The sequence below is a fragment of the Alligator mississippiensis genome, chromosome 11 (genome assembly GCF_030867095.1).
Source record: "Alligator mississippiensis isolate rAllMis1 chromosome 11, rAllMis1, whole genome shotgun sequence".
Classification (NCBI taxonomy): Eukaryota; Metazoa; Chordata; order Crocodylia; family Alligatoridae; genus Alligator; species Alligator mississippiensis.
Genome location: NC_081834.1, coordinates 46313216 through 46374163, shown reverse-complemented (window position 1 = coordinate 46374163; position 60948 = coordinate 46313216). Strand labels below are relative to the sequence as shown.

Genomic DNA, 60948 nt, shown 5'->3' with positions numbered 1-60948 from the left:
GGGAGGTGAATGGATACTTGGATGCTGCGGCTGCTTCAGGCTCTGTGCAAACCTGAGACCCCAGTTCCCAGGCAGGGTGCAAGGTGAAGCCTGGAGCGGCTGGATAGGGCTGTGCCAGTAGAGTTGACACTGGAGCTGTTCTCTTACCTCCCCCTTCTCCTGCTGCTGCTGTTTTATTTCCCCCAGAGGTGCGGAGATGATGATCAAAGAAATGCCCTGAAATCCTCTTGGCTACTTTGGTTACTGCAGGGCCTCTGACCTGACAGAGGCACCATGACAGAAAGGATTCCTTGCATACCTCCGGTCTCCAAGTCGAAGTATCTGTTGATGCAAGTTCAGGAGAGTCCAGACAGTTTCCTCTTCATATCTTTGCCTGAGCCCTGCTCCTACAACTACCAGGATAATTTCTTCCAAACTTGCTTCTTCTGTGTTACTTCCTAGTGTCTTGTCAGAACCAAGTGCCATGGGTCAGGTTGAACAGTGTGATGGCCTTTGAACCCAGCAACTAAATATCAGGAGAACCCCAGCCTCTTTGTCAAATACAAAAATGAAATCCTGAAAGCCTCTGCTACAAACCTCCTGCTGTGCTTCCTTCCCAATTCCACCCCTGGGAGTTACTGAAACTTTACAGCTAGCACTGAGTTGAATGGTGTCAGGCAGCAGGGCTTGGGTTGTAGCTGGAAAGATCCTCCCACAGAAGAGCAGCAGACCTGATGAAGGGTGCTGGATGCCTGATCTGATACCTGTCCTAGCTATTGGTCTTGTTCTAGTAAAAAAATTGTAACCTTGCCTCACAAATCCATATATAAGGTGAATGTAATATGCTCCACGTGCCACATCAGCTAGTCTTACTCAAGGCACAGCCTGGGGTGAGTGTTGTGAATGCATGCAGTGTGCCCCTGTTGGCAGTGAGGCAGAGAGTTTTTTGCATCCACAGCAATCACTGCTTTCCCCTTTGTATGAAATACGATTTGCTCAGTACCTTTTCTTGTCATTTCCTTTGCTTCATTGCCCTTTGGCCTAATTTCATTTCTGTTGTAATATAAAAAGAGTAAGAAGCACCAAGAACCAGCTCTATTTGTGAGTCTTCTGCATGCTGCCTGTGACAGGAGAGGACAGGCCAAACATCTCATGGAGCAGAGGGCAGGATGTTGAGGACAATACAGCTGAAACATATGCCAGTGCTGCACCTACACTCCTGGCGGGGCAGACTTTTAGGACTGGGCCCCGCTTTGCCAGAGATAATGATTTTTTTTGTTGCAAAATTAATTATCACATCTGTGTTATCAATGCCTTTAAATAGTTCATTCTCAGTTGATAACATTGCCAATCCTGTATATGAGCAATATTACAACCGTTTTTTGCAACTGTCATTTTTTTTTTTCCATTTTCAGGCCCCCTTTCTGTCTGGGCCCTGAGCGGCAGCCTGGTTATCCCATGCCTGTGTCCGGGTCTGACATATGCCAGAGGTTTCCTGTCTTTCTCAAGATGTTTGCCTCTGAAGACACCCGGCTCTTGTCATGACCTGCTTGACTTCAGTCTATTGATTCTTTCCTCTTCCTGCTGTTACTGCTCTTATTCCCATTTGAGACAAAACAAAATAAACCTTGTTAATCCACCCTGCTGTATTGACAAGGAATCAACTGCGCCAGAGCACTTTGACTCCAGCTCTGCTACTCCACCAACCCACTTGGAACAAGTTGCTTTTCTGGGGGGAACATGTGGGAACAAATAACGACACTCCTCTTCTGAGCTCCTGCCCAGAAGCAGCTGCCGGCTTCAATCAAAGTCATAATTCCACGGTCAGCGAACACGGTGCATATGACCCAGAGGGAAGTGGTATGAGTATTTCCCCTTTCCCCATACAAATTCTCTGTCTTTGAGCCACAGACGATCTATATGGGGAGCATCCTCTCTTGGCAAAAAAAGGCCCAGAGCCTGGTGTTTCAAGAGGCACTGGCTGCACTGGGACATGGGGGTGTCAATGTGACACTGTGCCAGAGCTGCTTCTGGTGTTTCCATTGCCCCATTGAGGGCTGTGCTGATTCTCTCTTTCTTTCTCGGTAAATACAATTCAGTACAATTCAGTTTCTTCTATGAACCAGCCAGGTAGTGTTACCACAAGAGCTCCAGTTTCATGTAAATGCTTTGGGAGCCAGTGTCAACAGCCTTTCTGGAGCCATGACTGTATCCATATACTATGATCAAGATGCTTGAATCCTGCTTGCTAGATGTGATTTCCCAACATCACTGTGCAAGAAATGGAAGGGAGTTAAACTAGCTCTCAGTTTTGTACAGTGCTGAAGCCTCATCTTCATTCCTTAGCTTATGGCACCACCACGTGGCTATTTGATTTACAATTTCCTTCTCACCAAGCCAAGAAAAGCAAGCTTTTTTTCTGTCTCTTGGCCAAGTGAGAGCATCAAATATCATCCTAAGGGAAAGTACCCCAGACAGGTGCCAGGATCTCATCTGTCATCTGAGATTGTTAGATCTATGTAATGCTTTTCAAGCCTCAAGGCCTCTTTGCTCCATTATTGCCCTGCTGAGAGTAGGCATTTTTAATTCAGAGAGAGAAAGAGAGAAGGGAAAGAAAGTGATGTATGTTTTTACATGACAATAAAAGAAACGAATCACACAACCCATCATTGTTCCATGTTTCAGAAAATTCAGCTCTAGGCATGTCCAAATCCAGCAGTTCCCGTGACAAGATGAAAGCGGATTAGTTGAACTGGAGATGCAGAGAGATCACGGTGGGTTCAAGTAGGAATGAGTAACTTTCTGAGTGTAAGGGGAAATGAGCTTTACTAACTCTTCTGTTCTCAGTTTGCTTCCTGTGATTTAGAAGAATGGAACCAGGTTGCTAATGGGCGCCACACACTTTCAAGCATCTGAGGACCTCTGGGATCAGGATTGCAGCCTGGATCTTAGGAGTGGACAGGGAAGGCTCTCATCACCATGCAGTTGTGTGCTCCTTGAAAATAGTTTTCTAAGGAGAAGTACTTCCAGCTACAGGCTCATTCCAGCTGCCTCCAGCCTCCAAGAATTGAGGCCCATGACCTAAGTGCTTCACCAGGTACCAGGGAAATCATATGGCTACACAGAGTTTTATGAAGCACTTTTTTCCACATCAAAATAATGCTTCAGGGAAAGGATCAACTCCCCTCACCCAACCACCACCAAATTCTGGGCTGAGGAAGGAATCTGTGCTATCCATAGCAAGGTTTGTCTGACAGAAATAGAGACACCCTTCCCCTCTTTCCCCCAAGCAGCCTCTTCCCTTGGTGGAGATCCAGATACAGAAAAGCTGTATGTCTTGTCAGGAAAACCACAGGGTGCAACCCCCACACTGCTGCCTCTTGCTAAGCAGTGACTTGCAGGAATTTTTAGAGGGTGCAACTTCACGAACATGTGGGAGGAGGGTGTCCAGAGCCAAGAAGGTGGGGAATGTGGCACTTTATCAAACCACCAAGTCAGGGGAATTACTTTCCCTGAGAACAAAGCCCAAGAAGATGGAGTCCTTGTGGGGAGCGAGCTTTGGAACTAGGCCTCTAAGAAAACCTCACCCACCACCGGGTGCCTTGGTCCACTTGGGCCTAAGGTGGCAGCAGGGCCATGCAAAAGGATCATGTGTTGTGGGCCCTCCAGTCTTGGGCCTCTGCTCAGTCCTTGCTGCAATAATCACAAGACCAAGCTTATCTTGATCACCCCACACCCCACATGAAACTGCAGCTTTAAGTAGGTCCCTACTAATGACCCAGGTTTGGGGTGCTGTGTTGAGGAGTCACCCAGAAATATCCATGAAAAGTTAAAGCACATTACTATGCGGATGAGTCTGAAGTGCTCTGCCTTATTCCTTGAGAAATTTGGAGGGGGCCAAGGTGCCAAAGTGAGGCTTTTCTGAGTTCATATTTCTCTGGGCAGCCTAACATTACGAGGAACAAGCATGATTCAGTTGTAAAGCAAAGGTACCCACTTGCTGGAGGTTAAGCTTGCTGACTGGGGAGGCCAAGCTGGTCAACCCTGGAGCCAGTCCCTGAGGCTGTGGCAGAGACACCTCACCTGAAGCCAATGTAAATGATTTCACAGGGGGGCTGCAGCCTTTGGCAGTCTCCCTAGGAGAGGTGCCCAAGTGAGGGCTGGGTCTGACCAAGCAGGGCCCTCAACGGCTGTCATTGTCAGCAGCTTGACCCACACAACTCAGCCACATTCAAGGGCATGATTCTGCCATGTGAGCTCCTAGTAAGCCGTGCATGGAGGATTGGCAAATGGTTGCCATGAGGGAAATCTAAAGGGCAACCCCAGGCTATCTGGCCCTGAGGATGGCCAGGCAGGATGTCCCGACTCCAGCTCCAGGGCCTGAGCTGCGGAGTGAAGTAGCTTCATGCAAGGGCATATATAACCCCAGTCACATACCAGTCAGACCAGGGTGGGGAGACACAAGGAGCAAAGGGAAGGGCAGAAAACACATGGGCATGATAATCACTGGCTCCTGAGATGTGACCTAAGGGGCTGGGGCTCAGGCACAGACTTGAGCTCTGAACTGGAAGTGATTTCACCTCTAAATCCCATGGCTTGAAAGAAAATGCCTGAGACTCAAGAAACAATTGTTTTATTAGGAAAGAGTAGCACAGCCTGGCCAGGAGAGGTGGGGAGAGTTGAATAAGCTATGCTGGGGGTAGGCGGCAGCACAGGACGCACTGGTCAGCTCAGACCCTGGAGGAGAAAGGGAAAAGTCAGGCCATGCTCAGCATGGGGTGCAGGCTGGGGGCCTCTGCGAGGAGGAAGCGGAGGTGCACATGAGTCCCTCTCCCCACAAACATGGACCCTACTGTAAGGTAAAGAAGACTCGCAGCTGGGAACAGTATAGGACTGTTATACAAGGCTCAGCAGGACTATCCCCAGCAGGATGGACCTTGGGCCAGGAGCCTAAACCCCTGAACTAAGCCCTGGTCCCATGCAGCCAGAACTGGAGCTGGAGCCAGAGTCACAAGTGTTGATGCTGCTTTTCCCTGCCAGCCAGGCAAAGCCCCTGCTACAGAAACCCCGCTTCCCCTTCTGTGGGTTGAAATAAAATGTCTCTTCAGGCCAAATCCAGTTTACAGGCCACAGGTTCCCAGCTCCTGCCCTAAGACATTAGTTTGTGTAGTTTGGTGCAGCCTTCACCTCAGGTTCCCACCTCCTGTCTTGTCTTTTGCGATGACACATGCAACTTTTCTTTGGAAACAGGACACAACGTTGAATTGCAGGTGACAGAAATCTAGAGCCAGTTAGAGATGCCACATGAAAACCACATCCTGGTTTGTGGTTGTTGGTCCAAGAATTGAGGAGAGGAGGGAAATGAAGCACCAGATCCTTTCCTATATATCAAGCACCTAAGTGGATGTGGGGATCTAAGTAGGATCCCATTCTACCTTCCTTAAGCCCCTAAAAACCATTAACACCTCCACTTCTGTAAGTTACCACCATCTCACTCAAAAAATTAAGTCACCCAAAGCAGTAGGCAGTTTTGGGGGGAACCTCCTCACCCTTTGTGTTAATGGTTTGGGGGGCTCTTGAGCAGGGTCAGAGGATTGCACTGAGATGCCTTTGAGAGTGGACAAAGAGCTGGCTCTACAACCACAGCTCTGGTACAATGATCTCCAGTCTGCTTACAGGAAATCGCGTCATGCCTCTAGAAGAGCAAAGCACATGGCAGCTGCACAGCAGAGTCAGGTCTGGGCAGGGACCTTTGGGATGGTCCTGGCCCAGCTGAAGAGAGGGTGTGGGGAGAGGGATCACACCTATCAGTCCCCTTCTGCCTACAGGAGGGCAGGGTGGGAAGTCTTCCCTGGGTGGCTGCTGTTTTCTGGTTGGAAAGGTGAAACTCCCTAGGAGAGACAAATTCTGGGGGTGGAACGTGCCCATGCCAGCACCAGCTAGCCGGAGAAGTGTTGATGCAGGCAAGTGGATCTGTGCTACCTCCTGAGGGAGGAGGCAGGGCTGGCTCTGCTGTTTCTGACCTCCCAGGTGTTTCAGAGCCTTTTCTGTCCCAGGAGAGTCTCAGAGGAGTTCAGGGTTACAGGAGGGATTGGCCCTTCCACCCACTGCAGGCAGTGAGAACAGGTGGGACTGCTGGGGCCATCCCCTCTGGTCTCCTGCCCAACACAACTGTCCCCCCTTGCCACCCTCCTGTCTCGTACCCAGCATAAGGGGGCTGAGGCGGAGAGCCATGCCCCTGCACAGATCATAGACACAGAGTTTCACTGCATGCAGGGCAGGCTGCTGCTCCATGAGGCAGGAAAACGAGTTTGCCTTGAGCATAGGGATGCAGTTAGGGAGGGGGACACAGCACTGGTATGTGGGCGTCACTTACCCCAGCTCAAAGTTACTTCTCAATTTCTGAGGGGCACCTTTATCCCAGAGTGGCATGGCTCATACCGGTGCAAGGCTGTGCATCCCATGTCCCTTCCACTTTTACAATGCAGTAAAGTTCATTAACTCCAAAGCAAACACGTGGCATGTCCATGGCCTCCATATCTCTCTCTCTCAGGAAGCAACAGGTGAGTTAAGAGTAGCAGTGAGCAGCATCCTGGTCCTTCATGCCAGCTACTTTGGCAATGATGGGATGCAGAAACTGCAGAGGCACCTGGAGCTCCTGGAGCTGCCTGCAGAGTTTGTGCTCCTTGCTCTGGGCACCCTGGCCTCAGGCAGCGGGGTAGCCATCCCCATCTGTGGCCCAGGGCTCAGATGATTTGCTCCATTTTCTGAAAGAGGGAAAAACTCAACAGAGCTGGGTGCTGAAGCCCCGGGTGCCAGCAGTAACTCACAACATGAGTTGCAGCACCCTGAATACACCCCAGGGAATTACGCAATTATGCATCCACGTAATTTTGCGTGTAAAATGTATGACTGTGCATAATTGCATGCTATTGCATAATTCCCTGGGGTGTAGCTGGTGAGTGGGAAGAAGATGTCCTTCCTGCAAGAAGGGAGGGTAGGCGTGGGGGGGTGAGGATTGTGGGTGGGTGTGGACCCCCCTGCCACATGCTCTGCACCCCATGGTACACAGCCCCCACCGCTGGAGGGGTGGTCCCGGCTGCAGCAGGCACAGCCCCTGGCAGTGTGCAGCTTCAGTGAAACCCCAGGGGCTACATGTAGCTCCTGCCTGCAGCGCCCTGAGCCCCATGTGCTGGTGTGGAGGCAGCCCCCTGGGGTTCACTGGAGCCATGTGCTGCTGCAGGGGCTCTGCCTGCTGCAGCCCGGAGTGCCCAGAGGGCCTGCTGTGTGGTGGCAAGGGCTGTGAGCAGTGGGGCATGCGGCTATGGGGGCTGTGCTAGGGGGTGGCACATGGCCCCCCTACACACAAACCCACCCTCTCCCATATCCACAGCCACCCACACAGACACACCCATACTTTCACAACTCCCCTCACCCACCCACAAATCCCTCCCATGTGCACACCCCATTCCACCCTCCAACCACACCCCCACACACAAGTACTTGCATATATTTCTTAAGAAGGTTCAAATAGTGTTATATTTAATTTGTAAAAAAGATAAAAAGAAAGAAAAGAAAATTTTGAATCATTTTGGATTTTCCTGTGCATCATTTGGACATTTCTGCGCCTCGTTCCCTGGGGTGTACCTGAGCATGAGGCTCCAGCCCTCTCTTGCCTGCCCCTCCCCAGCATGCCCCTAGCAATGTATCTCTGAGTCTCAGAGGAGGAGGGGCAGCCCCTGCATTTTTCCCTGGCAGAGGATTTCCCTATTCAGAGCAGCAAAACAAGGGGGCTTCAAAGCTGTTAGAGAAACCAGAATGCCTGACTTGGCCCCATCATACCCCGCAGCCCCTGGGAACCCAAAGCAGGGGTCCAGGCAGACCCATCCTCACCCCTGCACCCCAAGTCAGGGAAGCGCGCTGCAGACGCTGGTCTTTGGGTCTCCGGCCCTGCTCACAGCAGGGAACCGCAGGGCATTAGGCAAGAAGCAAGGACTGTCACAGCCACAGCATTCCCACCCTGCTGCGCTGCAGTTTAACAGGCAGGCAGGCATCGCTCTGTGATTCACCAGGCCTTTCAAGGGGGTCAAGTCCAACACAGGCCCCACTGCATATTTGTTTTTTTTGGCCAAATGCTCTTCCGGCAGACGTTCAGCAGCCCCCCCCCCCGAGACTGACGCCGTTCCGGCGTTACCGCACAGTCCCGCCACCGCATGGTTATTTTTAGACACTATGTCGCCGTAGCAACGAGCGAGCACACAGCAGCCGGTTGCTAGGCGCAGCGCTTGTTGCTACTGCGCAGTTCCGTCCCCGTGACGGCTCAAGCCGGGCGACGCTACGTCGTCGTAGCAACGACCTATGGCACAGTAGGTCATTGCTACGGCGACGTAGCGTCTTGTGCGGACGTGCCCAGTAACGCTCGTGTTAGACGTCACTCCCAGTCAGCCCTGCGACGACGGAGCCGGCCGAGCTCAGCCCCAGGGCCCCGGGGCCGGGAGACTCTCCAGCCCCAGCCTCAGGTCCTTAACAGCCTGCAGGCACTTTGTGCCCTAGGGCACAGCAGCAGGGAGCCTGGGAGGACTCTTGGCCTCTGCTACCCCTGCACCAGCCTGCCTGCCTGCCTGCCTGCAGCCCAGCACCGCTGCCTGGCACTGCAGTGTGGCGCGGCTGCCAGGCTTGCACCCTCCACGCCTGCAGCACCCAGGCCCAGCTGAAGGCAGCTCCTTGCCACTGGGGCCAGCTCCAGCTGCCCGCAGCTTCCCCCAGCAGCCTGCCCGGAGCCTGCAGGTCCTGTGGGACATTGCCTCGCTGCATCGCTGCCAGTCCCGTGCCGGACCTCCGCGCAGGGCGCTGCAGGCAGCTGCCTGGGCCCGACAGCACAGGGACAGCCGCGCGGAGGCCCGGAGAGCCGACGTGGGAGCCCCGATGGCCTCGTCGTCGCCTACGCTACTCCCCGCCACCCGGGGCGCCAACTGGTCCATGGAGGAGACGGGAGACCTCGTGGCACTGTGGGGCGAGGAGGACGTGCAGCGGCAGTTCGCGCTGGGCGGGCGCTCCAATGTCCACGTCTATGAGGGGCTGGCGTGCCGGATGCGGGAGCGCGGCTACGACCGGACAGCGCAGCAGTGCCGCATAAAGGTAAAGGCCTTGCGGGCACAGTGGGTTTCCATCTCTGACCACAATCGTCGGTCGGGGAGTGCGCGCAAAACCATGCCCTTTATGCGGCAACTGGACGCCATCCTCACGCCCCGGGACCCAAGCTGCATCCATGCGCACAGCACAGGTAGCCTGGCCGAGCCCCCACCCCAGGCTGGCATCCGTGGTGACGGGTCACCGGGGGAGGGACCCTCGGGGCGCCAGCAGCTTGTCCAGCCGGGCTCCCCAGCTGCAGCCTCCACCAGCAGCTCGGGGAGCCTGGCCCAGTGCCTGCCCCAACAGCTCCACAGCCTCAGCCCCAGCCAGGAGGCACAGCCAGCCATGTCACCGCTGGCCATCAGCAGTGCGAGCTCCTCCCCAGGAGGGGCCCCTATCCAGGCGCCCGTACTCTGCGCCCCACCATCTGACGAGTCTGCCGGAAGCCTCACGCTGTTGCTGCCAGCCAGGATCCAGCCGAGCCGTCGGGTACACCAGCCCCGGCCACGTGGTAAGCCCTGCGCTGGGGGACGGCCCTCCCTGCCCTGGCCCCTGCTCCCCCTCCCCAGCCAGCCCTCCCACACTCCCCTGGCCCCCAGGTTCCCCCCCACCACAGCATGCAACAAAACTTTATTGAGCAGCTAGGCAGGCACAGACTTCTCACACATGGAGGAAGGGGTTGATGCCAGCAGTGATGTCCTCTTCTGCAGCAGGAGACAGGGACAAGTAGCAGAACTGCAGGTAGCCCTCCAGGCAGTGGTGGAGGTTGCGGGGCAGCTGGGCTTGCCCCCCGCACTGTTGAAGCTCAGGGCCCTGTGCCAAGTGCGCAGGTTCACCCAGGGCAGCATGGCGATCAGCAGCAGCAGGGCGTAGTGGGTTGGGCACCACGTGGTCCACACAAACAGCTCCCCATACAGCACCCAGGAGACACGTAGCAGAGGAACTCTTGGGGCACAGTACCAGTGTGGGAGTGGGGGGGTGCTGGCCTGCAGAGAGGGCAGGGGTGGGGGAAAGTCATCGTCCCAGTTGTCCAGGAGCCCTGCACCCCCCAAGCCTGGGTGCCATGGCCTGGACGGCAGCACAGAACAGCTGGCCTGCAGGAGCAGGGGGGTGCACAGCGGGGTCTGGAGCCACAGCAGCAGGTGCTGCCAGGAGCCTGGCCTGTCTCACCCTGGGAAGGGGTGGTACAGGAAGCAGCTGCCTGCAGCCAGCATCCAGCGGGCCACAGACCTCAAGGGACTGAGCGGGGATGGAGGGCTTAGCCAGTCATCACCTGGGTCCGGGTCTGCCCACCCAACTTATCATCATCTCTGGGCACCTGTGTACGACCAACCCTTGTTCTGAGGCTGGGCACTACGTGGCCCCTGGTACAGAGCATTTTATCTCATAATTGTTACAAAATCTCACAAACAGCTTCTTTTTCATGGCTCTGCAGGCCCTGCAGTTGCATGTGGTGGAGAGGCTGCACGTGGCAACCAGGATGTGGGTTCAGAGTCACCGCCGCCCACAGCCGGGGCCCTGCGGATGCGCCGGCTCCGCCAAAGGAGGTCCCAGGACAGGACCCTCCGCCTGGACCGGCTGGTTACGGCATCAGAGGACCGTCTGGTGGACACACGGGCCTGGCGGGTGGAGGATGTGGCCCGCCAGGAGAGGTGGCGGGCAGAGGATGTGGTTCGCCAGGACAGGTGGCGGGCAGAAGACGTGGCTCGCCAGGACGCACGGGACCGGCGCGAGGAGGTGCGGGACCGGCGTGAGGAGGCGCGGGACCAGGCGGAACGGGAGTTTCGGACGCAGTTCCTCACCCTGGAGCGTGAGTGGGTGGAGGCCCTGCGGGAGCAGAGTGCAGTCCTGGGCAGGGCAGTGCAGGCCATGGAGGATAACCGCCGGGTGCTGGACACCCTGATGGCCCTGGCAGTCGCCCTCGTGCCTCCTGCTGACCGGCCCCGAGCCCGGCCCCAGCCCCAGCCCTAGCCCTGCCTGCCCCCTGGCAGTCACACACTGCCGAGCAGCAGGCCTCCCCATGGGCCTGGGCAGAGGTCCAGCACCACCTCCAACAGCCAGGACCCCTGTCCCGGCCCCCGCCCCAGGTCCACTACCACCCAGCCCCCATGCCTGGGCCCAGGCCCACCACTTGCCGCAGCCCCACACAGGCATGGAGCTGGAGCTGGAGCTGCTTGCAGCAGGGCTAGGACCGCATGCCAGCCCTGCCGGCCCTGGCCATTGACTGCTGGAGAAGGAGTTGTCTGTGCCAGGGGACCAGCAGCTGCTGTCGTCTCTGGGCAAGGATTCCCACCCACTGGACTCACCGTGAAGTGTGTACCCATGGGGGAACAGAGAGAGGCTGGGGTGCTGGGCATCTGTCTGTCCCTGGGCTCTGCCCCTTAGGCACCCCATCCCACAGCAACCCATGCCAGCAAGGCACACAGACATACCACAGCACTCCACTTGTAAATAGTTTGCACAGGGAAAAGGGTGTTTTATTGTTGGTGGGTGGGATGGGTGGTGGCGAAGCTGTCTTGTTAGAGAGCGAGGGGGAGAGGGAGGGGGAGGGGGCTCTGTTTGTTGGGATGGGAGCGGGGAGGGGGGTTTGTTTGCTGCCAGGGAAATAAAAACTGCTGTTTGGAGACGTGTATGCAGTGAGCGTGGTGCTGGGGGTGGGCAGGGGAGCCTGGGGGGGTTTGTGGGTGGCTGTGTAACCAGGCTACAGCTGGGAGTGCTGGAGGAGGTGGTCAGCCAGGACCTTCTGCACCCGGTGCCCTGGCCCCTGCTGGCAGGTATGCGGCTGTCCCGGGGCCTCAGCAGGGAGGCGGCTGCTGCTATTGCTGCCACCGCAGCTGGTGCTCCCGCTGCCAGGTGTCCTTTGCCCACTGCACCTCCTCCACCCAGGCCAGGCAAAACAGCTCCCCCCAGGCCTCGCAGATGTTATGCAGCACGCAGGCTGCAATGATGACCCGGGGGAGGTTGTCTTCAGTGAACAAGGCAGGCGGTGAGGCTGTGGCAGTCCCTTGAGATGGTTGAAGGCACACTCCACCAGGGTCCGGGTCGGACCAGGCATGGGTTAAAGTGTGCCTGGGAGGGGTCCAGCTGGCCAGTGTAGGCCCACATGAGCCAGGGGAGGAGCGGATAGGCAGGGTTCCTGATGAGGAGGGGCAGGACCACCCAGCTGCAGGTCCAGCACCCCCAACATGAACCGGTCTCTCTGCACCAGCACTGGCAGGGCAGAGTTGTGAAACACGCAGGCATCGTGGGCACTGCCCACCCAGCCGATGCTCACATTGATGAAGGTGCCATGGTGGTGCATGACGACCTGCAGCACCACCAAGTGAAAGCCCCTCCAGCAGTAGTAGGGCTGGTTGCCTTGCGGCAGACAGGTGACAGGGATGTGGGTCCCGTTCAGGGCCCCAGTGCACTGGGCGAAGCCCAGGGCATGGAACCCTACCACCACCACAAGGGAGTTGTGCACCCAGAGCAGCGTGTATCCCAGCACATCCTGAAAGGTGGGCACTGCTCCAGGATGGCATCCCCACTGGTGGCCTTGCCCACACCAAATAGGTGGCCTGCTTCAGATGCAGGTGGAGCTGGCCCAGGAGGTCCAGGAAGGTGACCTAGGTCATCCTGAATGCCTCTAGCCATTGCTCAACTTCCCAGGTGCGCTGAACAATGTGCAGCCACCAGTCCTGGCTGACCCAGGGGGCCCAGAGGCAGCAGGGCTGGAGGCCCAGGCGGGTGAGGGCAGCCCCAGAGGCAGCATCATGGAGGGCATCATCGGCATCCCTGCCAGGGTCCAGCCAGCTGGATGGGATCCAGATGGCAGGTGCATGGCTGCAGAGGCCCTGGGACAATGTGCAGTGGTCGGGCAGGCAGTCGCTGCACTTGGGGGATTTGGAAGAGGCCAGAGGGCTGTGGACCAGCCAGAGGTCAGTGCAGCAGGCCAGCAGGGCCAGTGTGGCAGCCAGCAGAAGCTCCAGGCACTGGTCATCGCTGCCAGGGGCAAGGGCCAGAGCAGCCATGGCGAGGGGAGGCAGAGGCAGCAAGGAGAGAGCTGCCACATGCTGCCCCTGTGTTGCACATGCTGTTTGTGGTTAGGAAAGTGACTGGCCAGGGAGCAGGGAGTGGGGCTGGCTTTTAAAGATGGCTGCCAGCTTCTTCTTTCTGCCTTGCACTGCCCCTGGTGGTGGCAGGGGCCCATTTCAGGGCCACAGGACATGAAAGAGTTTGCTACTGGGAGCAGCAAATCTGCTCTCACATCTCTGCACATGTAGACGCCTGCCTGGGAGCATTTACTTATTAGTAGTTGTCTCACAAGTAAACTGGTCCTGCATCAAGTACATGTGTAAACACACCCTGTGTTTGTGATGTATTCAAAATCCTACAGCACAGCTGGGATCCTCATGAGTCTGATATAGGATCACATAAATTAAAAGTATGATTCCTAAACACAAATAACTAAGTCCACCTGGTCATATGACTCCCTACCTGGTCAAATGACCTGCTGGGAAGGCCTTTCAGGCCATGGAAATGCTTCTGTGTGGGAAGTGAGAGGAGGAAAAGAATCACAGGAAAACCTTCTCATCCTTGCTAACAACCCCAGATAACAAAGAAGCTCAAAAACACCCCAGCTTTTTTACTGTCTTTGTCACTATGCTTTATAAAAGAAAAGGACAAAAATAAGTGGCCTTCAGTGCTATCCAGAGCAATGGGTACCCAAAGTGGGGACACAACAGCTCAAAAATCCCTCTGCTAACAAAGGGAATAGTCCAGATAACAATACTCTGGGTCATCCTAGACTAGGAAAAATGGTGGGTATCCAGTGTAGTGGGTAGGGGGAATATGTTAGCCGATGCCCGTCATTCTTCCTGATCCGGGCAAGTCCTCAGGGGCTGGGGCTGAAGTGGGATTTCTAGGCTTCCCGGCCTTTCTACACCTTCGAGAAATCAGTCTTGTTTCAGTGGTGCTTTCTCAATGTAGAGGAGGCAGGGAAGATAGGCTTAATGGGAGCTGGGAAGGGGACACAGCAGCCATAACTTTGTCCTTTCCTATGCCATAATCCCCAAATGCTCAATAATCCCTGTAACTTTCTTTCTCTGGCTGCTGCTCTCCAGCACCCCAAACATTCAGTCCCCCAGTTCCCTGCCTTCTGGTCCTCTAGCATTTGATCCTGCCAGAACCCTGTCCGCCAGGGGATTTGGGGAAGGCAGTGTTGGGAAAGGATTATCAGCTGTCAGGGACACTCACCCAGCAGGAAGCAGCTCCGGATAAGTGGGCAAGGTCAAGCTCAGGAGCTGGTAGAGATGACAACAGGTATCTAGAGGCCTGGTCCATGTGTCCCAGCCAACATGGAAGAGAAAGTGTGCACAGGAAGGCAGAAAGCAGTAGGAGCGGGGTATCCTTAGAAGGCAGAAAAAGATTAGTTGAGCAGCCAGGGCAGCAGCAGGTACTTACAGGGTTTGTCCTTCTCTGCCTGGGGTTTGCTCATCCCAGGTGGAGCAGGAGGGTCACTGATCAGCTCAGGATCAGATGCTGCTGTATCCTCAACCCAGAGGTGCTTGGGAAACAAGTGCCACAGGTGTGTGGGGGAGTTAGGAAATGCATTTGTTTTTAACTTTGACCAGGACTTCAATAGGATTTTGGTGCATGGTGCAATCTCACAGGTGATCTCCTCCTGCGGTATGCTCTGCATGGAAGGCATTAAACGGGACAACATTAAGCGTTAAGCCACATGCCTTTGCTGTTGCCTCATCCAGTCAGGAGCTTCTCCCACATTCACGGTCTGTCTCCCGAGTGGGTTCTCTCATGTGAAATAAGGTCTGAGCTTTGGATGAAGCTCTTCCCACAGACGAGGCATTTGTAAGGTCTCTCCCCCGTGTGGATCCTCTGATGTTTAATGAGGTTGGAGCTCTGAATGAAGCTCTTCCCACAGTCAGAGCATTCATAGGGTCTCTGTCCCGTGTGGATACGCTGGTGTTTGATAAGGTTTGAGCTGTGATTGAAACTTTTCTCACACTCAGTGCATTTGTAGGATTTCTTCCCTATGTGAAGTTTCTGATGCATCATCAGCTCTGAGCTCTGACTGAAGGTTTTCCCGCAGTCGAGGCATTTATAGGGCTTCCGGCCTGTGTGGATTCGCCGATGCTTAGTCAGGTTTGAGCTGTGATTGAAACTCTCCCCACATTCGAGGCATTTGTAGGGTTTCTCCCCCGTGTGGATCCTCCGATGCTTAATGAGGTTGGAGCTGTGGCTGAAGCTTTTCCCGCAGTCGGGGCATTTGTAGGGCTTGTCTCTCGTGTGGATTCTCCGGTGCGTGATGAGCTCGGAGCTCTGAATAAACCTCTTCCCGCAGTCAAAGCACTTGTAGGGTTTCTCCCCCGTGTGGGTTCTCTGGTGCCTAAGAAGGTTTGAGCTCCGATTGAAGCTCTTCCCACAATCAAGGCATTCGTACGGGCTCTCCCCCGTGTGAGTTCTCTGGTGCCTAATCAGGTGCGAGCTCCAGTTAAAGCTTTTTCCGCACTCTGCACATGCGTATTTTCTCTCTTCCACGTGGCCTCTCTGCTGGACCATGGTTCCATGGAGATCTTTACCTCCCCCTCCACAAAGCCTGGATTCCTCTCCTGTGGGTGATCCCAGAGGCCTCTCTGGGCTATACCGATTCCCCCAGACTTTTCCTGGCCTACAGGTCTGGGAAACATTCCCTTTTGATCTTCCCAACAGCGTTCCTTGTGTTTCCATTTGCTTGGTGCCTTCCTGCTCTGGAGTCTTCTCTTCACTGTCACTCATGGTCTCATCTGCTGAAATAAAGAGGTAAAGGCTGAGTGCAAGTCACTCCCTGTGCCGAGTATCGTGGAAGGAAGACCAAGAGCAACCCAGCAATTGTTCAGAGCTTCCAGAGCACAACAGAAGAGACAGTACCTGGTTAATCTAGGAAGCTCCATCCAAGAGGGCTAGGTAGTGCCTTGAGTAAAGAGAAAGCAAGCAACCTCCTCTTAGAAATAACCAGAGCCATCGGAAGGGAGCAGCTAAAGAAACAACTCCCCCATACCCTTGGCAACCCTTATGGATGGAAAGATAGCTACTGATCACATTTGCTTCCATCCAGGGTCATTCTTCTGTGCCACTTACAGTGACAGTGAACTGGTGCTGGTGACATTAGATACAGATCTGACACAGAAATATGTCCCAGGAGGGTAAGTCTAGGAGTACCAGGAGGGTAAGGCTAGGAGCAGTATTGTCAGTCTCAAACATTCAACCTCCAGTCATAAGTATATTTTTTAAACATTCATAGACTAGTAAGACAGCAAACTGGGAGTACAGGGACTTCTCACCTGTGTGACTTCAGGAGGAGGTCGTGTACCCAACCACCACCAATGCATGTTGGAGCACTGCTGGCACCAAAACTCCCTTCTAGCTGCTGGGTGCTCTGCACCCTCTTCCACCCCGTGGTATAGGGAAGCTGCAACACCCTCCTGCCCTGTATCGTTCTCCCACCTCCCCACTTCCCTGCCCATCCTCCCCTCACATTTATGGTCTCTCTCCAGGTCTTCTCGCCCCAACATCTTCCCTCCCTTCCCTGTTTCTCCTCAGCTGCATCCCTCTCATCGACTGGGGCAGTGGGGAGCCCTGGTCAGCCTTGCTGTGAGACGGGCAGGAAAGGGGATGGATCTGAGGTGCTTGGGAGCGGGCAGCAGCAATGGAGGGCAGTGAACTGGTGCAGAAAGCTTGCCTGGGCAGTACATGGGATGGGGTAAAGCAGCTGTGCTCACAGTTTTGGCTCCATGGGCCAGACAGAACAGTGTGGATCTGGTCCATGGGCTGGATCAGGCCTCACACTACCCCTTTATGTTGGGATCAGGCCCTGTGGCCCCAAGCTACCCCTGCCTGGCTAAGATCAGGCCCCAGAGACCCACACCAGCTCTGCCCAGGTCCTGTGTGCCGGGATCAGGCTCTGGGGTCCTGCGCTGCCTTGGCCCAGCCCCCAAGCACCAGGGATGAGCCCAGCACAGGGTCATGACCCATGGGGTTCCCCAGCAATGTATGGTAAGTCCTACAGATCAGATGATACAATGCCAGAGGAGAGATCCGACCCATGGGTTTAAGGGTTGAGCAACCCTGGGATAATGTATGGCTGGAAATCTTAGTCAAGAGATTTTCCTTCCCTTCCTCACCCATGGTTTTGCCGTGCTGCTCTGCTGTTGGCAGAAAATTGTGGCCCCATTTTCATGCCAAGGACAGCTGACACTCGTGGCAGGGAAAACGGCCACCACATAGGCCATTTGTCAGTGGTTGTAAGGACCGTCTGGGGAGAACCCCTTTGCTGAGGGCTAGTTACTGCTGTAGCATTGTAGTAAGGGATGGAGGGTTTTTTTGTGGGGGATTTTTTTTAGGTAACCTGGATTTTGCTTGGAGGAGAAGGAAGCTTGTTATGCACAGGGCAGCATCAGCAAAGCTGAACAGGGGACTTGTCCCCCAACCCCTCCATCCAGCCTTGCCTGACCAAAACTGGCTGATTCTTCCCTTAACATCTGAGAGATACTGTTCCCTCCAATGGGGCAAGCTATGATATATGGAGGAAACCCTTTGATTCTCAATTGTCAGGGACAAAACGTTGTGTTTAATACCCTTCCCCTATCTAGTACCCAGAAGGGCATATCATTTCTAGTCTGGCCTCCTGCATCACACGGGCAAGAGAAAGACACCTACTCGACCCAGCATTCGCTCACCTGTGTAAAGCCTGTCTTCCTGCAAGCCTTGATCTGAAGATATTAAGAAACAGAGAAGCCACCACTTCCCCTGCTGGTTTCTTCCAAAAGCGTCTCACCCTCCTGTGTTAAAAATGGAAAGCTTACTTCTAATTTGCATTTGTCTGGTTTAGTTTCCAGCTACTACTTCTTGTTATGCTTTTTTCCTTCAACAGATTAGACAACCTCTTATTACCCAATATATGAATCCCAAAATCAGCTCGGCAATTTGAGGCAATTGTTCTCCTCTAAAACTGAGGAAATATTTTAATGGTTAATGGAGTTGAGAAACAGGTGAATTTTTTAGGTGATTTGCAATTGTTTCATAAGAGAGAGAAAAAATGAGGATGCTGAGATTTATCCAATGTGGCTAATAATAATAAAAAAGGCAACATCTAAGGTAGCTTTATATTAAAAGTGGGTATTCATAGAAAGTGCATTATATGCACAAATAATAAATTAATATTCTACAAGTCTAAATTGATCAAAATCAAATCAAAGGAACAACTGAGAGCAGTATTTGACTACTTAAAAGAAAAGGGGCATAACCAATGGGAATTATGTTGCCATATTAGAAAATGATATGGAATAACCACAAAATCTGGAAGAATTTAGATATCCATATAACTCACGAAACCTTTATTTTAAAAAAAGCTGCTAGGGCGGTTCCATTAGGCACACACATTTAAGCTGCACTAACTCACGTGTCTCTGGACAGCTTATTTGTGATACTTGTGCGCACGTACATTAGGATCTAGTTTCTAGGGACAGTGTCGCACACTACACTTTATATTACAGTACACCAAAGGTATCTGAACCCTGTATTTGAATGGCAACTGTATTTCTGTAACTTGTAACTGCTGTTATTTTATATCCCGCTGTTCTCTTTTTAAGCTTTACTGTGTTTAAGTTTGGGATGATTTTGCATTGTGCATCCGAAGCTAGCACAAGCAGGTTCTCACATGATGTTGCAGTTTTGATTTATCTGAATGATTTCAGGGACCCCAATGGCTCTTCAGCATGTGCTTTTCAGAGGGGTTTGGATAATTAAGGATGTACTGTATCCCAGGACCCTGTCTTAGGTTGTCCCTCCACAGCAGATCTGTCTCGTGGATCGACACCACCCAAGTCTTACCCGTTTCTGATTAAATCAAAAGGATACCTCCTTCCCACCACTGATTTATATCATGATACAGAATAACATGCTTTAAATGAAGAATAACCCTAAACACAAACTCATATTCCCCTCCTTTCCATGTCACCTTCTCTGTCCTCCCCTTTCTCTTTCTTCCACCATCCGTCTTATTTTTCCCCCCTCCTTTCCTGACAATTGAGGCAAAGGGGAAAACCCCACTGGGTCATATTCAGGCTTCACCTGAAGTCCATCTTCCCTTTCCCCATCTCCTTGCTCGAATACCCTGGTCCGGCTGATGGAGCAGCCCCTAGCACAGCTGCTGGCAAAGTTAGGGCATCTGTTTCATGCAGCACTAGCCCGCAAGGTACATGCCCAGGAACTGCACCAGGGACTGCCCCTTAGCTACGTGAGGACTAGTCCTAAAACACCCACAGGTGCAATCCCAACAGATTTCTAAGTGCTGCTACAGCTCGGCCTGCCGTGTGTGCTGACAGCCCCTGTTCTGCCTACCCCCAGCACCTTCCCCCAGGTCTCTCTCCATTACCTGGACCCTCTGGCTCAGCAGCTGGTGTTGGCAGAGTCTGGGGTTGCCAGAAAAAGTGCCCCCAGGCTGGGCACAGAGGCTGGCTGCGAGGCACCGCTCTCCCCAGCAGCTGCTTAGCCCCGGCTCCCAGATCACAATGGAGGAGGCAGCAGTGTTTGACCCAGGAAGAAAAACAGAGGGACAGGAGGAGCCTGGCTTCCCCCTGCACACAAGAGCCAGAGAAGTCTGGATGTGAGCGACTGGCACCCGCAGGCCCCAGGGCAGCATCACTGTGCAAGCCCGCCCCAGCCCCACGCAGCTCCCTGTCCTTTAGCTACAGAAAACTGCACGGTTTCACGCACACACAGGCAGTGTCACATGCAAACCTGTCCCCTGCAGCAGGAAGTGTTTCTCCTTCCCTGCAGGAGCTCTTTGCTGCTGCCTGGAGTCCAGCTGGCCGGGCAGGGTAGACGTGCACCTTGTAGGCTAACTAAATAAGCTATAAGTAAAGCACAAGCTTTCCTGGGCTCAATCTCACATTGGGCATTGTCCTTTGCAAGATCCCAGAGGTGCAAAAAGGAAGAAACTGATGCTGACTATTGCAATGAGACTCTCCCATTCAGGACACCCCCCTCCTGCCCATCCAAGGTGCTCCATGCAGGGAAGACAGACCATTTCTCTGCAAAAAGCTGGGGACCCCAGACCCAAGGAGGGAGATGCTTCCTCTGATCTCAGATGAAGCTGAGTTGGTTGCTTATTCCCCAGTTCCTTATTCCTGGTTCCCTATTCCTTATTTCAGCCTGCCGGTTCCTTTTTCAAAACTAATCTAGATCCAATAAAAGCTTGTTATTAATGAATTACACATCCTAAAGAGAGAGAATTTCATTAACTATGCTTATGTACTAATTAATATGTAAAATAATATCCCGTATCAAGTACAGAGCCCTAAATGAAGGCCAGATTAAGATGGGATTATGGGGCAAAATACTTCTTCGGCCACCCCAAACTTCCTCTCAATGCCATGGGGGAACTGTCCCAAAAAGCCCTGAGCACAGTCCTGCCCAGTCCAAAGTGTGGTTTGACTGTGCCCATTTTACGAAATATGATGGCTCGAATAAAGAACTGGATTTTGGGCTGGGATTCTGGATGGAAATCCATTTGGGCCACCCCACACCATGGCTCTGTGACACAAGGGGACTCTCCTGGACATATCTGACCAGAGTCTTGCTCAGCCCAAAACATGCTTTGGCCATGCCAGGCTGCCAACTGATAATCCCCCCACAACCACCGTACTAATTATATGGGCTTGAATGAAGAACTGGTTTCTGGGCTGGGATCAGAGATGGAAATGCTTCTTGGGCCACCCAAAACCATGAGACTATGGCACTGGGGGACTCTCCTGGACATCTCTGACCCGAGTCTTGCCTGGCCAAAACACAATTTGACTGTGCCAGGCTGCCAACTGACAACCACCCCAGCCACGGTGTTAAGTATATGGGTTTGAATTAGGAGCAGGAATTTGGGCTGGGGTTATAGATAGAAATAAATATTTCTTGGGCCAGCCAGGCTGCCAACTGATAGCACCCCAGCTACTGTGCTAAATACATGGACCTGAATAAGGGTGCAGTGATGGGTTCAGGAGTTTGCCCCAGCTTTGTGCAGTGAAGACGTTCTGGTCACATGTCTGGGGGGTGCTGGGGCAGCCCAAGCTCGGGGTGGGGTTAGAGAATGGGAAGGGTTTCAAGCAGCAATGGCAGGGCTCCCAGTGCTGTTTGTTGGACACTGGTAGTTTGGCCAGTCCCTGCTGCCTGGAAATGGGGTGGACCCTGGGCCCCCTATGTAGGCTGTGGTTGGGAAGGGCAGCAGCGCTGGACTCCTCAAGGAGCTTGTGGGGCTTTCCCAGCCAGTGTCTGCAGTCAGCTTGCTCAGGGGCTCCTGCCGGAGGCTGCTGGAGCAGCCTGAACTGAGGCTGGGGCTAGGTTTTGGTTAGTGACTGAAAACAGGCAGGTATGGAGCTGTCTGTCTGTCTGCTCGGGAGGAGTAGGACCCCCTATTAGTGCTGGATTGCAGACAGAAGTGGGTCGCCTCCTCCACGCTGTTAAGAAGCTGGATGGAGCCTGGGGGCCCCACGTGGAGTTGGATCCAGGAGGTGTTTTGGCAGCTAGGAAATTTGCAGCTGGGCCTACGATGCGGTTGTGGGACCACTACGCCAGTCACTGGAGCCAGGCTGCACAGGGTCTCATGCGGTGCACAGCCCTGTGCTGGGTCCCCTGCGCCTGTTCAGAGAAGGGAGCGCAGAGCAAGGCCAGGGAGCCTGGCGGGGGTGTAGCTGTGAGCAGGGCCCCGGTGCCATGCAGACAGCTCCATGTGGTGACCGCCGTGCCCATTCCTTGTGTTGGCTCTGGTGAAAAACACAGTGGTTGTGGCAAAGTGGGTGAGTGGACTGGGCATTTCCCCCCCTGCCCTCAATTTGGGGGAGCACCTGGTGTGCCCCGAGGGACAGGCGTCCCCAGGCACATGGACAGTGGCCCCAGGGGACATGGCGGTGCCGCGGGGGGCTGCGGCGCTGGGTGCGGGGGGGCGATGGAGCTGGTCCCCGGGCGTTGCCGCGGCAGCGTTCGTATCATCGCGGCGCCGCGGGATTCCAGGCAGTTGCCGGCGGAGGCTGGAGCGGTGCTGCCGGGTGCCCGGGGTCTGCACAGACGGGTAAGTCGGCTGCGGAGAGCGCTGCCCCTCTTGTGCCCCCGCCTGAGGCAACGCGGGTGTCGAGAGGAGGCCTCTTGCCCCAGGGGTTGTCAGAGTCAGATGTGAAAGAGCCGCGGGGCCGGTGCCCTCCTGCTCCTGGACAAGGTGTCCCAGGGGGACGTGGCCTGACGGGGTGGGATTTGCACCAGCCCCACCAGCGATGGGACCGGGAAGGGCAGTGGGACCCGATCCTGCAGGTTGTGTTCAGCCAAGAGCGGGCACCAGGTCTGCGCCTTTCCCTCGGGACTATTGAAAGTCTCTGTTCATCGAATAGATCTTAGGGCCACCCCGGTCGGGTGGCTGATGTCGATGCCGGCGTCCGGCTGGTTGCCGGACAGATGATGACGTTGGTAGCTAAACAAAAAAATTCTTCGGGGGCCGCCGCTGTTTCTATTGGGCGGCTGGGCTCCCGACATTTAAATAAACATTGCGGGGGACAACCAAAAGAAAAACAGGGTGTGCACGTGGGGGTCAGAGGTTCAAAACGAGTGCTCCCCCGGGGGACAGTAAGCAGAGCACCCCGGACAGCGCCCACCGGCCAACAAACTGCTTCAGCTTGCCAGCGGCTACTGCCCAGTGGTGCTCTGCCCGGAGATGGGCGCAAAGGACACCGAGGAAAAACGCTCCGAGGTGACCGGAAGCCTTCCCGGCCAGAGCCTCCTTCCTGGATAGCCAGATGACGAGCTTGGCCAGAGCCAGGAGGAGGTTGACCAGTTGGTCCCGGGCCTAGGTAGGGCGACGGATGGGGAGTGCGTAAACCAAAAGGTGCGGGGAATAGTGCAGCCAGAACTTCAGCAAGAGGTTCTGGAGGAGGAGGTGCAGGGGCTGCAGCCTGGCGCACTCGAGGACCAGGTGCGTCAGGGTCCCCCTCTGGTCACAAAAGGGACACTGGTCGGAGACCGTGTCGACTCGCGCCAGATACACGCGACCCCCCCGTGAAGGAGCCGCCAGCCTAGGTCCCCAGCGGCTCTCGGGACGAGCTCCGAGTAGACGCTGAGCCACCGAGGACCGTTGGCTACGCCCTCGCCAAAGTAGTCCCGCCACTTGGTGTCTTGGCGGGACGCGAGGGCGGCGTGGTGGATTGTCCTGCAGACGAGCGTGTAGAGCTGGCGCCGGTGGGCCGTCGAAAAGCGGACCAGCGGTGTGTCCCCCAGCCTGCAGTCGCCTTTCCCTCGGGGGTGGTTTGTGCCTGTGGAAAGCCCGGAGGGAGGAAACGGAGCCAAGCCCGGCCGAGCTGCCCCACCGCAGACACCTGGAGATGGGGTTTCTCCTCCTTTTTAATGAAGGGCAGAATTGAAGCACAAACCCAGATCAATTAATTTATTCCTTGAAATTGCAGTCCAGGGGGAAGAGTAAGTATTTCCTCCATGTTCATGTGATTTGAAATGTCCTGTCTTGTTTCCGTTAGTAATCATCAGGCGCCGTTTGGAGAGCGACAGCAGAACCAGTTTCGTGGAGGATTTGGCTCTGCGATCTCTCAGCCCGGAGTGAGCAGGTCAGGATCGGTCCTTGGGCAACGCTGCCGGAGTCGCCGGCAGGGGTCGAGCTGGGAGGGGAGCGAGGGGCTCTTGTGCTTTCAGGCCTGTGGCCCGTGTCCATGGAAAATGTGAAGCATCAAGACGGAGTCAACAGGACCCTGCCCTTGGCGTGAGGGGCTAAGTAACGCTCCCTGCAGTCATGTGTGTAGGGTGCAGAAGCTGGGCATGCTCTGGATGCCACCCCCTGCCGACGCCATGATGAGAAATGTTTCTCCTTTAACTCTGCGTGTTTTATTTCCAATCCAGAACATCTTTTCTGGCACCCGTGTCACACATCTTCCCAGTGCTTCCTGGGACAGGGCTCCCTTCCCCACCAGGACGGCTGGAGCGCGGTGCACAGCCAGAGTGGACTGGACCCCAGTTACAATTCACTTAGAGCCAGCTGTCTTGATGGTGCAGAGCAGGGGATTGGTCTCTCCTGGGTACCAACAGGCATCCAGTAAAGCTCCAGGAACAAGCAGTAACAGCTGTGGGGAGGAAAGAGTCTGGTGGAGGGTGGCAGGACTTTCCCTTGCATGGCAGGAAAGGGTCAGCAAGGGAAGGTCCAGGAAGAACAAGGGTCCTGGTATAGGCAAGGAGAGAGGGTAAGGGGTGGGATGGAGGAAAAGTGTAGATTTGTTTTGAGGGAAGAGGCGGTGCACGAGGATGGCTTCCAACAGGATGGCATAGTCCTTTTCAGGGGTAGGCGTCCCCCCATCGACGGCAGCGACTGCAGCTTGAGGCGGCGAGGGACATCCATCGGAGGAGAGGCAGGAGACCTTAGTCCAGAGCCAGAGGGAGGAGTGCGGCGTCACCAGGGCCTGTGAGCACCCGCCCAGCAGCGCTCCATCCCCGGGGCAGGTGAGGGGCCTGCAGCACCACAGGGGCTTCCCATCTCTGTGCAGGATATGCAGAAACGGGCAGAAAATCTACCTCCTGCAATGTGGGCACGCAGCCCCTGGTGCTCCCTCACACCACTTCCAGTGGGCTGGAGACATCCCCAGGTGCTGAAGCTCCCCACCCCTCCCAGCTCAGCCAGTGCTGCCCAGACTGAGCATGCAGGGAGCCCAAATCTGTGATGCTGCTGGGCACCCATAGGACCCAGGGAAGGGGCCTCTGTCCTCCTCTCCTTGGCATTCTCGACAACCAGGGGCCTCAGCCCATGGCCAGTCATGTGGGGTGAGAGGGGAGTGTAGGAGCAGGGAGCTGTGTGTCTAAACCAGCTGCAGGTCTTGGACTTTGAGCCCAGGGCTGTCCCCACCTGTCAACCCTAGTGCCAGGGAGGCTTTGGACATGGCTCTAACCCAGGGTTCACCTGCCTGTGTCTTGGATGAGCAGAGGAGGGGGTACATAAGTGTAAAGGGGATGCTTTGAACCCCAGTGGTGGTCAATATGATAACTGCTCCTGCTCGGTGCCAGGATGGACAGGCTGCGGCGAGTGCTGAGGAGGAGGTCGGCTAAGGTGCTCTCCATGGGAGAAGAGAGCAGCAGGGAGCCTGGGCAGGAGGATCGGGGCCCCACCTGCCGTGACGAGGAGGGGCCCATCAGAGCAAGGAGGTGGCTGTGCCCCATCTGCTGCCAAAGAAAACCGGCAGCTCCCAGCGGCAGGGGAAAGGAGGCAAAGAAATCAGCCACCTCCAAGTCCAGATGGAGGTGGCCCTGGGTGCGCCTGGGCAGGCGGGAGCCAGCACCATCACAGCACCAGGCACCCGAAGAGCCATGCAGCTCCCCTCCTGGGTCATCGGGCAGCCTGGAGCCCGGCCCTGCAGCCCCGCAGCAGGAGGCAGCCCCCTGCCGAGCCGGGGACGAAGGCCCAGCCGCCCTGGGGCAGGAGCTGAGCCAGGCCCACAGCAGCCCCTGCTTCAGCCGCAGCTCCTCCTGGGATGACTGGCACACATCCCAGGAGTCCGGGAGCACCAGCACCAGCTCCTCTTCCTTCTCGGAGGAGGACCCTGAAAACTCCCCAGAGGCCAAAAGCACCAGCTCAAGCAGCAGCTCCTCCTCGGAGGACACCGATAGCTCGGAGGAGTCCAACACCACCACGTCGACCAGCAGCTCCTCCTCGGAGGACTCCAGTAGCTCCCTGGAGTCTGGGACCAGCCCGGCCCCCGGTGCCACCCGCACAGGTGAGGGGAGCCGCTGGGGCCGGAGGTCTCAGCACCTTTCACTAAGCGAGGCCAGTTGGACCCTTCGTGGGGCTGGGCAGGGGGATCCTGGCCAAGGTGAGGGGCTGAGCCGCACACCTCCCTGGCACGTCCTGGGGCAGACAGGGGACCCTAGTGCTGATGGTGGGAGCACGACACCATCTCTTCCCCAACACCCACTTCCCTTCCCCTCAGGGGCACACGAGTGACCCTCTCCCTTTTTCTCCCTGTGCAGTGATTCCCAGCCCGGCCGGCAAGGAGCTGGAAGAAGAGGAGGACGAAGAGGAGGAGGAGGAGGAGGAGGAGGAGGAAGATGGAAGGTCCCCGGAAGAAGCTGCCCTCCTCCTTGTGAAGAAACACCTGCAGGACCCAGGGGAGGTATGAAACTGCCCCAGCGGAGCCGGCACCCAACCAGTCCTCCATTCCCCCATGCGGCCCATGGCAGGAGGTCAGCCCCTGGGACCAAGAGCCCGCAAGGGGACACACTGAGCCCAGGGGCGCTGCTCGAGGTGGGTGTTTGTGAAGCCCCAGCTGGGTCCCTCCCTCCACGGACACTGCCCTGCTCTTTACAACGCCTGCCCCGAGGAGATGCATCTCAGCACCGTGGGGGCAGAGGAGGCCTGAGTCCCACAGGGGGTTTGGGGAGGAGCAGGAGGCCCCTGGCTAAGAGCCTGCTTTAGCCCTGGTCTCGCTCCTGGTAGATGCTGGACGGGAAGGACAGGCAGCGCTTCCTGCTGGCCATCATTAGCCTGACCATCGCTGCGGACCAGAGCAGAGAGGTGGCTGTGGAGCTGGAGGGCCTGAAAGCAGCCGTGCTGGAGAGGATCGTGGTGAGCAGCACAGGATGGTGTGGGGAGAGGGAAGGAATGGAAATAGGGTCTTGTGAGACCAGGAAGGAGGGGAGAGGTGGAGTAGGATGAGAGGGAGAAGGGCAGGCGTGCCTGGGCCTGGGCGCTGGGCAATCCTGCGTCTAGAGGGCAGGTGAGGGTGGGATCAGGAGAGGTTTGAGTGCCATGGTTGCAAGGCCGTGGGAGGCAGAGGGCCAGCCCAGCTGGGTGGGTGGGAGGGGGCTGGTTGGGATCCTGCTGCCTGCTCCTGCAGCACTGGGTGGTCTCCCGTGGGGGATGTGGCTGATCCTTACGTCCCCGTCCCCTTTGGGGCTCACAGGACCTGATGGAGACCATCTCAGTGGAGGCCGACAGAAAACACATCCTGGCGTACAGCATAGATGCCATCCGCTGCCTCAGGTACCGGGACCTCTGCCTGACTGTCCGCCAGGGGTATCCCCACTGCTCATGCCCAGCTTTCCAGGTTGTTTCCTGCCCACCCCAGTGCCACTGCCGCCCCTCATAGCTCAGTGTGACACAGGCTCCTCTCTCCTCACAGCGACCCGAAGCTCAACCTGGAGCCAGCGCTGGATTCGCGCCTCCTGCGGGCCGCCGTGGACAAGAGCTTCCTGGCCATAGGGCGTGAGACCCACCGAAACCAGGTATGTCCCCCTCCCACTGCCATGTCCCACAAGCCACCCCCTGGCAGGAGAGGCCCCAGGCTCTGTGGCACTGACCCTTGGGTCTCCCTCCCCTTCCAGGTCATGCAGCGGCTGTACGAGGAGTACCTGGAGGGCCTGCTGTGCTGCGTCTTGTCCAGCGCCCCCAGCCTGGGCAAGCTCTACTCCATCTGGGAGGTGAGCACCATGCAGAGGGGCTGGGCTCGGGCCGGGATAGCTCCTGCCCTCTGCACTGCAGCAAGCCTCTCTCAAAGTGTAAGGACGATGGAGAAGTCTGAGCTCGAAACCCAGGCCCTGAGGAGGAGGATGCCAAGGCTACTGAGTTAGGCAGGGCACGTGCCCATTGATCTTAACATCTTCCTCCCACAGCACTTTACATCATGGATTGAGCCACCGGATGCCCAGCACCGTGCACTGGGCATGAAGATGTTTACTGGTGTCCTTGCCTTTGCTGTGCAGCTCCTCCCACAGTTTGAGGTCAGTGAGCCCCGACCCCAGTGTCCTGGTGCCCTGCCATTGGGAGAGTGGGGTCAGAGCTGGACAAGGAGCTTCACTCCAAGGCCTCTGCTTCTGCCTCAGTGGTGCCCCCTGACTCTTTACGGGTCTCTTTTCCATGGCCTGCTCTAGGCATCGTGAGCCCTGGACATGGGGCCTACTAGCCCTGGAGCATGAGGCATGGGGAGTGATCCTGGGGCCCTGAGCAAGTCCCTGGGCTCCAGGTTCCCATGGGAAGAGACGGGTGTCATGCTCTGGCACTGTGGTGTCTGCCTCCCCACCTTCCTGCTGGGTAAGGGAGGGAGGTGGAGAGAGACAACTGTGCCTGGGGAATGTAGTGGGGAGGGAAGGTGGGACATGCATGGATTCCCCGCTCCTCTCCCCCTGCTTAGGGCTCCCCTGACATACCGGAGGTGGGGGACATGGCAGCCCGCCTGGGTCTGATGATCAACGACCCGGAGGAGACCATCAGCTGCAAAGCCAGGGCGTGCATGTATCTGCTCGCTCAAATCCTCCTTTATCAGAGGGGTAAGGAGACCCAGCTGGAGTACAAGGCTCTGATGCCAATGGTTTCCCTCCAAAAGCCTGGTCCCAGGTGCGGGGCCAGGCGCTGTGTCCCCCTCTGTCCGTTCCCAACCTGGGAAATACTCAGGATGTCGGCATTAATGAGCTTGTCCTTTCCACCTCAGTGCCCAGGTGTGGCCCTGCAGCCTGTGCTAATGTACCAGTCCTGGGTGTCCCATGGGGGCACCAAGGAACCCATCCCAGAGCCCCCAGCCCAGACTGGTCCCAGGATGCCTGGTCCTGATAGGCTCCTGCTGAATGATGCCCTCCCTGCTGGGGCCCTGCCCTTAACGGTGCCAGAAGGGCAGCCAGAGCCCCGTTGGGTGAACGCTGAGCACCAAAGCTAGGATGGCAGCTCAGAGCCACGTGTCTCCACTTGACCTAGGCCAAGACATGCGAGGGGCAGAGGAGCTGCGGTACAAGCGTGAGATGGAGCAGAGCCAGGTCCAGAAGTACAGGGACCTGGCGAAAGTGGGAGAGGTGAGGATGGTGTGATGAAGGGGTGCAGAAGAAAGCCTGATGCGTGTCTCTGGATTGCAGGGGTCTTCCTACGGTGGGTTACAGCCTTACAAGTGTCCAGGGTGCCATGGTGCCAGGCCCCAGAGATGTAGGGTTTCAGTGGGATGTGCCAAGCCTTGCATCTTTTTGTTGCAGGGGCTGAGAAAGATCTTGCTGGAGGAGCAAAGAAAATCTTTCCTGCAGAGGGCCCTTCATGCAGTTCACAGCAGACAGATGCACATCAGCCAAGCTGGGCTTGTCTTCCTGTATGCAATCCTGGGGGAAGCCAGCTGCTTGATGGGACACAAGGTCAGCAGCCACGTTGGGGAGTGTGGAGAGGGAGGAGAGTGAGCTCAGGGACCCTCGCCTCTGCCATGTAAATTTGCTGTCATCCCATCCCCACTTGTTGCCTCTGGACAACATGGAGCAGAGAGAGGTCGCTGCACACTGCAGTCTGAGCCCTAGTTCATGGCGGGGTCCATTTGTACCTCACAGACTAGCTCAATTAATGACCTGCCCTTCTCTGGAAGGTGCAAATCTCCCTTTCCTTCCAAGCAAACTGGCATTTAGCAGAACAGGAGGCCTGCCAAGTGCCTTGGGAAAGGAATGAATTAATCTGCCTGGGCAGGATGGTACCAGCCTGTCTCTTACAAGTCATGACCCTCACGGTCAAGATCTCTGGTCAGGCCTAAAGATACAGTGTGTGTCCCCTCTGAACAAACTTCCCCTTCCCAGCCTCCGGTCAGGAGTCCTTACGATCTCCCCAGAGCCCCACATGGCTACATTTCTCCTGCTGTCCCCAAGTCTGCACCTGCTTTAGGGAGAATGGAGGATTCAGCAACTTGGCACTGCCGATCTGCCCCATTGCCCTGGCCACCACGCCCATCTTCATCACGTCTCTCAGAAAAAAGGTCCCTCCGGGAACCTGTCCCCATTTTCCTGGGCTGTTACCAAAACCCCTTGCTCTCAGTCCAATCCCTGCCCCATGACCCCTCCCCACATCCCTTGTCCTTCCTGGGGGCAGCAGAGGCTCTGACTGGCTATTGTGCCGCTGCAGGAGAAAGAAATCCCCATCAGGGTCGTGAATAAGCTGTTTATCATCACCGGCTTGAAGGAGCTGCCTAAAGATCTGCAAGGGCACAGCCTGCTGGTTACCTCCTCCAGTGTCCTCGCCTCTCTCCAGCCGCCCACGCTTGCTCCTGCAGGTACTGTCCTGTCCCCTCTGCCGCTGGGGAGCAGGGATCAGTGGGAAGGGACGGGGAGGCTCTTGGCACTAACACAAACCTGCTCCCTGCTGCGTGTGGGCAATTCTCCCCTCTGCCCTAGAGAGCCCTGTCCTAGCGTCTGTCCTCCGCAGGTCTTTCCTTTCTCTTCCTCTCAATGGCAGGAGCCTTTCCTCGTGCCCTGCTGCCCCTGGGGAAACCTCTGCTCTGCCCTGGGTGGCATGGGTGGGCCTGCAGGGTGTTGCCATCTTTCATGAATGAGCCCTGGGACCTCTCCCAAGTGGCTGAGCCACCCCAGGACAGGGGGGACCCTCTGCCTCCTGTTAAATGCTGCTGTGGCTCACACAGTCGGAGACCTGCTTTCTCTTGCTTGTAGCTCTCTCAGCCATGGCCTTTTTGGCGCTGGGGTTGTCCATTCAGAGCATCTACCTCATCTTGAACGTGTCTGGGCAGTGATGCCTAAAGACGTTTAGCTTCTTCCATGCAGGAGGCTAAGCACGGTCTATTGTGTTTTCCCTCATTCACATTTTCAGGCCTTTGTGTCCTGGGAAAGCTCCCAGTCCCCACTTCTTCACATCACAGCCTTGTATCATGGTCCCAGTGCATGGATCTAATCTTGTGCTGCTTTTTCTTACACTGCGTAGTGACACCTGCAATCCACCTTGACCCGGACAGCACCTCCCTGAGAGAAGACGACCTCCCCAACCTCACCGGGAGCCCAGCAGCTACAGAGAAAAGCTGCAACAGCGCCGAAGCCACCACACAAGCCACTGACTGACAAGTCATCATCCAGTCCGAGCCGTCCGCCATAGACAAGTCAGCCTCTGCAAAGAGAAGCAGCCTGAGAAACCCTCATGGTGAAGAACTTGAACATCTTCCAGCCCAGGTTGCCAAGTGGAGGACGCTCTTGTTGTGTGGATGGCATTTTGTGACCCCTGCCTCAGGGCTTTGGCTGGTCGCCGTTTGGGGCCAGGAAGGAATTTTTTCCCCCTTCATTTATGGAACCAACTTCTGGGGGTTTTTCGCCTTCCTCTGAGGCATTGGGACATAGTCAGACCATCCTGGCGTCTGTTGTGTTAGTAGCCTGCCTTCAATGCCATCATGGGCCATTCAGGGAGAGAAGAAAGCAAAGGCACAACAATGTGTATGGTTGAAGATAGATTTAGTGTAATATGTAGTGTTGAAAATGTCATAGAAGTTAAGAGTAGATGTAGGATAATAAATTAAGCTTTAGTTTCCTTTTCTTATAACTGTCGGTGCGCATCTCATATTCCTGTGTCAAACACAAGCTCATGACATGCAAGGAAAGAAAGAAGACAAGATAATCCACTGCTGTAGAAAACTGGGTCTATAATACACAGAAGAAACCATGCATTTAGCATTTTTAGGTCGAGCTGTCTGAGAAGCTGTTTATATTGTTCAATGGGGAAACACCTTTGCTCCTCAGTGAGTCAACCTTGGGTGGTCAGGGAGGTGTTTCAAGAAAGTTACAGCGGGAAAAGATTTTCTGCTCCAGGTTGCCAAGGTGCTTTGGGTAGATTTGATATCTCTTAGGAAATATAGTTGGAAAAAATGTTTTTGAGCTTCAGGCTTTTGAGCACAAACACCCACTGCCACAACCAACAACCATGCTCCGGGTTGTTCTTTCTGCCAAGACCAGTAGGAGAAATAGAAGAGAGAAGGAGAGCTTGTTGCAAAAGCAAAGACACTGTGGTGCTCAGGGCACTCAGTGGGATGGGAAGGGCCCAGCTGTGAATTGCTGCTAGTACGCAGGTTTCTCCAGAGACTTTTCGTTGCAATTAGCATGGTCTTTTGGTACCCAGTATATTTTTCTGGTGCAAGCACACTGTATATGAGGAGGCACTTATAATAGGCTTATCTGAGTAGCAGAGGACAAACTCCTCCCAACCCCCGTACCCTCCATCCATGGGGCGCTTCCAAACTAATATTTGGATGTCACCTGATTCAAGATCTCTCAGTCTAGGGGTCCAGGGGCTGGGGGGTTTTGTGTTGTGTTTGTTTGGTGTGGGATGGGAAGACCTAGCTCTGTATCCCTGCTGCAGCACTGGGATCTTCCCAGTCTTTTCCATTGGAATAAACAGGGCCCTTGGGAATAAACCCACTTAGCTCCCCCCCGGCACTCAGGGCTAGATCTGGCTTGCAGGGATCTGCACAGTCTGGATCCAGACCCCCGCCTGCAGTTGTGGGAGCAGTGGCACCCGTGGTCGGAGCAGATCGGTGTCAGCTCAGGGAACCTCAGGGATTCACACAGCTGTCAGTCACCCCCCAGCGCTGCAGCACATGTCCATGGCGGCTCCGCACCCTGCAATTCAGTGGCGGTTCCTCACCTGCTTGTCCCACCCCAGATTCCTGCCCCCTCCAGGAGCCCTGCAGACCAGAGGACATGGCTCTGGGGACTGGATCCAGCTCACAGGTCGTATTGTCGACAGCTTATTGTGAGCTGTTCTCACCAAGCTTTGACTCACTGCTTTGGTTGTTCCTGGCACCTCTCTCCTCTTCCCCCTTGTCCCACATACGACCCCCAGACCTGGTTATGGCTCCCAGTACTACTCACACCGACACTGTACAAAAGACAGCATCCCTGCCCAACACTGCTGCTTTTACATTGTCCGACATCCCCGGGACGTTTCCTCACAGCGTTGCACTGGGAGCTCCTGGCTGGTTGTTTGCCCCCCTGACCTCACACACTTGTTCACAGTCACTGCTCTCATGTGACATGTGAGGAGCAGGGGTTCAATGCCCACCCAGCCCCCTTCAAGACCCAAGACCCCCAAAAGAAGGGAACGGAAGAGCTTGCGGTTGGTATCCAGACCAGTGCAAAATCTCCGGTATGCTGCTATGTTTTCCCAGCACATTTGCACTGGTCCAGACAGAGGGTGAGTGAGCACGGGGAACAGTCCTCTGTGCCTGAGGCACTTCAGCAAATACACGGCACACCGCACACCAGCCTCCTGCACCAGAGCCTGCAAACGCTTTCGCATCTCCTCAGCCACAGCAGCCTTGCCCTGGGCTCCCCGGCACGGTGGGTGTGAGCAGTTTTGGTGGGGGAGGAGGAGGATGTCACTGAGGTTCTGCAATGTCCTGACACGGGAATTATATATCTGGGTGCATGTTCACCCCAGCCCCGTGGAGGGGCTCTGCCTGCCCCAGGGGTGTGCTAGTGCCCAGCCTGACACCTCGGGGCCACAAGTGATGTCCAACCAGCCCAGCTCAGCTGGGACTGACAGCAGCTCTCAGCCCGGCTAACAGAGGTTGGGCTCCCTGGGCGTGACATGCGCATCTTGGGGTCTCAGTCCCAGCTCTCCCAGCACAGGGGCACTCCCTGGTGCTGCACTGAATGGCCGTGCGTGCCAGTGTGCCACCAGCATCTGAACCTCTCATAAAAGGCTGTGCTGAGGGGATGTGGAAGAGGAGACTGGAGCCTGAGACTCTTTTCCTCAGAGGAGCAAACAAGAAGGGCCCTGACAAAAGCTTTGCACATGATGCACATGGGGCTGTGGCTACGTGGCCCAGCCCTGCTCTAGCGAGGGCCCTGGCTGCACGCCTACAGCTCACTGGAAGCACCTGGTCAGAGCAAGGAGTTGTGGGGTGGGGGAGATCTCCCAGGGAAGCTCCAACCAGCACCTGCAGAAGTGCTTGGCCTGCCGCTCCATGTGCCATGGGGCCGGCAGTGCTGCTGGGCTCATCTGCTCTTGGTGGCAGTGGTTGCACTGGTTCTTGATTTCAGTCCCTGCAAAGAGGATTTCAATGGAGGAGCTGAGCCCCAGAGATTGGATGTTACCAACAGAAACTGGCCAATTGTCGCCTTGGGTCCTCCACGATCAACTGGCTGGAAAATTGTCTCAGTGGTCAGACCCAGAGGGTAGTAATTGATGGAAGTCACTCATCATGGTGTCCTGTGACCAGTGGGGGTCCCCCAAGGCTCTGTCCTTGGACCCATACTGTTCAACATCTTCATTAATGATGTGGACACTGGAGTCAGAAGCGGACTGGCCAAGTTCACTGATGACACCAAACTTTGGGGCAAAGCATCCACACCAGAAGACAGGCGGATGATCCAGGCTGACCTGGACAGGCTCAGCAAGTGGGCGGATGAGAATCTGATGGTGTTCAACGCCGATAAATGCAAGGTTCTCCACCTTGGGAAGAAAAACCCGCAGCATCCTTGTAGGCTTGGCAGTGCTATGTTGGCTAGCACTATGCAAGAAAGAGACTTGGGGGTCATCATTGACCACAAGATGAACATGAGCCTGCAGTGCGATGTTGCGGCTAGTAAAGTGACCAAAACGCTGGCTTGCATCCGTAGATGCTTCTCAAGCAAATCCCAGGACGTAATTCTCCCCTTGTACTTGGCCATAGTGAGGTCGCAGCTGGAGTACTGCGTCCGGTTTTGGGCTCCACAATTCAAAAAGGATGTGGAGAAGCTTGAGAGAGTCCAGAGGTGCATGATCAGAGGTCAGGGAAGCAGACCCTACGATGACAGGCTGAGAGCCCTGGGGCTCTTTAGCCTGGAAAAGCGCAGGCTCAGGGGTGATCTGATGGCCACCTACAAGTTTATCAGGGGTGACCACCAGTATCTGGGGGAACGTTTGTTCACCAGAGCGCCCCAAGGGATGACGACTAGGTCGAATGGTCATAAACTACTACAAGACCGTTTCAGGCTGGACATAAGGAAGAATTTCTTTACTGTCCGAGCCCCCAAGGTCTGGAACAGCCTGCCACCGGAGGTGGTTCAAGCGCCTTCATTGAACACCTTCAAGATGAAACTGGATGCTTATCTTGCTGGGATCCTATGACCCCAGCTGACTTCCTGCCCTTTGGGCAGGGGGCTGGACTCGATGATCTTCCGAGGTCCCTTCCAGCCCTAATGTCTATGAAATCTAGTCCAGCCCCCTCTCAAGGCACGAGCGTACTTGACTAACCCATCCCAGCCCAGTGTCTGTCTAACCTGCTCTTGAAAGCTTCCAAGGATGGAGAACCCATAATTTCTCTAGGTAGCAGGTTCCAGTGTTTGACCAGTACCATCCATAGATCTTGTCGTAGAGTGTTGCAAAATGATGTTGGATGCCCAGTTTCAGCCAAATGTTGGCTATGTTTGTAACATCCAACCTCTGCGTCTCAGCTCCTCCACAGAAATCCTCTTTGCAGGGACTCAAATCAGGAACCAGTGCAGCCAGTGCTGCCCAGCGCAGGGGAAAGCCCCATGGCACGTGGAGTGGCAGGGCAAGCACTTCTGCAGCTGCTAGTTGGAGTTTCCCTGGGGGATCTTCCCCACCCCACAACCCCTCTGCCTTGACAAGCTACCTAATGAAACCCCCAAAAACCCCAACCCCCCAGCCCCAAGGACTGAGAGATCTTGACTCCGGTGACATTGCACAAATATTAGTCTGGAAGTGGCCCTGTGTATGAAGGTTTGGAGTTTGGGGCCACGGGGGAGGGGTGTCCCCCACTATACTACGTATTCTGATGAAAAGACACTGGAGAAACCTGCGTTCTGGTTGGGATACACAGCAAGGTTCCTTCCCATCCCACTTGAGTGCCTTGAGCACCACAAAGTCTTCATTCTTGCAACATGCTCACCATCTGTCTTATAATTCTCCCTCTGGTCTTGACAGAAAGACCAGCCTGGAGCATGGTTGTTGGTTGTGGCCATGGGCATCTGTGCCCAAAAGCTTGCAAAGAACATTTTTTCCAGCTATATCTCCTAAATGATACCACATCTACCCAAAGCGCCTTGGCAACCTGGAGCAGAGAAAGCTTTTCCAGCTGCAACTTGCTTGATATACCTCCCTGACCACACAAGGTTGCAACAACAGCCTTTCCCCATCCAACAGTATTAGCAGCTTCTCAGTCAGCTCCACCTTGACTTTCTGAGCTAAAAATAGTAGGTTTCTCCTGTGTGTTGTAGACCCTGTTATCTACAGCAGTGGATTGTCTTGTCTTCTTTCTTTCCTTGCACATCGTGCGCTTGTATTTGACACAGGAATATGAGATGAACACCAACATTTATAAGAAAAGGAAATGTAAGCTTAACTTCATTATCCTACATCTACACTTAACTTCTATGACATCTATGTTCAACATTACACATTAGATGTGCCTTTGCTCTCCTCTCCCTGCATGGCCCTCAAAGGATTCAAAGGCAGGCTACTAACACAACAGACACCAGGATGGTCTGACTATGTCCCGATGCCTCAGAGGAAGGTGGAAAACCCCCAGAAGTTGGTTCCATAAATGAAGGGGAAAAAATTCCTTCCTGGTCTCAAACAGCGACCGGCCAAAGCCCTGAGGCAGGGGTCACAAAATGCCATCCGCACAAGAGCGTCTTCCACTTGGCAAACGGCACCACAAACTCATGGGTCCTGGTCTTACCCCAGCCTTTTGCAGGGCCAGGCTGGAAGATGTTCAACTTCTTCACCACGAGGGTTTCTCAGGCTGCTTCTCTGTGCAGAGGCTGAAGTGGCTGTGGAGGACAGGTCGGACTGGATGTCTGCTATCAGTGACGTGTGTGGTGGCTTCGGCACTGTTGCAGCTTTTCTCTGTAGCCACCAGGCTCCCAGTGAGGTTGGGGAGGTCGTATTCGCTCAGGGAGATGCTGTCATGGTTGAGGTGGTTTGCAGGTGTTGCTACACAGTGTAAGAAAAGAGGGAAAAAGATTAGATCCATGCATTGTGACGTGATACAAGGCTGTGATGTGCGGAAGTAGGGACTGAGAGCTTTCCTGGGATACAAAGGCCTGAATATTTGAATGAGGTAAAGCAAAATAAACTGTGCTTAGCCTCCTGCGTGGAAGAAGCTGAACATCTTTAGGCATCACTGCCCAGCCACATTCAAGATGAGGTAGATGCTCTGAATGGACAACCCCAGCACCAAAAAAGGCCGTGACTGAGAGAGCTGGAAATAAGAGAAAGGTCTCCAACTGTGTAAGCCACAGCAGCATTTAACAGGAGGCAGAGGGTCCCCCCTGTCCTGGACTTGCTCAGCCACTTGGGAGAGGTCCTGGAGCTCCATCATGAAAGATGGCAACACCCTGCAGGCCTGTCCACACTACCCAGGGAAGGCGGGTGTTTTCTTTGGGGCCAGCAGGGCACGAGGAAAGGCCCCTGCCAGTGAGAGGAAGAGAAAGGAAAGACATGTGGAGGATGGACGCTAGGACAAGACTCTCTAGGGCAGAGGGGAGAATTGCACACACGCGGCAGGGAGAAGGTTTGTGTTAGTGCCAAGAGCCTCCCCCTCCCTTCCCACTGAGCCCTGCTCCCCAGGGGCAGAAGGGACAGGACAGTACCTGCAGGAGCAACTGTGGGCAGCTGGAGAGAGGCGAGGGCGCTGGAGGAGGTGACCAGCAGGCCGTGCCCTTGTAGATCTTTAGGCAGCTCCTTCAAGCCGGTGATGATAAACAGCTTGTTCACGACCCTGATGGGGATTTCTTTCTCCTGCAGCGGCACAATAGCCAGTCAGAGCCTCTGCTGCCCCCAGGAAGGACGGGGGATGTGGAGAGTGGTCATGGGGCAGGGATTGGACTGAAACCAAGGGGTTTTGGTAACAGCCCAGGGAAATGGGGACAAGTTCTCGGAGGGACCTTTTTCTGAGAATTGTGGTGAAGATGGAGGTGGTGGCCCAGGGCAATGGGGCAGATCGGCAGTGCCAAGTGGCTGAATCTCCCTAAAGCAGGTGCAGACTTGGGGACAGCAGGAGAAATGTAGCCATGTGGGGCTCTGGGGAGATCCTAAGGACTCCTGACCGGAGGCTGGGAAGGGAAAGTTTGTCCAGAGGGGACACACACTGTACCTTTAGGCCTGACCAGAGATCTTGACCCTGAGGGTCATGACTTGTAAGAGACAGGCTGGTACCATCCTGCCCAGGCAGATTCATTCATACCTTTCTCCAAGACACTTGGCAGGCTACCCGTTCTGCTAAATGCCAGTTTGCTCAGAAGGAAAGGGAGATTTGCACCTTCCAGAGAAGGGAAGGTCATTAATTGAGTTTGTCTGTGAGGTGCAAATGGACCCCGCCATGACCTAGGGCTCAGACTGCAGTGTGCAGCGACCTCTCTCTGCTCCATGTTGTCCCCAGGCAACAAGTGGGGATGGGATGACAGCGACTTTACGTGGCAGAGGCGAGGGTCCCTGAGCTCACTCTCCTCCCTCCCCGCACTTCCCAACGTGGCTGCTGACCTTGTGTCCCATCAAGCAGCTGGCTTCCCCCAGGATTGCATACAGGAAGACAAGCCCAGCTTGGCTGATGTGCATCTGTCTGCTGTGAACTGCACGAAGGGCCCTCTGCAGGAAAGATTTTCTTTGCTCCTCCAGCAAGATCTTTCTCAGCCCCTGCAACAAAAAGATGCAAGGCTTGGCACATCCCACCGAAACCCTACATCTCTGGGGCCTGGCACCACGGCACCCTGGACACTTGCAAGGCTGCAACCCACCGCAGAAAGACCCCTGCAATCTGGAGACAAGCATCAGGCCTTCCTCTGCACGCCTTCATCACATCATCCTCATAGAATCATAGAATCATAGAAGTCAGGTCGGAAGGGACGTTGTAGCTCTTCAAGTCCGACCCCCTGCCTGAGCAGGAAGAAAACTGGGCTCAAATGACCCCAGCCAGGTAGGCATCAAGCCGCTTCTTAAAGACCCACAGGGCAGGAGCCAGCACCACTTCCCTTGGAAGTTGGTTCCAGATCCCGGCTGCCCTGACTGTGAAGTAGTTCATACGGATGTCTAATCTAAACCTACTCTCCAACAACTTGTGGCCGTTATTCCTTGTTATCCCGGGGGGTGCTAGGGGAAACAAGGTCTCCCCCAAACCCTTCTGGTCCCCTCTTGTGAGTTTATAGATGGTCACCAGGTCCCCCCTCAGCCTTCTTTTGAGAAGGCTGAACAGGTTCAGGTCCCGTAGCCTCTCATTGTAGGGTCTGCCCTGCTGTCCCCGGATCATGCGGGTGGCCCTCCTCTGGACCCTCTCAATGTTGTCCACATCCCTCTTGAAGTGGGGTGCCCAGAACTGGACACAGTACTCCAGCTGCGACCTGACCAGTGTGGCATAGAGGGGGAGGATCACCTCCTTGGACCCACTCGAGATGCACCTATGGATGCACGATAAGGTCTGGTTAGCCCTGCTGACCATGACCTCGCACTGTCGGCCCATGTTTATCTTGGAGTCAATGATGACTCCGAGATCCCTTTCTGTGTCCGTGCTCTCAAGAAGGGAGTTTCCCATCTTATAAGTGTGCTGCTGGTTACTACTGCCCAAGTGCAGCACCCTGCACTTGTCAGTACTGAAACGCATCCTGTATTTGGTAGCCCACCCCTGCAACCTATCCAGGTCTTTCTGCAGTCTTTCCCTCCCTGCTAACATGCCCAGCTCACCTCCAATTTTGGTATCGTCAGCAAATTTGAACAGGCTGCTTTTCACCCCGTCGTCCAAATCGCTGATCAAGAAATTGAACAGCGCGGGCCCAAGGACCGAGCCCTGGGGGACTCCGCTGCCCGCTTCCCCCCAGGTCAAATATGACCTGTCCACCACCACCCTCTGAGCACGACCCTTCAGCCAATTCACAATCCATCTGACTGTGTAGGCATCGATGCCACAGTTGCCTAGTTTTTTAATGAGGATGGGGTGGTCGACAGTGTCAAAGGCCTTGCTGAAGTCCAGAAAGACTACATCCACGGCAACACCTGCATCCAATGCTTTTGTGACCTGATCGTAAAAGGCAATCAGGTTGGTCTGACATGACCTGCCCCTAATGAAACCGTGCTGGTTGCCCTTGAGCATCATCCCCAATGCCGGCCCATCACAGATGTGCTCCTTGATGATGATCTCAAAGAGTTTCCCCAGGATTGAGGTAAGACTGATGGGCCTATAGTTGCCCAGGTCCTCCCTCCTCCCTTTTTGAAAAATGGGGACCACATTAGCTATCTTCCAATCATCTGGCACCTGGCCCAAGCACCACGAGCTCTCGTAAAGCCATGCCAAGGGTCCTACAATAACCCCTGGTAGCTCCCTCAACACCCTGGGGTGGAGAGCATCTGCACCTGATGACTTGAACACGTCCAACCCCTCCAGAAGTGCTCTAACCCGGTCCTCCTCAACCTTAGGTCTTGAGGGCATTCCCCTCGAGTCCGTGTTGAATCATGGTGGGGGAGTCCCGGTCCCTGCACAAGAAAACGGAGGTGAAGAATTTGTTAAAGAAGTCTGCCTTCTCCTCTGGCGCAACCACCAGATTGCCCAGCGTATCTTGCAGGGGCCCCACATTTCCCAGCACCGTCTTCATCCTCTCTATATATTTGAAAAAGGACTTTTTATTATCTTTGATCTTGGACGCTAGTCCTAGCTCTTTGTCCGCCTTAGCTTTCCTAACAGCCCCCCTACAGGCCCCAGCAGTGGAAGTATACTCCTCTTTCGAGATCACCCCCCTTCCTCCAGGTGTAATCCGCCTTTTTGGCAACCAGGCATTCCTGGACGTCCTTGGTGAGCCAGGGAGGCTTTTGGGTACTCTTGCCCCCCTTGCTTCTTGTTGGAATCATCACCCCTTGGGCCCTGAGTATCGTCTCCTTAAGGAACGACCACTCATCTTGGGCACTGAGTTCCCCTGCCCTCGAGAACCCCAGCACCTCTCCCACCAATCTCCTCAACTCGTTGAAGTTGGCCCTCTTGAAGTCTAGGGCTACCGCCTTGCTGCAGGCCCTTGTCACCCTGCGCTGGATGATGAATTCCAGCAAGCGATGATCACTATCACCCAGGTGGTCAAGGACCTGGAGCCCCCTTACCAGATCATTGCCTGTGGCCAGGACCAGATCCAACAGGGCATTTCCTCTGGTGGGACTGTGCACCTCCTGGGTTAAGTGGAGGTCCTGTATCTCGGCCAGGAACCTCCTGGAACGGTCCGACCTGGCTGACTGCTCCTCCCAGCAGATGTCCGGGTAATTTAGATCACCCATGACAACTACACCCCTTGCCTTAAGTGCCTCTGCAAGCTGGCCCGAAAATTCCCGGTCCAGCTCCTCCCCTTGGTTGGGGGGTCTGTAGTAGACCCCCACCGTTAAATCCCTCTCCCCACGACCCCCTTGTATCTTGACCCAGAGCACTTCAGCTTGCCCCTCCTCTGACCCCATTTTGCTGGCAGAGGATGTGTATTGCTCTTTGACATAGAGCACCATACCCCCTCCCTTCCTTCTCTATCCCGCCTGTAGAGCCGATAGCCCCTAATGCTAACTGCCCAGTCGTGGGATGAATCCCACCACATTTCTGTAAGCCCTACTATGTCTGGGTTTGAACGGGCTATTCTGAGGGCGAGTTCCTCCTGTTTGTTCCCCATACTACGAGCATTGGTATACAGGCATTTAAGGATTTGCGTAGCTGCGCGTGCCACCCCCCGATTAGGAAGACTATCTGGACCCCTGTGTCTTAGCTGGGCACTCCTTGTACGTGTCACCTGTCTTGCTCAGGTGGTGTCTCCATGTCTTCCTGCAGCCCCCTCCCTCGGCAAGGCTAGCTTAAAGCTCACCGTACGAGATCAGCCAACCTGGAAGAGAAGACAAGCTTGCCTTTAGGAGAGAGGTGAAGCCCATCCCGCCCCAGCAAGTCCCCCGCCCAAAAGCATGGGTCGTTATCTAGGAACCCAAGGCCCGCCTGGTAGCACCAACTCCGTAAGCGCCAGTTGACCTCGCTAACGCAGGCTTCGTGTCACTGTCCCCGCCTACTCACCGGAAGAAGAGAGGAGAATACCACCTGCGCCTCTGTCTCCACTCCCTCCTCACCTCTCCCACTCTCGCCAGGTCCCTGAACTTCTGGACTTGGCTCTGCTCCATCTGGCACTCGCACCTCAGCTCCCCTGCACCTCACATGTCTTGGCCTAGGAGAAGTGGAGACACATGGCTCTGAGCTGCTTTCCTAGCTTTGGTGCTCAGCGTCCACCCAGCAGGGCACTGGCTGCCCTTCTGAGACCATGAAGGGCAGGGCCCCAGCAGAGAGGGCATCGTTTAGCAGCACCTGGGACCAGGCTTTTGGAGGGAAGCCATTGGCATCAGAGCCTTGTACTCCACCTGGGTCTCCTTACCCTTCTGATGAAGGAGGATTTGAGCGAGCAAATACATGCCCACCCTGACCTTGCAGCTGATGGTCTCCTCCGGGTCGTTGATCATCAGACCCAGGCGGGCTGCCATGTCCCCCACCTTCGGTATGTCAGGGGAGCCCTAAGCAGGGGGAGAGGAGCAGGGAATCCATGCATGTCCCACCTTCCCTCCCCACTACATTCCCCAGGCACAGTTGTCTCTCTCCACCTCCCCACATTACCCAGCAGGAGGGCAGGGAGGCAGAGACCATACCTCTCTTCCCAGGGGAACCTAGAGCCCAGGGTCCTGCTCAGGGCCCCCGGATGATTCCCCATGCCTGATGCTCCAGGGCTAGGAAGACCCCATGTCCAGGGCTGACCATGCCCAGAGCAGGCCATGGAAAAGAGACCCGTAAAGTGCCAGGGGCACCACTGAGGCAGAAGCAGAGGCCCTGGAATGAAGCTCCTTGTCCAGCTCTGACCTCACTTTCCCAGGAGCGCCCTGGCAATGGCAGGGGACCAGGAAAATGGGGACGGGGCTCACTGACCTCAAACTGTGGGAGGAGCTGCACAGCAAAGGCAATGATCCCAGTGAAGATCTTCATGTCCAGTGCACCTCAATCCATGATGTAAAGTGCTGTGGGAGGAAGATGTTAAGATCAATGGGCACGTGCCCTACCTAACCCAGTAGCCTTGGCATCCTCCTCCTCAAGGCCTGGGTTTCGAGCTCAGACTTCTCCATCGTCCTTACACTTTGAGAGAGGCTTGCTGCAGCGCACAGGGCAGGAGCTATCCCGGCCCGAGCCCAGCCCCTCTGCATGGTGCTCACCTCCCAGATGGAGTAGAGCTTGCCCAGGCTGGGGGCGCTGGACAAGACGCAGCACAGCAGGCCCTCCAGGTACTCCTCGTACAGCCGCTGCATGACCTGGAAGGGGAGGCAGACCCAAGGGTCAGTGCCACGGAGCCTGGGGCCTCTCCTGCCAGGGGGTGGCTTGTGGGACATGGCAGTGGGAGGGGGACCTAGCTGGTTGCGATGGGTCTCATGCCTTATAGCCAGGAAGCTCTTCTCCACAGCGGCCTGCACAAGGCGCGACTCCAACGCTGACTCCAGGCTGAGCTTCAGGTCGCTGTGAGGAGAGAGGAGCCTGCGTCAGATTGGCTATGTGGGGCAGGGGTGGCACTGGGGTGGGCAGGAAACAACCTGGAAAGCTGGGCATGAGCAGTGGGTGTCCCCCTGGCCATGGTAGAACAAGGAGAGTCAGGCACAGGTCCTGGTACCTGAGGCAACGGATGATGTCTATGCTGTACGTCAGGATGTGCTTTCGTTCAGCCTCCAGGAAGATGTTCTCCATCAGCTCCTGTGAGACCCAAAGGGGAGGGTGAGGTTAGGGCCCCACAGACCCCAGGCACATCCCCCACGGGAGACCACCCAGTGCTGCACGTGCAGGCAGCAGGATCCCACCCACCCCATTGGGCTGCCGAAGACATCCCCCTGCCACCCACAGCTGGGCTGGCCCTCTCCTTTCCATGGCTTCGCAGACTTGCCACTTGAATCACTCAGTTGCACCCTGATCCCACCATCACCTGCCCTCCAGATACAGGATTGTTCCTGGCATCGATCACAATCTCCCTTCTCTGCTGCCCCAACACAGTGCCCAGGCCCAGGCACGCCTGCTCTTCTCCCTCTAATCCAGCCCCACCTCTTCCTGGCCTCACAGGACCATATTTCCTCTCCTTCCCTCTCTCCACACCGTCCCGTGCTACTGACCACGATCCTCTCCAGCACGGCCGCTTTCAGGCCCTCCAGCTCCACAGCCACCTCTCTGCTCTGGTCCGCAGCGATGGTCAGGCTAATGATGGCCAGCAGGAAGCGCTGCCTGTCCTTCCCGTCCAGCATCTACCAGGAGCGAGACCAGGGCTAAAGCAGGCTCTTAGCCAGGGGCCTCCTGCTCCTCCGCAAACCCCCTGTGGGACTCAGGCCTCCTCTGCCCCCACGGTGCTGACATGCATCTCCCTTGGGGCAGACCAAGCATTCCCCAAACTGAGGGCAGGGGGAGGAAATGCCCAGTCCACGCACCCACTTTGCCACAACCACATTTTTCACTGGTGCCAACATGAGGAACGGGCACAGCGGGCGCTGCATGGAGGTGTGCGCACGGCACCGGGGCCCTGCTCACAGCTACACCCCTGCCAGACTCCCTGGGCTTGCTCTGAGCTCCCTTCTCTGAACAAACGCAGGGGACCCAGCGCCGGGTCGTGCACCAACCCTGCCCCCAAAACCTTGCTCAGGCTGCTCCAGCAACCCCAGGAAGCAGAGCCTGGGAAGCCTCATGACAGGACCTGTCCTGGGAAACCCACAGGTGGCATGGGAGACACCAGCCAATATATCTCCATTTGCCAAAACTGCCCTGCAGCAAAAGGCCCCTGCCGTTCGATATGCCAGCCCCAATGCTGGCAGCTCTCCCAGCCCATGCCCAGCTAGAAGGGCCCTAGGGTCCAGTTTTCTTCCTGTGCGTGTGGAGTGTACTTCCCCACCATACCCTAAATACATCTCTGGTAGTCCAACCAACTCCAAGCAGGAAGACACCTCTGTCCCTTTCCTGTTCCTAGCCCTGGTCCCAAACCCGACCCTATGCAGCCTGGCTACAGCGACTGGCGTAGAAGTCCCAAAACCCCATCGCTGGTCCTGCTGCAAATTTCCTTGCTGCCAAAACACCTCCTGGATCCAACTTCACGTCGGGTCCCCAGGCTCCATCCAGCTTCTTAACAGTGTGGAGGAAGCGACCCACTTCTGTCTGAAATACAGCACTAATAGGGGGTGCTACTCATCCCGAGCAGACAGACAGACAGCTCCATACCTGCCTGTTCTCAGTCACTAAGTACCTGCCTGTGTCTTAAATATTACTCCAGGAGGCCGACCCATCCGAAGCACAAACACAGCTCTCAACTTTTCCCATTCTCTGCCCCAAACCCTAACCCTAAATATCACTTGCTCAACGCCAGCAGCTGCTGGCACAAGTGAGTGAGAAGCCTGACCCAAGAAAGTCTACTGCAATGCCAGGACACAGTCCAAAGCAGAGCCTGGAGATCCCAGGCCACCCAGACAGCCTGGGAGCAAACGACTCCTGTGCTCTGCACTGCGGAGCAGAGCCTGTGACGGGCCAGGCCCTGGCCACCGTGTTGCTCTCTGGGGACAGCTCCTAGAGCTGGAGGGAGCTGCCCTCATGACCCCAGCGTCACTCCTCCTCCCATCCCCTTCAGGGGAGATCAAGGCCAAGACAGTAGCCTGGCCCTCAGGTCTGAACCTTTCGAGCACCACCACCATCCTGGCAATGTCATGACGGAGGCCCTTGCAAACTGTTTCCAGTGTTGCTGGGGCTGGGGAGGGTATCAGAGCACAGCTGCGAGAGGTTCAAATTAGTGCACAGACAATGTGTTTGGGGGGAAAAAAACATTTCATTCCTAAACAATCCAAACATGTGGATGATCATGGCCATGGCCTTGAAAGGAAGACAGACATTTGCTGCGGGGGCTGGAGGAGGGATGGCTTGTGAATCTGGAGAAGGGGAAAGGAGCATAAGCATGACCAGCATGTGCCTTTACCTGACTTATTTTATTTTTCCCTTGATACGTTTCACAGCTCATTATAAAGTCATTGGACCTGCACAGTCAATCACTGCCACAGTAGGGCAAGAAACTATGTTGCCCTGTCAGATGTCCCCCAACATAAGCCCTAAAAATATTAAAGTGAAATCGTTTCACTATGAGCCCCAGATTTATGTGCATCTTTACCACAATGGGAAAGATTAGCAAGGACAGCAGATGCCAGAATATCAGTGGAAAACAAAACTTCTGAAAGAGGGTATCATAGGTGGAAATGTTAAGTTGAGGATTCTCAATATCAGACCTTCAAATGAGGGGCAATACCATTGTGCTGTTCAAGATGCTGTTTCTTCTGCAAAAGCTACAGTGGAGCTGAAAGTAGCAGGTGAGTGGCTTGTGTCTGTACCATCTATGCATGTCCTACATATGTTTTCTTTTGTAATGAGACAGTCTTGTGTAATTTGCATACAGTTTCCTTTACAATAATGCAAACAATCTTAAAACTAGAATAGAATCCTCCAAAATGCCAGCTCAGTGACCAAAAACTGGCCACATAGATGACAAAATGGAAAGAAACTGTCACCTTGTGAGTACTCGTGTCTCAGCAGGGCCCACTGAACCTGGGGCCACTAAAAGAAGGGTGCATGTGGCCACTTGATTTCGATCATTTCTAGGCAGAATAGGGGACAGACCATGGCCAGACTCAGATGGCCATGATGAACTGTAGGGAGGCAGTGGGGGCCATGATCCCATAAAGTACCGGGCTCCACAGTCTTTTGCTTATACTTTGCATAATTAATTTATGAATTTAACAGACATGTCTCTTATTTTTCGCTAGCCTTAGGCTCTGCTCCTTAAATTGCTCTTGAGAACTACAAGGATGAAGGGATCCGAATAGTTTGTAGACGGTTGGTTCCCTGAGCCCAGAGTGCTGTGGAGAGACCAAAGTGGACAAGATTTATCACACCTTTTTTAAACGAAATCCCACACGGAGGACGGCCTGTTTGAAACAGAAAATGCTATCATTATAAATGCCCATTCGCACCAGAACTTGTCCTGTTGGATCAGGAACAGCTTACTCAACCAAGTGAAGGAATCAGCAGTTTTTATATCAGGTTAGTTTGTGTGTTATTATGGAAATAATATTTGGGTTGGTCTAATAAAAGATATCAAATTCACCCAAGGAACCTTGTCTGCCTATGTCCTTAGACCAATACGGCTACAACCTACACCCCTGCAATTATGGAAATAAGTTGCTTTTGATCACCAGCTGCAAAGTACTGCAAGTCCCAGTCATCCTGTTTTTCAGATCCCTTTTTCCCAGCGGTGAATGCCTGGATGGTGACGCTGTGTGTGATGCTGGTGGTTTTGTTTGGCTTTATTGTCTCAACTTTTTATCTCCTCAAGATAAAACTTAAGTGTTATGAGGGGAAAATATAGTGTATTTAGGAAGAGGCCTTTCTTTTTATGAATGAGATTTCACACCGGTCCATATAAGAGGACACATATAGCTGCTATGATGCATAAGCAGCCCAGGGAAGGACGTCTTGCCCAAGGCATGCCTACTGAATAAAATGAAGGTGTCACTGGAGCAAAAGCTAGCAGATGTTGGATTGTGTCAGCCAGCCAATATGGGGAACTACAGTAAATTATAAATGGTCACACCAGTTTCATACATGCTACTAAGCACCGTATGACCCTTCCAGGTCCCTGGAAAAATACCCTTGTTGCTAGTACATGCTAGAAGTTCATGCTGCAGCAACCCTTTCCCTCATTAAAAGGTTGTTCATCATCCAGGGAAAGAAAACGGCATTTATGCTTTACCACAGTCATAGGAGAAGTGTCAGGTCAGCAGAGAAATGGGACTGAAGGCACCAGGTTTTGGACTCTGCAGATCCCACACAGGGGATGTGCAGGGGTTGATCCCTCTGCTCCAGGGCAGTATGATGGTCACAGAGGAACATGGAGGAAAAGGAATCATCCCTCATAGGTTCAGTAGCTCCCCTGTTCCTAACCTGGATGCCTGGTCTTTGTAATGGGTCGATTTCTAATTGGGAGGACTGGTGTGTTTTTCCATCATGTTTTTCCACACTTTAAATTAGTGTGTCGTTCTTTCTGATCGTGTCTTCCTTAGGTGAGCTTCAACAAGAACTTGGTAAATGTTTCTCTTTCTCAAATATTCTTTGTCATAATCTCAAGTCTTTCTAGCTCTTAGTATTATCCTGGTGTCCCTCAGCTGACTATCTGGACCCCATGCACAAAAATATTCAATAAATAAGAGTGTTCCAAGTGGACTTCATGGGTCTCTGGTTCTTCTGCCTGTACAGTCCCAGCTTGAAGAAGGACACGTTTTATTTCATTCTCTATATTTGAGTAGGAGGCATCAGCACTCATCATTTTCTGATGTGCTGAAATGACTTTTGGGAGAAGGTTTTGCTAAGACTCCTGAGGATTGTCAAGGCTCTGAGCTCACCCAATCCCCTCTCAGTCTTGGTTTTACAGATTGGGAAATGACTGACTTGTCTTCAGTATTGTAGAGAAGGACCTGAGGGCTATGGTGGACCATAAAGTGAACAGGATCCAACAACGTGCTCTTGTTGTAAAAAAACCCCCAACAGTGCCTGGCGTTATTTTAACAGGCGTGTCATTTGCAAACTAAGAGAAGTGATTCTTCTGCTCCATTTAGCACTGGCAAGGCCTCACCTGGAGTCCCGTGTCCAATTTTGGGACTCACAATTCTAGAAAGATGTGGATACTTTGGAAAGAGTCCAGTGCAGGACAGCAAAAATGATTAGGGGCCTGGGAGATGAGACTTATGAGGAAAGGTTGAAAGCACTAGGGTTATAGCCTGGAAAAGAGAAGACTGAGGGAGGGCTTGATAACAGTCTTCAAATACCTGCAGGGAGATTGTAGAGTGGATGGAGATGAGATTTTCTCTGCGGGTATAGGAGACAGGACTAGGAGCAATGGCTTCAAGCTGCACCAGGGGAAATTTAGGCTGGAGATTAGGAAGAGCTGTGCGACCATGAGAGTGGTCAGGAACTGGAACAGGCTCCCTAGAGAAGTTGTGGGTTTTCCATGCTTGGAAACATTTTAAAGCTGGTTAGACAGACACTTTAGTCAGGGATGCTCCTGCCTGGAGCACGTGGCTCGACTAGATGACCTTGTGAGGTCCCTTCCAGGCCTATTTCCCTATGATCCTATTATACTCTGATGCTTTCCTTTTTCCTGCAGAGAAGATGACTCTGGATCCAGATGCAGCTCATTGCCTCCTCCCCTTGCCTGAGGATCAGAAAACTGTCCTATGGGATGGCATGTGTCATGTCCTGCCCAAGACCCCTGAGAGATTTGATAATCTTTCCTGTGTGCTGGGCCACGAGGGATTCACCGCGGGGATACATTGCTGGGAAGCGGATGTGGGAGTAGTGGGGCAACTGTGGGCTCTGGGTTTTGCCAGAGAACCTGTGGACAGGAAGAGAAGGCTTGGGAAGTGCCCTGAGGATGGGATCTGGGCTGCGGAGTGGTGGAGGGATGAGTGCCGGGCTTGCACTGACACTGACCGGATCCCATTGGGGCAGGTGCCCAGGAGGATCTGGGTTGGTCTGGACTGTGACGAGGGATGGGTGGCATTTTTCAGTGGTGATGCTGATGCCCTGATGTTCACCTTCGCACGGGCCTCATTCAGTGGGGAGAAAATCTACCCCTGGTTCTGGCTGGAGTTGTATGATGACAGAACTGAGTTTCGACTGCACCACTGAGATGGGGCGGATGTGTACCAGAGAGTAGCTCATAAACAGCCCCTCCACCCTCAGTCACATTTCCATCTATGGCCCTGCATGACTCCTCTCTGCCTGAAGACTTTCAGCCGTGAACCTGGACGCGCAGTGTTGGATTGATGGACTGTTAGACCACAGAAAGCAGGAAGGGACTGAGATGCAAAGGCCTGTCTCTCGGCCTGTCAGTCAGATTATCTGTGACCCAGGAAGAGCCTGGCGGACCGTAGGATCAGAAACTGATTGATGGGAACCCAGGGAGGGTGGGGTGAAGGGTAGTGTACAGGGAAGGTCCCAGCTAGGGGACGATGAGTTGGTAAATGCTGCTGAGACTGGCACTGATACACATTGCACTGTTCCCCTGTTTCACAAGTAATTAAGCCATTGCAGTTACTTTTAAATACAATTTGGTCCTCCCCTAGATCAAAACATTCACATTTTCAAAGCCTCTTTCTTTGAAATAATAGATGTGTGTGTGTTAATGGGGGAAAAATCCATCAGAAACTTTTCCTTGCATTCAACCTGCATCATTTTAGGGAAACATTTCAATGACTATAGGCAAAGGATGAAGAGAAGACATGTCAATGGTGCTGGTAACCATTGCATCGGAGGGCCTATCATGGCAAGCACCTTATTCAACAACTGCTGGGCTTTGCCCAAAGCTGGTGAGCTCCCTGTCTGGTTCCTAGCTGCTCAGTCCCTTCTCCTGAACTGCCCAGATTTCTCTCCATGCCTCGCTACAAAGGTCAAGCTTCCAGCTTTCTGCTTTGCAGTTTCCAGCTCTTTCCTGAGGCAAATTCACTATCACCACCCTCACCAGGTGCCTCTCCTTTGCTACGGGGCTTGTGAGGTGCTCTGCTGCCTGGGTTGTATGAACACAGGGACCAGGAGGGGCCAGCAGTTTCATTATTAATAATCTAATCTGTCTAAACCAGTAGTTCTCAACCTTTTTAGAGTTCAGGCACCCCTTATTGCACTCAAGGCACCCTTCCAAAAGTGCCAACTCTAAGTATTCATACATTTTTTGATTAGGGAAAAATAATAGAGCAGGTTTTTTTATGTTGCAAAGAACTCAGAAAAACCCAAAGAAGGCAGACTATTTTCAAAGGATTTCAAAGGATTTCAAGGCACCCTAGGATGCCACAGCATCCTAGCTGAGAATCACTGGTCTAAGCAGGCCTAATCTGTTTGGTTTTTCATTTGATTTGTACCTCTTCTCTTCATTCTGAAAAACCAACACCCCCCCCCCCAAAAAAAAACAAAAAAAACCCCAAATCCAAAATCCTACAACAATTTTCAGACTGAGTCAAAATTATTTAAAACACCCCCAGGACTATCGTGTCCTGCAGGATTAATAGCTGCTGATCTACACCAGGAGCCTAAGCATATAGAGGGATATAGCAACGGTATCAATATCAAAGGACATGGATACAACCGTTACCATGCAATTGCCTGATTTTGTAACAATAAAAGTGTAGAAAAAAAGAGTCCAACTTCATACAAGATCAAAGTTCGAGTGGTTTAGCTCGCTTGTCTCTCTACCAAGTCATGCTGGCAAATCAGGTGCAGCAGAACAGCTGATGCACACTTCAGAGGAGGAGCCCCTCTCCTTTTTAAAGAGGCTTAAAAGAATGCAACCTCATCTCACTAACCAGACCTGTATCTGACTGCCAGCACCATCATATCTGAGTATCCTCCTTAAATCAGTTCACTTTTCTTTTTCTCTCTCCCTTTTCAAACCCCTGTGGTGCAGTTCAGCCTGTTGCATGGCAGGTTTGCAGTCAGTCAGGCCAAAGAGGACAGTGAGTTTCACAATTCAATACCTTTTGCTGAAACTGTGGTCCCAGAATCCCTCTCCCATTAGCACCTGGGGAAGGAGCAAAGAGGAGTGAACTCTTAATTCGCATGGCCCCATCTGGTTTGACACAACTCTTTTGAAGGCCATTCCTTTGACTGGCACAGCTACAACAGGAGGATAACACTTTCTATGCCATCTGGCATGACAAGCGATGGTGAAGACATAGCTAAAACTTAAGAGAAGAAAAGCAGCCCAGGGTCCTAAAAGGTTCATAGCTCTTAACATGAATAATGAGAGAGTTAATTCTTTGAGTATAAGTGTCTGCAGTTAAAAGAACATGCATCATCAAGTTCAATTATAAACAGCAAGATCCAGGTGTGTTGTTAAAAAGTTTCTTTGATATACTTAAAGGGTGTGAATCTTTTCCCTTCCTGGTTATCTAAGCATTCATATCTTTTTGTCTACGTGGTATTTTTAGCTGTCAAAGTGACACAATCCCACTTATGAAAAGGTAGGAAATCTATTTCTGGCTGCGTAGAAGATTACATACACACTGTGGGGAAGAAAAAGGCACTGGCCACTCAAGTATGTGTGTCCCTTGTGGACATACAGTGGTTTCCAAGGCCTGAAAATATAGTCAACAAGTGCTAGTGACTACAGGACCTTGGACTAATCAGCATGGTAGGAGGGAGAATTATTGTCTTTTGCCACCAATAGTTAAATAGCTAGGGTCCTTCTCACAGAAAGTAAAGAGGTAAAGAGGTGCTGGGTACACAGAGGACTAAACTAGCAAGCTGAAGCTCCACCACCCTGTTTCTCAGTACCCTGACTTGCAGTGTATCAGAAACCTATTTGTGTCTTTCCCAGCTGACTGCAATGCGACAGGGTTTAGAATTGCTTCAGCTTCCTCATTGCTGATTGCTTCACTTTACAACTCAGCAAATACTGCAAGAGGAAATCACAGATATTAGTCTGGAAAAAAAAAAGAAATGTGTAAGCCTGGATGGAAAGGTAATGATTAAACTCGGCAGCTGTTTTACAGCTGGAATTGGTCGGGGAACTTGATATTCTATTTTTCTAAATTATATTTCAGTGTATTTTAAGAAAACAGGACCCAGGACATACCACCAAACTTTTTTAGTTGGGATATTAGAAAACCGCTTCACTATGAGGGTGGCTAAGCCCTGGAACAGATTACCTAGACAGACTGTAGCAGCTCTCTCCTTGGGAATTTTTCAGCGCCGGCTGGATCCATATTTGTCTGGAATGGGTTATGCAGATCAGTGATCCTTCCCTGAACAGGGGGTTGGTCTCGGTGACCTCCTGAGGTCCCTTCTAGCTGTCCTTTCATACGGTGCTGGGCTGCAGGGAGCTGACAGGCCCATCAGCTCTCAGTGCCCCGGCCAGTTTAAAGTCTGATGCCAAGCTGCATAGCACAATTTTCAAGGTTTCTGCACGTGCGATGCAATCTGAATGATTTTATCTGAAATCCCCAAAATTGTGTTCTGTCACACAGGTCTGCCATGGCAGGATGTGTGCTTTTTGGGATCTGGGATAACATTTGTCAGCTTCCAATTGTGTGAATAAATGAACATCTCCCAGGGGCCCTAGACATCTAGGGTTATGGGGCCACTTAGCCAAAAAATGAGTCTTGCCTCACAAGAGGGATTTGGTTCTGCTGCGGGGGAGGCCCAGAGCTCTTCCTTTCTCTCAGGAAGGAACTTGATGCACCTCTGATCATGTAAGCACTGAGAAGTGAGTGTCTTGCAGTCGCAGGCCATGTGAGCATTGGGGCCAGCGTTCATGGTGGCAGCTTCTCTGATAACTCTGCTTGCTTCGCAGAAATGCAACATGTTGTTAAGTACGGATGAAGAATAACCACATTTGTCATGCCCTTTTATTCAGCTTTCTGTGTGTCTGGAAATGAATAATCAGTAAGGTCAAATCTCATGTTGCATTGCACAGTTTGTGATGGCACATACCTCACACCAACCATCCATGTTACTGTAAAAGTCTGTAAGATTATGGCCTTAGATTTGCACATGGATCAACAGTTCAAATTTTGATAAATCTCCTAAAACTCATCCCCAGACTTGGTTTACCAATATTGTATTTGATTTGTTTTCCCATTTGTTACAACAGGCAACTGGAGAAGGGCGCGAGACTTCAGTAGGGTCAGCAGGAAGACAGATCTCTAAAACTGCTGGAAAGGCTTGCATAATGGCTGCAGCATAAGCAGAAGTAAAACTGGCATCTCCAAAATGACTCATCATATAAAAGACAATGAATAAATGTAGTTAAATTGTAGCCATATATCTTTTAATTAGTCAGCCCTTGACCTGATTTAAAAAAGACAAATTTGTTTAAATGGTATCATATTCTGTGTGTGCAGAAGGACTTAGAAACTACTGAAAATTCCTCCTTAATTCAGTGACTGAAACACTGGACACAGGAGAACACCAAGTAATTCAAATATCTCATTGCTGCCTCATCCGACATGAGGATGGAAAAGTTCTGACAGGGGGTATCTCTTGGCCCTCTCTGCCCAAGGATCCTGAGAGATTTGATAATCTTCCCTTTGTGCTGGGCCTTGAGGGATTTACATCAGGGAGGCATTGCTGGGAAGTGGAGGTGGTGGACGTGGGAGAACGGTGGACTCCGGGGGTGCCAGAGAGTCTGTGGAGAGGAAGGAATGGCCTAAGAAATGTCCTGAGGATGGGATCTGGGCTGTGGCCTACGGGAGGAGTGAGTGCTGGGTTTACACCATTGCTGACTGGATTCCCCTGGGCCAGGTGCCCAGGAAGACCTGGGTCTGTCTGGACTGTGTCGAGGGACGGGTGGCATTTTTCACAGGTGATATGGACGCCCTGATGATCACCTTCCCACAGGCCTCGTTCACAGAGAGAAGCCACCCCTGGCTCTAGCTGGAAGGTACCCTGACTGAGCTCCAGCTGTGCCACTGAAACATCTGGGGAATGTACCAGAGAGGACCTCATAAATGACCACTCTTTCCTGAGGAAGGCTACTTCATACCAAAAAGCCTGTCTATATTCTCGGAGGCTTTTAAGATCCGGCTAGATGAAGCCTTGGCTAGGATGATCTAGTTGGGGATGGTCCTGCTTTGAGCAGGGCTTGGACTAGATGCGACCTCGTGAGGTCCCTGCCAACCCTCATGTTTTACAATTCTGCCCCTCCCAACTATACAGTAAAAACCATCACGCACAAAACCCTTGTCTCACATTTTTCCGGCCATCACAGCTAAAACACGGCAGGGCCCTCTGTCTCTTCCAGCTTCAAACAACCCTTAGTCATGGCTTTCTGGAGGACGACGGTCTCCTGAGTTACCTGCACTTTCACAACCCAAATGGGCATGCGCTTGTAGCCGTGCTTGTCTAGGTCAGAGCCTGCTGCGCATGTTCAGTCAAGTCGCTCGTGAGCACTTGTCTGCACCGCAGGGGAAACGGAGCTGTGATTTGTGCATGACTTCTAGAAGTGCTGTTTAAGCGGCTGGAGAACTAACATTTTTCTTCCTCTAAAGAGCACCCAGGAAATACTTCACTCTTATCATGCTTTTTCCTCCCCCTCAAAAAAGCACCCTGGCAAGATGTGAAATACTGGTTTACTGCTTGGACCAACTGGCAACTTTATTATTTGTATTTTTTAGTAAAATATCCTCAGCATTCATAGATTCATGGATTCATAGACAGGAAGGGGCTGGAGGGGACCTCACAAGATCATCGAGTCCAGCCGGCATCAGAATAGATGAGTCTCCTGGTAACAGGTTCAGTGTATAAGCAAGATGAGTGTTGCTTTAAGATACACCCTGCCCCCCTCACATGACATCATTTGCAAAGACTTCAACTTTTCAGTGACTGGGCGAGGTTTGCTTTCGAAATACAGAACTGGTGAGAGAGGAAAAGACGTCTTTCAGTTTGAAACACAGAGAGAATTGTTTAAATGCTGTATGGAAAAGCTATGAGCAAACTGCTTTGGTTTTCTATGGCCAGACCTAGCTGTGCAGCTTGATGAACTGAAATATTCCTTGAAACGGTAAAAGATCTCAGCCAAAGAATGAGGAATTCAAAAGGACTGGGCACAAGCAAAACAGGGTACTTTTGCTCTTAAGATGAAAGGTAGGTGAAATGTAATTTCTTAATAACTCTCTAAATAGCTCTTAACTGGTAGTAGAGGTTACTCTGCTGGACAGACTTTTAATAACAAAAAATAAACTACTCCTGTGAGAAATTATTTTGCTCTTTACATAAACAGTAGGTCAGTTATCTACGAAAAAGGATTTATCTTCCTGTTACAATTCAGAATATAATTTGGAGCAGTGTTACAGCAGATGTTACCGCATGTTGAATTCATAACATCTCTTTGAGCTCCATTTCATCAACCTGCTGGATACCAGAGATCAGGGACTAAACATAGACATCGGATTTTTGATACATTATAATCTGCCTGGCAACCGACTCCCCAGCCCAGCCCAGCCCAGCCCCTGGCAGCTTTAATTTTCATCCCATCCAGGAAGAGCACGCACCGCCTGCTGCAGCTTCCTTAGCCTGACGAAGGGTTTTTGAGCCCGAAAGCTTGCTTAATAACTATTCTCCAACCATTTGGGTTGGTCTAATAAAAGATATCAAATTCACCCAAGGAACCTTGTCTACCTAACATCTCTTTTTTAACATTGATGCTTTATTCAAGAATTCAGGGCCCAGTCGTGCTTCTGTGGACGTCAAAGAGAGATTTGTAACAAAAGCCCTTGCTGCATGTGGCACGCAGGAAGACATGGACTAGTAGTTTGCAACATGTTCGACTCCAGGAACCCCTCTCCACCCCTCTCTTTTGTGAACTGATTGGCACCCCATTTTAAAAACTATTTTTGATGACTTCCTTGTACAGAGGCTGGGCGGGGGTGGGGGCAAGGTAAGAGAAGCAGCGAATCAGGGAGGAGCCTGCACCCACGTCCCCAGGGCTGCACAGGGAGGCGGGCAGCAGCTGGGCAGGGACAGGCGAGTGTCTTGCTGTGCACGGCACCCTTCAAAGTATCTTGAGGCCCCTCGGGGTACTGGGGGACCTCAGTTGAAGATCACTTATATAAATACAGCTCCAAACCCAGCTGCCATGCGTGTAACGTCCTAGCTTTTCTCACTGTAGGCTTTGTGCTCTGACTAGGGGGGGATCATTTTGCTGCAGATGCCCTTTAAAGGAAGTAGGAAAAAAATCAAATGATTTCCTGGCTCAAAATAGAAGATTGTATCCGATACCCTTTGTGAAATCAGTGCGAATGAAGTCTGTGAATGTAAGCACCTGTTCAAATGTGCTGCCCGACAAGGATGTTTCTTTGTGCTGAATGGGGGCCAGACTCTCCCTTGCAATTAATGGATGAAAAGCTATGAGAAATCACCACAGCACCGTACAGTGGCAAACATCACTTTGCCAAGGAATTCAGTTATGTTAATTCTGCTAAAATATCTGAATAAACACTAAATTGGTGCATTAAAAACAAGAAGGACATAGCACAAATAAGGACCCTGTACCATGGCAGCCTTATGAAAAATCCAGGGCTGGGGAAGGCTGAAGAAATGGAAGAGGAGGCCTGGGTCCTTTTAGAAAGGGAATTCAGCCATTTGTAATCCTTACTGGAGCATGCACAGTCCTCCCTGCTGTGCAGAAGCTGCCCTCTCTCTTCCCACTGTGACCACCCCCGAAAGACACGAAGTCACTCAGTGGGTTCTTGAACTGCAATGAAAATCCCTGGCTATATACAACATGGTCTTTCCCTGGTTGTTTCCCTACCTCCCTTCTATGTTTTTGGCCTAGTGTGCTTCAGTCTAAAGTTGACAACACCTCTTGGTGCAGACACATGTGACAATTGAACCATTTTAGAATGCCACTGATTGGGAATGAGCTCTAGCCGTGATGGTCCAGGCATATACGAGAGGCAAAAAATCTTGTGGGTGATTTCTTTTATTGGACCAATTCTATTGTTTGTATAGAGTCACACAAACTTTTGAAAGTAGTGTGTTCTTCAAATCTGAATTAAAGCAGATCTGAAGAAGAACGAATTGCATAGACAAAAACTTGTCTATCTAAACTGGGGTCAAGTTGGAAATGAGGTCACAACTGATTAGTAGAAAGATAGCTTTTATTGGAGAAGCAGTGCAAGGAGGCTCATTGAAAAAAAGGACCAAAAAAGGGGAAGAAAGTGGGGCAGTTCAGTTCTGGCTGTGTACCAGAGCAGCTAGTTGTAGCAGTGAGGGTGCAGGGGTGAGGAGCAATGCAGAGTGGGGTACCTGGAGGATGGCCCCATACACAGAACTCTTGATGTCCAAACATAACACTGAAGCAGGTCATAGTGCATCAGTTCAAAATAGTGCTTGATTTTCCATGTACACTTTTGAAGAATTCCAAGCAGCTTTAAATTTGTTTAACAAACTTTTATGTCTGTCCTCTTTATACTACACTTAAACTCAGGAGCAACACGTAGGGGGTGCACATGGGTGCATGTGCACACTCTGCGCATGGCGATGCACCCCCTTGAAAAAGGCGCTGACTGTTGGTGGCACTATGGGCAGTTGCTGCTCACCACCCTGCCGCCAGCACCGCCACCAGCATCTGCTGACAGTCCTTGATTGCCCCCGGCCACTGCCAATGCTGCCGGTGGTGCCTACGGGTTCGTGGTCACCGACCCATGTTTGGCACTCACCCCCCTCCCCACCTGCCGACAGTGCCGGCTGCATCTGCAGGAGCTTCCTGCTTACCGCCACTGGGCTCCTGCCACCACCAGCGCAGCCTTGCCCCCCCTGCCCCCGGGGCATGCGCCGTTCATGCTTAAACCATGCTAAGTGTTACGTGTGTCCATGCCCCAAGTGTTTCTCAGTAGTAAAATAAAAAGAAGGGTGCTGTAGATGAAGAGTTTGCCAGAACACAATATACAAGTTGGATTTTGGAAATAATGGACTGACTGTTACCACAAAAAAGAATTACCTTTACAATGGATTTCTCCCTATTCTCTATCAAGTAACTTTGATAATCTCCTACCTCTTGAGCTCCAAAATGCAGTTCATGATAATTACCCAATTCTTCTCACTGCTTACTTTCTCTCCTCTTTTTCTTGTTGTCTTGTTGTCTAGGTTGAGTTATGGTCAAAATGAAGGTGCTCTCCTTCTGTCCCAAATCCAGATACAGCTTTCTTCTGCCACGCTTTATTATTTATTTCATCACTTTCCAGGTTCACAAGGTGGAATCAGGTAGGAATCCACACTGCTTCTCCCAGTCCTTATAGGATTTAAGTACTAGTCCTTTAGGGGCTTATACAAGTCTGTCACACTATGGAAAATAAGTCTCCTTGATGTCAATGAAGCTAATAGCAGTGAAGAAAGTTAGGCATAAGTCAAGATCAGGAACTCAGTTATTGTTTTTGGCTATCTTGTCTGTGCTTTCTGGAATATTTGATATATTTTAGGGTAAGTTACAGGTCTGTTTATTCATGCACATGTTTCTTAAAGATACCCTAAGATATCTAGACTATCACATGGAATAATAAAACCCAATGACAGCTGTTGGGTTTGAATTCTTCTTTATACTGTCCTGGAATCAGCAGTGTCATATTGTAATCTAAAAGCAATTTCATGCAAAGTGCACAATCAGCAGGTAGGAGCAAGGACAAACCCACGGTGTCTTCTCTACTGTAGCAGTGTCACCCCCCGCCCCCCGGGCTATGGATGGTAAAATGGCTGTAGCACATTTCTGTCCCCATAGCTCTTGTACTCCTTGTCATCCTGCAGGGTACTTTTCTGAAAAGTGAGCAATGTCATCCTCCCACTTCCTTGGCAAGATCTTGAACTATTAGGTCACTGACCAGGGGATGGACACCATTCCCTTCTTCCCCAGGCTCACATCTAGTTGTCACTGAAGTTAATGCTGCTGTCTTTCAGACACATTGTGTCACACAGATGTCTCCCATCTAAGTGAATTGGGTCATGCTTTATGCAGAGACAGTGGAAGTGTATAAAGCTGTCCACTGAGAGAATGGGACAGGGATGTGCATCTCCCTATTTGGTGTAGGATCATCCTCTGGAGTTACACACTGCTGCTGCACGTTGCCAGAATGGGAAAGCTACAAATCAGTGAAGAACAGGGCAGCTTTCTTGAGCCAATCTGTGTAATTTTGAGGCTAGTGGTGACAAAGTTTAGGTATCTTAGAGGGGAGAAATGCTATTGATGGCATTGTTTTTTTTGCTTCGCCTGTCCCCCAGGATACTAGATACACAGAGTTACACAAATACCTTTTTCCCCATAAACTCCATAATTCAGGATACCTGGCACTTATGCAGAGAAAGCCTGAAACAGTACCACAGAATAGAAAACTATGTAAAATAAAGGAGTAATGCATGTCTGTGATTAGTTGAATACATAAGAAATTCTCAGATTCTCACTATCCTGGCATTTTTCATAGCACTGTTTAAAGTGATAGGACCTCATCACCCCATCTCTGCTGAAGTTGGTGAGGACGTTGTGTTACCCTGTCACCTGTCCCCCAGGAGGAGTGCTGAGGACATGGAGGTGAGATGGTTTCGGTCTAAGTTCACTTCCTATGTGCACCTGTATCGACATAGGAAGGATCAGTACAACCAGCAGATGCCTGAATATCAAGGAAGGACGGAGCTTTTGAAAGATGGTTTCACCAATGGAAGTGTTGACTTGAAAATTGCCAGTGTCCGACTCTCTGATGAGGGGCAGTACACCTGTTTTATTCAGGATGATGTCATTACTGAGGAGGCCCAAATGGAAATAAAGGTGACAGGTCTGTATCCAATTCATTGATTCATCTGTGGGTGGTTCTTAGTGATTCTCATTAGCACATCCTTACACAGAATTCACTTTTAACTGTTATTTCCTTGTTAGAAGGAGTTCCAGTATGTCACTTCTGGATTCGGGCTCATAGGATCATTTCAAAATGTTACCTTATATCTGCCACTGATATAACATTATTTTATGTGTTCTAAATTTGGCAACGGGTTCTTAAAATATTACACCTTCTTCACCCATTTTACATCTTTGGCCCTATATTTGGCTGCTATAAGGAGGTGGGAGAAAAAGAATAATAGAGAAATAAAACTTGATTTCTTGGATTCACATATTTAAAATCTAAAGCCCAAGACTGCTGAGTAGTTCAGTTTACTGAGATGATCAGCTCCTGAATAAAATTCATTGAGCACTGTGAAAATGCCCTTTCATTACTTGTGAATGTTTTTTTAAAGCAGAACAAGCCTGAACGGTCTTCTCTTTAACTCGGGAAGAATCACTCTAGCTAGACATGGGCCGTGGGTTCTTGCGAGATAATAATGACATGGGACCTGCTGCCATGCGACAGCCCTGCAACAGCTCCCATGCACTCCATTCATTTTGGTAAAGGCTGTTTGAAAATCGGAGAGGGAAAACTTTACCTTGTGATCAGATATTTCTCCCATTCAGCTCTGAGACTTTATCCACATTCACATA

General features: G+C 52.9%; 4 protein-coding genes across 10 annotated transcripts in view; 3 read left to right on the top strand and 1 right to left on the bottom strand.

Annotated features, from left to right (window-relative positions):
• Positions 1-8319: 8319 nt before the first annotated feature.
• On the top strand, positions 8320-11467 carry LOC106737393 (uncharacterized). Its single transcript, XM_014610841.3, has 2 exons — positions 8320-9622; positions 10547-11467. The coding sequence occupies exons 1-2, from the start codon at positions 8905-8907 to the stop codon at positions 11080-11082; spliced, it is 1254 nt and encodes a 417-aa protein (XP_014466327.1). The 5' UTR covers positions 8320-8904; the 3' UTR covers positions 11083-11467.
• A 96-nt stretch (positions 11468-11563) lies between these two features.
• On the bottom strand, positions 11564-19787 carry LOC102572130 (zinc finger protein 239). Of its 3 annotated transcripts, none has more exons than XM_019485864.2 (3): positions 19523-19787; positions 17826-17927; positions 11564-15896 (listed from the first exon to the last, which is right to left on the bottom strand). In XM_019485864.2, exon 3 carries the CDS (start codon positions 15883-15885, stop codon positions 14875-14877), a length of 1011 nt encoding a protein of 336 aa, XP_019341409.1. In that variant the 5' UTR covers positions 15886-15896; positions 17826-17927; positions 19523-19787; the 3' UTR covers positions 11564-14874. The 3 variants fall into 3 exon arrangements, with proteins under 3 accessions (XP_019341409.1, XP_014466329.1, XP_019341410.1); XM_014610843.3 differs by having other exon boundaries at positions 11564-15893; XM_019485865.2 differs by lacking the exon at positions 17826-17927 and having other exon boundaries at positions 11564-15893.
• A 3468-nt stretch (positions 19788-23255) lies between these two features.
• LOC109286128 (uncharacterized) lies at positions 23256-31438 on the top strand. Its single transcript, XM_059714959.1, has 13 exons — positions 23256-24624; positions 25183-25889; positions 26143-26285; positions 26609-26737; positions 27075-27154; positions 27294-27396; positions 27496-27591; positions 27784-27891; positions 28302-28437; positions 28859-28953; positions 29128-29280; positions 30029-30176; positions 30839-31438. Exons 2-13 carry the CDS (start codon positions 25184-25186, stop codon positions 30970-30972), a joined length of 2031 nt encoding a protein of 676 aa, XP_059570942.1. The 5' UTR covers positions 23256-24624; position 25183; the 3' UTR covers positions 30973-31438.
• Positions 31439-55294: 23856 nt separating this feature from the next.
• LOC102563823 (butyrophilin subfamily 1 member A1) overlaps positions 55295-60948 on the top strand; it is a 12966-nt gene continuing 7312 nt past the window's right edge. For 2 of the 5 annotated variants that reach the window (XM_019499373.2, XM_019499372.2), the window contains exons 1-3: positions 55295-55574; positions 58578-58694; positions 59903-60250. In XM_019499373.2, coding sequence (XP_019354918.1) covers positions 58586-58694; positions 59903-60250 — 457 coding nt within the window. In that variant the 5' untranslated portion in view covers positions 55295-55574; positions 58578-58585. The remainder of the gene's footprint in view (positions 55575-58577; positions 58695-59902; positions 60251-60948) is intronic. The other 3 variants (XM_059714956.1, XM_059714957.1, XM_019499374.2) reach the window with 3 other exon arrangements.

Bases quoted from the DNA above. Each gene is read 5' to 3' on its own strand.
- LOC109286128 (XM_059714959.1), top strand. From the start codon at position 25,184: ATGGACAGGCTGCGGCGAGTGCTGAGGAGGAGGTCGGCTAAGGTGCTC. The intron at 26,738-27,074 runs GTGAGCAGCACA...TGGGGCTCACAG, and splicing joins CCGTGCTGGAGAGGATCGTG to GACCTGATGGAGACCATCTC. The intron at 30,177-30,838 runs GTACTGTCCTGT...TACACTGCGTAG, and splicing joins GCCCACGCTTGCTCCTGCAG to TGACACCTGCAATCCACCTT.
- LOC106737393 (XM_014610841.3), top strand. From the start codon at position 8,905: ATGGCCTCGTCGTCGCCTACGCTACTCCCCGCCACCCGGGGCGCCAAC. The intron at 9,623-10,546 runs GTAAGCCCTGCG...ATGGCTCTGCAG, and splicing joins ACACCAGCCCCGGCCACGTG to GCCCTGCAGTTGCATGTGGT.
- LOC102572130 (XM_019485864.2), bottom strand. From the start codon at position 15,885: ATGAGTGACAGTGAAGAGAAGACTCCAGAGCAGGAAGGCACCAAGCAA.